At 45.8% G+C, this 72,089-nt stretch overlaps 1 protein-coding gene across 1 annotated transcript; it reads left to right on the forward strand.

The window, feature by feature from the left end:
• Positions 1–13,308: 13,308 nt before the first annotated feature.
• Positions 13,309–20,242, forward strand: LOC307078287 (uncharacterized protein; the record flags this gene model as incomplete). The annotated part of the gene is made up of 15 exons (XM_079740030.1): positions 13,309–13,625; positions 13,730–13,880; positions 14,277–14,360; positions 14,439–14,649; positions 14,751–14,923; positions 15,022–15,120; positions 15,208–15,440; positions 15,552–15,730; positions 15,818–16,181; positions 16,338–16,455; positions 16,539–16,630; positions 16,712–16,829; positions 17,010–17,105; positions 17,223–17,324; positions 20,154–20,242. Exons 1-15 carry the CDS (start codon positions 13,527–13,529, stop codon positions 20,240–20,242), a joined length of 2,208 nt encoding a protein of 735 aa, XP_079596156.1. The 5' UTR covers positions 13,309–13,526.
• Between the last annotated feature and the right edge of the window lie 51,847 nt (positions 20,243–72,089).

Below are 72,089 nucleotides of genomic sequence, written 5' to 3' on the forward strand. Positions count from 1 at the left end.
GAATGTAATAGTCCCTCTATGGAGCAGCTTGTTTGTTAATGGCTACCGTAGAAGCATGGCGGTGCAACATTGCGGGCTCCGTCAAAGAGAAAAAAAAAAACGATTCTTATTTTTTTTATTGAATTATATACTAATTAAAACATGATATATATGAATATTCTATTACTTTTTCACCAAGACCATTCCACTAGATCCCACTCACCTCTTTACACTGCACCTTTAACGAAGTGAAACACACAGAATGAATCATGACTGTACTTTTTTGCTCGTTTCAAAGATGACTCAAGATCATTTTTTAATGGACTTTACCCTTTATTTATTGGTACAAGCAAGGCGGGTAGTCAGGCAGGCGGGGGGTCTGGTGCCGGGCGGGCGATCGGGTAGGCAAGGGCTCAGCGATGGACGGGTAGTCAGGCAGGCGAAGGTCCGATAACGGGTAGGCAGGCAGGCAGAAGGAGAACTAGAGAGGGGGAGAGGTGATTACAAAGGGAGCAAGGAATCGGGGCAAGACTGGAACAAGAGCTGGTAGGGCGATACGAACTTGTAGTAGTAAACGACGAACTGGCGCCGGCAGACTGGAAATCCCCGACTGAAGTAGGGTACGATGATTAGCATATTACCGGCAGGTGCGTCGAGGGGATGAGGACCAGAAGCCACCAGCGGCCACTAGATGGAGGTGTTGGACCGCGTAGCAGGACGTAGCGTAACAACCCTATAAAAAAAACTTAAAACTAAACAAAGACTATACTTTTTATGTCCAATGGCTTTTCTGCCTCCATTTATGTCCTGGTCACCTTAAGGGTCAGAAATGGCCCAAAGATCAACTAACTAGCTGACCCCGCCACATTATGTAATAGCTGTTCTGATAATAATCATTGTCTCCAGATAGCGGGAAAGTGAACAGCTCCATACAGATCTCACTAATGCACCCATTGATCTCCAATCAGGTATGCTTCTCCTTGAATAAATCTTCTGCTACTTCCATTCTCTTGCAGCAGACAATATCCGGACAAACTTGGGTGGGGTTCTTCTTTGTTGGTTAGAAGGATGGAGGTAAAGGGCCTTGACTATAGAGGAATTCATTAATCACAGTCAATGACCTTTCGCCTATGGTGTCATGTGCTTTGAAGTCACTATAGGAAGCCAGAATCATTGCGAATACCTTATTATAGCTGTCATGGCTAAACCAAATGTAAACAGAATGATGTGCTTTAGTAATGGGAATCATTAGAGTTGTTTTTACGGCCTTCACCAGGAGTACACTACAACAATGTCAATCTTTAAAAATACTTAAAAACAAAGATAAATATATAATCTACCATACATACTTGTTTAATAACATCATGTAAAACAATGAAATAGCAATGATACAAACGATTCCTGTAGGCATGCATTGAGTTTTCTCAAACATAAGCTACTATGCAGACTTTCCCCGTCTTATTCTCTCTTGACTCAGTGACAATTGTTTTATTCCTGTTCTTGCATCGCAGAAGAACTGCCATGCATTAATGTGTCAATTAATACATTAAGAACTAAGACACTGAAAAAATACTAGATCTAACAAAAGCTTTGGCTAATGTATTTACTAACAAAGGTGTGCTGGCATCTTCTGTGTCCAATATCACCCTTACTGCCTTCATTCAATTATGGAGCACTTATGCACTTACAAAGCCTATTCTACAAGGCCTAAAACCCAGTTACCACCAACCAGACAGACAAAGCACATTATAGTAAAACACAGCACCCCACCAACAAAGATAATATAAATAATATATAGGCCAATGTTCTTCTCGGGATCCAAGAACTGAAATATACACAATCCTGGGACCTATTAATAAAGCTTACTTTATAAACACTGCATATGAGGAATAGCAACATTTAAACATTTCAGTACTGCATTAAATTAATACAAATCGTATTGATGATCAATTCTGAACAGAAATCGGAAGAAGAACGCTTTTCTCAGAGAATTTTTTTTTGTATAAAAATCAAGAGCCTTTGATTGGTTGGCGATGATTTTTTCCAAAGTAAGGCCCCGAACGCAAGGTCAATTGCTGCCTGCCAAGGCTAGACTCATAGTCATTGCGAAACGCAAACTTTAATATCCGGATGGTCTCAAGAGGCTACAATTCTTAGGTAATGCTCAACATTTTATACTGCCTTCTGCAGTATAATCTCTTACTGCCAAACTGATCCCAAACATCAACTGTATCTTCCGTAAAGATAGAGAACTCTGTGTGCTGCAGTTGGGATGTCGAGAACTGTGTTATTGTACTGTATCAGAAAGCAGCTGGCAGGCTTTACTAAATTAAAGTGTGCGCTTTATAGATGTACATAGACACAAAATGTACATTGTTGGTTCTTGGTTGACTGACAGCTTCTCACTGGGTTTTAGAAGCCATGGCTTTACCAGGAACCTAACTGGCCTGTGTTTTGTTAAGTAAAATGGCCAACCAACACACACTCATACATGCACACACACAGACATCCGCTATCACACAGTCAGGGGGATATTGCGCTGGTAGGCAGTGGGCGTAATGACTCCTGACAGAAGCCATGTGTGGGAGGAAGAGATGGTAATTGAGGTGAAGCCACTGATTGCCAGTATTTCAGAGAAAGAGCTGTGCAGAGGGCGTGTGACAGCGATGATAGACAACTAACTGCACTGCCACGGCAACGCCAGCATGGCAAAGGAAAGTGCTCTGAATAAATGTGGATGGTAAACACTGCTTTTCAATGTACTAAACATTTTCTATTAAACACATTTTTATTTTATGTTTTGTAGTTCAGCTATTCACATATTGATGACAAATGTTATTTATGTAGGCCATTAAAGTCCATTAAAAGCATTATATGCAATTGCAAGATCAAATAAACAATTATACTTTATATATGGACCTATATATCTTTGGTCTGTTTTCCTGCATTTGTTCCATTGTTAGTTTTCATAAATTAAAAAAGTTTAGATGTTTTCCTCAACCAGTGGCAGCGGAAAAGGCTTTGGAATCTGGAGATTGGGATTTCTTCAACATTCTTCAACACTCTAGTCTTTATCATTTCTTTATTATATTTTACATCCAATGGACTTTTAAATATAGAGGACCATGCAATTGATTTTCCCATGGAAATAATTAAATATTTTTTTATCAGTCTCAAGGCATCTTACGCCACATTCAAAATTTGGTCATTGTGGGCACGTTGTTTTACAAAAAATAGTTAAACTGTAAGTCTAAACAAATAATAATAGATTTTAGCAACTCACTTTGTCCCGAAAATGGGATTTATGTCGGGAGCTTGCTAAATTGATTTGTTCAATTCAAGTAAATAATAGTTAATCAATCCGACAAAAAATCATCACAAAATGAAAGGTTGAATTAGAGTAGCGATGATTCCACTCTTTCCACCGCTTTTTTTCAGTACCCTTCACACGTTGCACACCTCAGGGTTGCCTGACTGCTTATGAGCCAAGTGTCCCCCTTATTTAGCAGAGAACCAGTAAGAGGCAGTAGCACTGTAACCTCATTGCATTCCCGAAAGAGTAACAATGTACAGCTTCAGCAGAATGCAGAACGCTAGTCAAAGACAATAACAAAGAGGGGAAGGCTAGGAGAGGAGGTGACACACTCATATCTATTCATGCCGTGTTGTCGTCTCACCCTGGGTGTTGCTAAGGGGCTAATTCACATAGCTTTTAGAGCAGAATTATCATGCCCAAACCAATGCTGGAGGTACAGCTTGCATGAAAATCAATTTTAGCTATGTGCCTATAGCAGTGGGGGGATACAGATTACTTTCAAGAGAAAGTAAAGATTAGATGGATCTTTCATTTAAATGATAATTTTAAGTGTGCCATAGGGCAAGCTTTACATTTTTTTTATCTAATCAAAACAAATGAGACGTATGTCACAAAGCAGCGTCAGAGACAAAAAGAGAGTTCACAGATCTGACCTTATCAATATATCCTTATCTGGTCCTGAATGGTCAAATTAACATGCAGGAATTTGTATGACCTCATCTGTAATTAATCAATGAATGAATATTGAATTGAAGACAGACTATCATTAACTCTGTTGGTGGACTCCTAAAAAAAGACAATATACTGAGAGAAAATGACACAAACCAAAAACGCTTGAAGGATAGGTAAACCCAAAATCACCTTTTTCAGTTGAAAATGGTTCCATTTGGGTCTCGGAAACATAAATTGAGAAAAATGTTTAGATTTTCTGTGAAATGTTCTACTTCCTTCTTTCCACCACACTGCCTGGTGGCTTTGTAGTTTTTGCATTCTATTTTTACCCTTTTTAATACAAAATGTATCTCACCACTAACCACCAGTTCCTTTAAATGCTTGGGAACCCCAACCGTTTTTTGTTTCAAGCGTTGTTGCTATCCACTCCTTCCCCTTTATAGGGACCGTAACAGGTTATATTTCTTATAAGATCGCCAACATAGTAATGTATGCCATTTAATCAGCGTTACTCATATAAGAACCCAATTTAGAAAAAAGTGGGTAAAATCCTATGTTTTTGCCATTCTCCCAAAAGCACACCAAGGGGCACCGGGGGCACGGTGTGGACGTGTGGATTTCTCTCTGGGCAGTGGTTGACTGCTGTGTCCGAAAAAAAGTTAAGCTTTTCAGGCACTTAAAGTAAACGCCAGCAGAAGCAGTTCCTGGCCGAGCTCACCAGGGAGGCAAACATGAACGTGCATTCATGAACGTGTACAGTGCACCCGCCCAATGCTGTCTTTTCTAAAGCATAGGCCTGCAACTTTTAATAAAAAACATACTCGCGTGGCGCGTCGTGTGGAGGCGCATTAGAGAGGGTAATAACTAAAACAAACTAGACACTTAACAGTGTCTCAGCAGAGTGCATTGCTTCTAAACTTTTAATCAAACGTGCAGGCAAAGTTCAATTTCATAAAGTAAAGTTCATTCATGGTGCGTGCTGCTTAAATGTAATGCATGACACGGCGGCAACTGACTAGAAGGCTCATTTGCTTAGAAAAGTAATAAAAAAAATGCGCCTGACTGCCCTTCCTATGTTTAACATGGTATGGATGATTTACCTCGCAACAGTAAAACTGAATTATTATTGGTTATTTCTTATTTTCAAAGGCGGCAAAAGTGATTTTTGGCCTTCTTTGACTCCCATTACAGTGGCAAGCCCCAGACGTAACATACTCAGAGTAATGTCGGTCAGCCTCTTGCCTTTCAAAAGCACTTGGCAATTTTTTTTCAACATTTTCATGTAATTATCCAGTAATAAACACACATTAGACGTAGATGATTTTCGCCAAAAATATATTTCACTAATAATTTCATCATCACGTAAACTATTCTTTCATGCTCTCTCAAAATAAAGTTCAGGCCTATTTCGGCCTTGCCACTTCTATAAAAAATACATATACAAAACTGCATACTTTTTTTTGGAGCATCTTGGGGTGTCTTAGCCCCTCCAAAATAGGTCTTACGACATCCCTGGTGTGGATGATGATTTGATTTTTGTATTTTATGGCCTGGTAGGGGTCCTCATTGGCCAATAAATGTACAAAATAAAAATTCAGTAAACTAAATTATGCAATAAAAAGAATGCAGCGTGATCCTTACGCAGTCCGGTTGCCATTGCTTACAGAGTCCCTCAAATAAATGCACTTTATTTAAGCCATCCTCTCGTGATTTTTTTTAAGTCTTGATATATCAATATTCTAGGGTAAACACTCCCATAGAGAGACACTCCCCCCTTTTCTAAAACTCCCAAAATTGATTTTTTGGAATCTCATTGTTACGGACGTAGTGTGTTGTGTTTGTGTTTCACTGTGTTCTCTCACCAGACTGATGCCCTTTCCCCCTCTTTCTGATTGCATTTTCTTTGTCTCCTCCTTGTCCCCCGGAAACTAAAATATTCTTTGTTACTCCCCTGTTCCCCCTGGATACTATTTGGGGTCGTAAAAAGTGGGGGTTCGTCCGGGATACGACAAGGAGTAGTTCGATAGTTGGTTCTATCTGAAAAGCTCAGGTTTGTAGGTATAGCATTAGCAGTGGTGGCTAGCGTGGTGAGTGTCATTGTCTGTTTGGCCAGGTGTTAAGTCTTAGCTTAACAGTTAAAGCGGCTTCCTCAGTTAGGTAAGGGAGTGTCCAGCTGGGCTTTATTAGTCTTTCATTTGGGCACTCATTTGTTATTTTTCCTTTTTTGTTTTCGAAGTGAATCCTGGGTGAGGACTAGTTCCCTGACGGAGGTAGGCGTTTCAGGGCTCCTGCCGCTATAGTTCAGCCTTTCAAGTCGCCTCGAGCCCGGCAAGCTCCAGAAGACAGGTAGATTTAGGTAGAAGCTGGGGAAGTTGTTTTTCTTTTTATAAGGCTGGGCTTGGTATTTGCCTGACGTGTGTGTGTGTGTGTGTGTGTGTGTGGGGGGGGGGGGGGGGGGGGGGGGCACCTAGCATTGACGCTCATCGCACTTGTCACCAGTGAAGGAGGAAGTAAGCTCGGTGGATATACAGGTTGGTGTTGTTGCACTATTTGTTAGTAGCTTAGCTATGTGACTAGCTTGTGGCTCTTATCTTCCTTCTGCTACTATGGCAGTATTTAGCATAGAAGAGTTTGTGACTCATCCTACTTTAAGTCAGATTGATGGTTGTAGGAAGGATGATTTGTGTACCATTGCCGAGTACTACGGTATATCTGTGTCAAGGTCACTTATCAAGAAAACACTGAAGGCGGTCCTTTTACAAGGATTGGTAGAGAGGGGAATTCTTGCCTCACAGGTTTTGGAGGAGTCACCTGGTGCGATAGCTGGGGCTATGGCAGAGGCGTCCTCGGATGAGAGACAGGAAAGGGTGACTGAGCCTCAGCCTGGTGGTCTTACTCCAGAGAGAGGATAGTGGGGAAGAGGTAAAACCGTACACGATGCCACGGTTTGAGCCACACTCTACACCTTCGAGTTCTATGGCAAGTGCCCGGGTGAAAATGCGTGTAGCTCGTCTTCAGCAGGAGACGCAGGATAGGAAGGAAGAGCGAGAGTTTCAACTCCGGCGAGAGTTGGAACTGAAGAAGTTGGAATTTGAGTCAGAGTTTGAGTTAAAGAAATTGGAGTCAGAAATGGCTGTTAGGATGCGCAAGTTAGAGTTACAGAAGAGTGAAGCCGACGCTTCTATCTCTGGTAGACAACCACCGTCAGATCCTGATAACGTCTTTGACGTACGTAAGAATGTGGCAATGGTTCCTATTTTTCGGGAGACTGAGATAGATTCCTACTTTGGTGCATTTGAGCGCATTGCCGTTGCTCTGCATTGGCCAAAGGATGTGTTGGCTATACTCCTGCAGTGTAAACTAACTGGTAAGGCTCAGGAAGTGTGTGCTTTTCTTTCCACGGAAGACAGTCTTGTGTATGAGACGGTAAAAAGCGCTATTCTTCGAGCCTATGAGCTAGTGCCAGAGGCCTACTGGCAGCATTTTCGTAGTCTCAGGAAAACGGTAAACCAGAATTTTATAGACTTTGCCAGGGAGAAAGAGATTCTCTTCGACAGATGGTGTGCATCCTGTAAGGCAAAGGACTATACTTTACTGCGTGAGCTGATGTTAGTGGAAGAGTTCAAAAACTGTGACTGAGCATACTGTGATCTACCTGAATGAGCAGAAGGTAGCTACGCTACAGCAGGCTGCTACACTGGCGGAGGAGTTCGCTCTCATGCACAAGAGTGTCTTTAGTAAATCAGATCCTCCCTTCCATCGTGGATTTTCGCAGAGGTCTGATGACACTCGTATCACTCAGCCCAGCGCAGCCTTGTCAGGTCCTATGGTGGAGAGACAGTGCTTCTTTTGTCACAAACCTGGTCACCTCATTGCAGATTGCATTTCCATGAAGCATAAGCAGCAGGTGCCAGGTCCAAAACCAGCTGGGGCAGCTTACAGGCCGATGAAGGGAATGGGCTTAATTAAAACAGTGTCCTCCGGTAGCCGGCCCGTAGATAAAAATATCCCTGATGAGTGTTTTAAGCCATTCATCTTTACCGAAGCCATTCATCTTTTACCATTCATCTTTACCAAGTTGGAGGACCAGCGTTCAGTCACCGTGTTACGAGACACGGGTGGCTCTCAGTCATTCATTCTTGCCAGTGTCCTGCCTGTGAGTGATACCTCTGCCTGTAAGACAAGGACTATAGTAAGAGGTATCGGGATGGGTTTTTGTACCCGCACCTCTACTGGTCTATCCTGCTCCTGAGGTTGTTAGTGTTCCTATTGATGACTCTGAACCTGATGACCTGGTTAACCACCATCCGGATGTGTTTATGGTTAGTGTTTTGACTAGGGCTCAAGCTAAAAAAACAGGCTCAAGAAGTTGAGTTGTCTGACTCCTTATTTTCTTCAGTGTTATCTGAGGAAGTGTTGCAACCTGGTGATGGGTTGGTGGATTGCACATCAAAGGAGAGTGAGGAGTTGAAAGAGTTTGTTAGTGCTTCTGAAATACCAGTGTCATTGACTCGTGAAGCACTAATTAGTGCTCAGAAAAGGGATTCTTCCCAATCAAAGTGTTTTGCCGCAGTAGAGGGAGGCGACTGTAAGGGCAGTAGGAAACAGTCCTTCTGTGTTGACGATGGGGTGTTGATGCGTAAATCGGTGTCACGGATGGGCAAATCATCAGATGATTCAATTGAGGATTGGGGCATGGTTCAACAGCTAGTGGTTCCAATTGGGTGTCTACAGCAGGTGCTAGAATTAGCGCATGAGCATCTCTGGTCTGGTCATCTATGTGTCACGAAGACGTATGACCGAATGTTGAAACATTTCTTTTGGGCAGGAATGAAAGCTGTGAGGCGTTTCTGTAACACCTGCCGCACCTGCAAGATTGTGGGGAAACAGGTGGGTCACGGACAGGTCCGTCCAGTGGACGCTAAAATCACCGCCGTGCTGTCCTATCCGGTTCCTACAACCAGACGTGAGCTCCGTCGGTTTCTGGGTATGACTGGGTACTACCGGTGTTTTTGTAAAAACTAAATTGTGTAGCCCTGCTGTGCCTTTTGCATGGAACGACGATTGCCAACATGCCTTCAGCACTGCTAAGTCTCTTCTCTGCAGTGCCCCTGTCCTGGCTGCGCCTAACTTCTCTCTTCCGTTCAAGTTAGAGGTTGATGCCAGTGCTTCTGGAGCCGGTGCTGTGCTGCTGCAGGAAGGAGGGGATGTGTGCCATCCTGTGTGCTACTTCTCAGTTAAGTTCAAAAGACATCAGCTGAACTACTCCACGATAGAGAAGGAGACCTTAGCCATGCTACTGGCGCTGCAGCATTTCGAGGTGTATGTTAGTTCCAGTTCCTCGCCAGTAACTGTGTACACCGACCTTAACCCTCTCGTGTTCCTAGCCCAGATGTGCAACCATAACCAGAGGTTAATGCATTGGGCTTTGTTAGTGCAGGGTTACAATCTAGAGATCTGGCACAAGAAGGGGACAGAGAATGTAGGTGTTGAATGTACGGGTAACTGACTCACGTGAATGGTGAAGCGAGTAGTCGGTTTCCCATGTGGTGACAATTAGAGTTTGTGGTGGCTCTGATGTTGCAAAATTACATGTTTGCTCTTATGGGAGGGAGTGTTACGGACGTAGTGTGTTGTGTTTGTGTTTCACTGTGTTCTCTCCCCAGACTGATGCCCTTTCTCCTACTTTCTGATTGCAACCCTAGCAATCAGGAAATTGAGTGCACCTGTGATCACCTGATGGCTATATAAGCTGGGAGCAGACAAGCACACAGCCCTTCCTTTTTGTGCCAGCAAGCAGTCAACGATTGTTTGTTTGTTTGTGTGTTGGAACTAGTGACGGAGTGCCGTGTTGGTGTGATCTTGTGGATCGGGTAGTGAGCTATTGGTTCTGAGTAGTAGAGTATTTAGTTGGTTTGTAGTTAGTTATTTTGTTTCGTGCTTTCCTCTTTTGGGAAAGTGGTTCTTAGTTCTTTAGCACTTCAATAAACCTTTTTGCTTACCGTTACCTCTGTCTGTGTCTCCTTGTCCCCCGGAAACCAAAATATTTTTTGTTACTCCCCTGATCCCCCTAGATACTATTTGTGGTTGTAACACTCATAGTGTCCGAACACTAAGTTTCAGCTGAAACAGTGTGTTCACTGGCTCTTTAATAAAAAGGGAATGTAACTGCTTTTCTGAAATCATGTAACCTTTCCTTTTACTTGGAATAGTCATATGTAAGAGAGCCTAAGTGATCAATCAAATAATTGGAAGAGAAATACCAGGGGATAAGCGGCTCAATCTAGCAGCCAGCACAGCCATTATTGAGCTAATTGTCTTGATTAGCCAGGCAGTAAGTCAATGCCTAGTGTGCCATGATAAAAAGCTAGGGCAGAGCATGTGAGTTCAACCCGGTATCACGCGATTTCGTGCTCATGCGCGCAAATGATAATCTATTGAATCGTGTCCCAGAGCACGATTGTCCGACTTTTTTCATGCTACACAGAACAAAATGTAAACCAATGCATTCTGAATGGGAGCGTTTTTCAGACGAGAGTGTGCGCAGACAGTACAGTGCACCCTCTCAACCCGGTATCACGCCATTGCGTGCTCCTGCGCACGAACGTTAATCTATTGAAGCGTGTTCCCGAGCACGATAGTCCGACTTTTTGCGTGTTACACAAAACGAAATGTAAACCAATGCATTCTGAATGGGAGTGTTCTAAGACAATTAACGTTCTCCACAAAACGCTACGAGAGAGAGAGAAAGAGAGAGCGGGAGGGACAGAGAGAGAGAGAGAGCGAGAGAGAGGCTTCAGAAAGGGTGTGCGCAGATAGTACAGTGCACCCTAGTTATGTTTATGCCAAAACCTATATATATAATTAGGCTATAATTATATTATTTAGCGTGTAATGAGACAATCTATAGCCAAATTGTCGAAGATGCCCGAGAATCTTTCGGGATATCAGCATGGGAAATCGGCGAATCAGACCCATGAATCTATTGTAGCGACCCTGGGACAGTTAAATAGTTTGTGTGTTATGTGTTACATTATATTTCGTTGTTCGTTATGCCAGTTGTTCTATGTGCATGTATTGTAATGTTATTCTTGTCAAACAGCATGTGGGGCGAATCATTAGGTCAGCTGGGGGAGGGCCTTGGAAGAACAGGAGGGTGGGGGCCTGCACGCGAGTGAGACCGTGTTGCCGGGGTAACCGGGGTTTGTTTGGGTCCGGTTTTCAGCTGTTGGTTTCAATGTTGTTACAATGTTACGGGTTTCAGTGACCTGGTTTTTGGTCCATTAAAACTACCTTCAACTAATGACTCGACATGATTATGTCACCGGCGAGGTCGTTACACTATAAAGAAACACGTCATCTCAAGCGGGAGAGAAAGTTTGCGGTGCTGGTTTGTGTCACCAACCCAGCAACCCAGTCGCCAAGAAAAAACGTTGACAGTGCACGTTTCCATGAACACTGGATACGTAGCATTTCAACGTAAAAAATAGCGTGTTATATCTACAGTATCCACGTGTGCCGCTGTGGAGGCGGGTTTCGGGGTTTGGGACACGATTGTTTAGGGGGGGGGGGAGACTGTTGTTGACCGGGGAGGGGGGGGGGGGGGGGAGACACGTTTGTTGAGGGGGGGGGGGACACACGATTGTAGGGGGGGGGGGGGACACACCAACCCAGCAACCCAGTCGCCAAGAAAAAACGTTGACGGTGCACGTTTCCATGAACACTGGATACGTAGCATTTCAACGTAAAAAATAGCGTGTTATACCTACAGTATCCACGTGTGCCGCTGTGGAGGCGGGTTTCGGGGTTTGGGACACGATTGTTTAGGGGGGGGGGGGGAGACTGTTGTTGACCGGGGAGGGGGGGGGGGGGGGGGAGACACGTTTGTTGAGGGGGACGACGACACACGATTGTAGGGGGGGGGACACACGTTAGTTGAAGGGGGGGGGGGGGGACACGTTTGTTGAGGGGGGGAGACACGTTTGTATCCTAACAACAAAACAAGTTAACAAAAGCCCCATTTGTCAACTGAGAACCCCAATTCCCAGAATCCCCCGCGGCTCCGGAACACGGCGTAGCTTATATTAATTAATACTTTATTATCTGAATGGGAAATGCAATATTTTAGGACAGATACACCATTAAACGCGTTTCTAATGACATTTCTAGCGAGAAATGTACATTTTCCTTACATAATCTTCAGTCAGTGAATGTGTATGATCTTTATTAATCTTTATTATCTGAATGGGAAATGCAATATTTTAGGACAGATACACCATTAAACGCGTTTCTAATGACTTTTCTAGCGAGAAATGTACATTTTCCTTACATAATCTTCAGTCAGTGAATGTGTATGATCTTTATTAATCTTTATTATCTGAATGGGAAATGCAATATTTTAGGACCGATTCACCGTTAAACGTGTTTCTAATAACATTTCTAGCGAGAAATATACTTTTTACTTGCATAATCTTTAGTCAGTGATTGTGTCTGATCTTTAGTTTTATAGTTATTAGGATTTGATCGGCTCGCTCGCATGTTTCAACGACGTCAGGTTGCTTTCGCTAAACTAGCAGCTCACGTGCTTCCTGCGTTTGTGTTATTAAACTGTTACTTTATGTAACTTTTAATGATATCATCTTGTTAGAAACACGTATATCTGAGAGCCAACCCAGTCGCCAAAAGCATACGTTGACAGTGTACTTTTCGTGAACACTGGATTACGTCGCATTTCAACATAAAATAGCGTGTTATACACACACACACACACACACGCACAGACACACACACACACACACACACACACACACATACACACACACACACACACACACACACACACACACACATATACACACACACACACACACACACAGTATCTTGTACAATGATTTTTAGATTTCTTCTTTGTAAAACTTGAAAAATAAAGTAAGTTTTGGCTATGGAAAAGTAATTATTTCCCTTATTATACAAATAGGCTATGCTGTTAAGGCTGCCGTGTTCCAATACCTGTACTTCCATGAGTATACTTAAAGGAAGTATACTATCCGTACTATCTACTACGTTAATTTTTCAGATGTGAGTGCTGTTCCAAATCGAGTACTCCGTGGTGCACTAGCCGGAAATTACGATCACGACTGCCGCCGTGGCTCCTCCCCCGCAATAAACATCCCGCTTTGAAAGGTGAACTCTTTACGCCTAGCAGCTATAAAAAACTATAAAAACTAAAAAATGACTATTAATGCAGGCTATGTGGAAAATGCGCCGACTTTGGCTCAGCCTGGCTCCGACTCTTCCGCTACGTATACATATGTGTAATCCAGCACATATAAAGACGGGGACCAGAAAATAATTACTTTCTCTCCATTGAAACCCATTCATATTTTTCGATCTCAGAGGTCCCATGAGGGGCCTACCGGAAGGGGCGAACTTACGAGCTCTATGACGCTGCTCTCGAGCGACATATAGATAGGACTGCTAATCTTACAAGCATTCTCAAGATCGATTGTCGGCAGTAGTTCTATTCATTCTATCGCTGTAACTTTTCTCTCGTGTTGCTATGGACAAGTTGTTTGACCTGGATCTCCGTGACCCCCGCACAGAAGGAAGACACCTTGCCGTTGGGTTGATGCATGACCAATTCCTTGCAGAAGCCATGGTAACAACCTTTTGTACATTAACTGAACTTGAACTTGTACATGAAATGAAGGTTTCAGTACCTCAGAAACTCCGTCTAACAAGATGTTGGACTTAAACACACAGGAGGCTGCGGAGAATGTCAATCGGGCAAGATCTGGAGGGGATTCACCACGGAGCTCAACCAAACGGAGCGGACGCGGCAAGGCCAGAGGGAGACGTGGAGGCCGTGCGGGCCATACAGGCCGTGCAGACCGATGGAGTGGCCTAACTACAGGTTTGTTTATGTGCAAATTCAGATTAGTTTAATTTGGTGACAAACAATTACCCATGGCAATTAGGGATGGATCCTATTAGGGATGAATTTTCTATTATTCGATTTTTCGTTCCCGTGGGTCAAAGTCGATTTGTAACATTTGGACCGTTAAAGGTTGGGTATGGGATTTGCGAAACGCCAGCAGATTTTGAAAATACACAACTCAAATGGTCCTACCCCCTCTCCTTCAACGCTGACTCTACCCATTCCAAGTACAAGTACATGGGAGCGGGGGAGAGGGAGTGCCGTACGACCGTTTGATTGACGTACTTACTGTCAAATGAGTTTCTTGCAGCAGTGCAAGCACTTGAGTGTCTGCCGTAGAGATATATTAATCTGTCATGTACTGTTTAACAGGCATGGACACTGAGGTGTTGGCACTTCCTTCAGAGGATTCCTTGCCCTTACCCAGAGCACAGCAAAATCCTCAAGAGATGTTTGGTAAATATACAGTGTTTAATTCTGAAATCCAAATACTGTATATAGAATGTAGATCATTTGGTTATATTTTATTTGCAGAACAAAACATGGAGAGGCTTTCTGCCCTACTGGATTCAAGCCCCTGTCCTGCTGAGCCTGAGAGAAGCGCAGCATCATCGTGGTCTGTTAGGCAGCAGAAAGCCTCTGACCGTTGGGAGGAAGCACGGCCGTACCACCTCAGATGCCTTTTGGAATCTGAGGCTGTTGGCAAGCCATTGTGTTGCTTCTGCCACAAGCCGGCTGTTATAAGGTTGGATGTTCATCAATCAAATAATAGAATGTATCTATGTACACTAAAAAAAGTATATCATATAAATTGAGTGACTTGACTTGAGTGTTTTGTCTGCTTAGGTGCAGAGAGTGCCTTCCGGAGCAGTGGTTTTGTGGGGCCTGCGACATGCATAACCACAGCAAACGGCCACTCCACAACAGGGACAGCGTGGTGGATGGCTTCTTTAAAGCCATTCCCCCATCCACATGTATCTCAAGAGGAGAGACTGGAATATATGCCACACATGAGCAAGGTAAGGTCTGACAAATCTACCTGTCTAGACTTCCTGATCCTTATCTTGTTTATTCAGTCTGCTGCCATATACAGAATGTTCACTTTTCTTTTCGACAGATCGCATTTTACCCACAATGCCAGCACAGCACTGCACCTGCCAGGTCCCTAGCTTCACAGTGGAAGCTGGGAAACCAGTCATCTTGATTACCATCAATGGTAGAAACCAGTTCTCTATTTAGACTTCTGTTAGTCTAATATACAATATGTGTCAATGATTATGACTAATGTTGTTTTTTTCGTTAGGGCGTTATGATTTGCATTTGCCACGTTATGTGTGCCAAACATGCCTGCAGCAGTGGGCCCCTGATGTGAGAGACCTAGTCAGGAGTGGATATTGGCCAGCTTCTGCAAATGCTTCCACAATCTACACGGTGGACCTCCTCAACACCTTTCAGGAGCTGAAGTTGATCTCACCTGGATTCTCCAGGCAAGCCCTTGCAAAAATGCTGGAACATCGCACACTGTGTGCAGGAAGAGTAAGTGACATCAGCAATACTATTTATTATGCTCACCAATATTGTCAGCAATTTTTTTATTTTTTTTTGACTATCTCAAAAATGTTTTCCATATTCTGATATACTTTCTAGTCTGGACAGATCAACGGGGATGCCCTGCAGAGGAGCTTTCTTGAGTTTGCATACGCCTCCTTTGAGAAAGACCAGCTCTGCTGTGATACCCCTTTCACCTGCCCTGCCTGCACACCTGAAATGGTAGCAGTGTCAGCAGATGGCAACAGGAAGCTTTATCGCTTTGGCCATACTGGAAGGTGCACTTTAAGTTCTCTTTGGTAATTGAGTCGTGACTGTAAGTGACAACAAGAGTAGGTAATGGATGTTATATATTTTTCCCCTAGATCTAATGACACTCCCTTTTTTGATGGGCTATTTCTAGCCAAAGACAGTGAGGTGTCTGATTTTGTCAACACAATACTGTATGACTCTAAACTGGATGAGGAAGGCGTTGAGGTTGCGGTGTGTCGGCATGGCTTCCTTTTAAAAGCCCTTAACATGTACCGAGGAGAGATATTTGCGTATCCTATGTATCTCCAAAGGGAGCTTCTCCCAAGCAAGGCACAGTTTTTTGCTATGGATGTGGCATGCAAATACTGGCCATACCTACAAAAAGTTGCTTCGGTCATTCCAGCTCTCAAGAGCCTCACAGAAATGAAGCCCTTCCTGAGCATCATGCATGCAAGAGCTCATGCTACCAAGTGTGAGGTATGTCTGTTATCTGTTATTTTCAAATGAATACGCCATGTGTTACTATAGGAATGGACAGCTTTAAGCTGAATTCCTTTTCCATAATATTTGTCCACGTTTTCCAACTGCTTCATTGGCTCTAATGAACCCCAAATCCACCCATCCTTGCAACAGATAAAATGGAGTGGTCGGAATCAGAAGGGAGCAGGCACAACTGCCGGTGAGGAGGTGGAGCAAATAAACAGCTACCTCTCCCGTTGTGCCCTGACAACAAAGTACATGTCAAAAGCAGGTAAGTCACTTTGGTCTGAGTTTATGCTATCATCTAATATTGCTCATAGATTGCAGAACATAATGTAATTCTCCTTATACCAGCACGTGTGGACATGCTCACTGTGCATGCAATGGGTTGGAACCATCACAAAGCAGAGACGCTACACAAGGCCCTCTCCACAAGATATGTGAAGGTATGTTTCATATTCATGTATGTTTTTGTGCCAGTTGTTAGGCAGACTGAGTTCCTATTGTAATTATTGTAAATATTTTAGACATCTAAAAGGGCAGAAGAAGAGGCAGAGAGGCTGTCACAACTGCAGAAGGACCTGCAGTGCTCAAATGCAATGGCTGTACAGTGGATTGCTGAAGTCAAGGAATGGGCAGAGAGCGGTGAGGACAGAACAATATACATGCCTTTTTGCAGTTTCCTTACAGACATTTGTGTTCAAACGGTAATCAAAATAATACACAATCAGTGAAGCATTAGTGCTGCAAAAATCTAGAAAACTCGGTTGCATTGTATAGAATACAGTACACTGAGCTTAATTTCACCCTAACGGATATCTACAGAGACCCCAGTAACGGGTCTGCACGTTCTCCAGCAGTCCATTGAGGGTCTCCATCTGGGTCTAAAGCAACAGAAACAAACCCTCTACCGTCAGAATGGTATGTAGGCTTTTTCTTGAGTTATCCGGTATACCTAACAATGTATCTATATTGTTTTTAATATAACCTATACAAGGTTTTTGTGTCTGCATATTACGTTTCTCCTAAACAATCTAGACAGCAACAAGCTTCGCCATCGTCTCCGAAGAAAGTTGACGGAAGACAACGGTCGGACCCCGAGGGGTCCGACCGTTGTCTTCCGGGGGGCCTGCCCTCGGGGTCTGACCGGGCCAAGTCTCGGACAGGAAGGGCCCCCCCTTCCTGCCCTCGGGGTCCGACCGGGCCAAGTTTCGGTGCGGAGGTCCCAGTTAGGCCCTAGAACAAGGTATTAAAATTTCAGGGCGGTAGGACCTTCCTATCTCAAAAACTGTTTTTCCACCACATTCTGAACCATTAGGTCTTGCAGGCTACACTTCTGAGGGGCTTTGTCCAAATGACACTCCATTTGGGAAAACTTTTTTTCTCTAAGGGCTAGAACTCCAAATCTCTGATATGTCGTACACGGGGCCCCGGGAAATGTGTGTAAACATTTTAGCATCCCTAGCTATCTCGAAAAGGTCGGCAAAGGGGCGTGACCTCCAACAGTACAGTAAATGTACATAAGACAGTGGTTAGTTTCTAGTCCTTATTTTTTGTGGGATGGAGGTGTACATTTGTGGCTAAAGGTGTGTAGACACAGCTGGCCTGTGGCCACGTTTTTGAAGTCGGGGGTCAAAAGGTCAAAAGGAGCCGGCACCACGCCGCTTATGAGATAACAAAAAGTTAATGTGTGTTTCTCTCATAACTTTTTGTCATTATTAAAGAGAGGCCTGATTCTCAGATATGCATGTTGGATGGCTAGGGTGTAGGTTTGGGTAGAACTTCAGACCAAAATCTTGTAAGCGAGCCGCTGGGTGAGGTGCAACAAGATGGAGCACTTGCTGAGTAATTTCTTGTAGGGCCGGTGCGTAAGAGGGCAAACAAGATGTCCTTCAATATCTACGCTTCCAGGCGATTGCAACGGTGCCACACATGAACACATTCAAACATGTTTAATGGTAGTAATTAGCTGTCGAAATTGGAGGCCTTATGGCCAATAATGACCAGCTATTGATTTGCTTCCCGATAAAAGTTTGTGACAAATGACATGTTATTTAGCATCTACACATTGAGCTGAGTCCAATGACACAAAGCATGACACTCCACGGCCCTACACGGCCCCCTACACTACATGGCCCCTGTATTTTACATGGTACACCTATGGTCTAGGGCATGATCTCTGTGTGGCACAAGGTCGAGCTTGATCTCATTGGACTCAGCTGCTAATGTAGATGCTAAATAACATGTAATTTGTCAGAAAACTCCATCGGGTAGCAAATCTATAGCTGGTTATCTATAAAGGCCTCCAAAATCGACAGCTAATTACTACCCTGAAACATAGTCAAATATGGTCATGCATGGCACCGTTGCAATCGCCTCGAAACGTAGATGACAAATGACACCTTGTTTGCCCCGTTACGGGAAGATATTTTCATGGTATATCTTTCTATTTCCTAACCAAGCTCCATTGCCGTCTTTAACCAACGTGGTTTGCCGAGAGTCACGTGACGTTGACGCAGGCCCATTGAAAAGAAAAGGCCCAAAAAACGTAGGCATGTCACATGTTTAAAGCCGTTATTGTAATTAATTAATTTAATATTAAAATATAGGCTATTATATGTATACAATTATTACGTCGTGTAATATTCTATCTATAAGTAGACCATAACTTTTATTCAATTATCGTTATAACATGATCTGTATCTGACCATTGAACATCTTTAACCAAGTTCAGGTATAACCAGACCATATAACAAATATTTATAACATATAAACTAGGCTATACGTATAGCATATCATACATTTGGTTACAGGCCAAATTCGGTATAAATGTTACCCTCTGCTGGCCCACAACTAGATCGTCGCGTCCCTAGCAACCTGACGTCTTTGAAACATGCTAGGGAGACCATAAAACTAACTATCGAACAAAAGATCAGACACATTCACTGACTGAAGATTATGCAAGTAAAAAGTATATTTTTCGCTAGAAATGTTATTAGAAACACGTTTAATGGTCAATCTGTCCTAAAATATTGGATATATATATATATATATATATATATATATATATACCTAATGCCTTCAGGGCGGCGCTACTGTTCAATCAGGACAAGAACAATGAGGTACTCCCACTCTTTTATCCCTGCAACCATCAGGTTACTAAATGATGACAAAAGTAAGGAGTAGGTGGAGAGCACACCAGTGTTGCTGGGTGTTTCCGGGGGCAGGGTGGTTGTTACTGACGGGCTGAAATGAATTGTGAGTTAAATGTGTGTGTTGGACTGCCTTTGATATATGTTTTTGTCTACCTCCTATTGCTATTTATTGTATTTATTAAGTAATCTATTATGTGAGACTGGAAACTGTGAACGAAATTGCCCATTTTGGGATAAATAAAGTTTTCTAATCTAATCTAATATATATATATATATATATATATATATATATATATATATATACGTAACCATTTCCCCCAAATGCTGGGAGAACGTATCGACCCCTATTGGTGCTATTCCTCCATTCATTTAGATGGGCGGAAGAAACGTGTATCTCTTCACGCTTTGGTCAGGCATAGCGTGACACTGAACACTCCTTGTGAGGTGGACCAATGTATCTATTTCACGCCTTGGCGTGATACCGGGTTGAACAGACTGTTCTGTGTTTATGTGTGGAAAAATAACATCATTACACGGTTCCATAAAATAACATAATCAGCAAAGACAATGGTTTTATTTCCATGCTTTAAACGGCATTCGGGCTGCTAGTTTCAGCGTCCATAGCAACCATCATAGGCTTAGCCACCATGTTTTTCTGTCGAGACAAAATACGTTTTCAGACAAACGTAATTGAGAATGCCGAATAGTTCTCTGGGAACGTAATTTTCATGAGACAGGGTTGTCCTTTAGGGCTTCGGCCTCCTAATTGATCATTGATCAAAACTCTGCCCAATCCTCACCTTCTCTGACGCAGAGAAACTCGTCCACGCCTTAATCCCCTCCAGGCTTGATTACTGTAACAGCCTTCTCATCGGTACACCCTATAACATCTATGGTCCTTAGATTATTATTTATTTTATTGTGTTATTGCCCTTCGTGTTTTGTTGTAGCACTTTGAGATTATTTTTATGAAAAGTGATTTACAAATAAAATGTATTATTATTATTATTGTAGTAGGCTATATTTGAATGCCCTTTCACATATATGAAACCACCACCACACCATGGTTGGTTTGACGTAGCAGCTAACTTAATCATCCAAGAGAATCTGGTGTTTTGGTGTTGAATAAAGATCTATCAGCACAATATTTTAATAATCTGTTGTGACTAAATTGACATTCAGTAGGCCCTGCTTGCACTTGTATGTTTAAAATCAATATTTTCTATACAATATAGCCATTTGCAATTATACCTGGATGCATATCTTAAATACATTGAATGGATTAAATACTCAATTAATTGCTGCTACTACTCTATTAGCTAGAGACCCTTCAGCCCACAACTTTTGAGTTACTTTAACTTTACCCACCATGTACTGCCTACAGACTGGAATTCATATTTATATTAACTGTTGTGTCCATACATATATATATATATATATATATATATATGTGTGTGTGTGTGTGTCATTAAGCTCTTAGTGACCACATTTGAATGGCAGGGCAATCATGTATCAGGAGTAGCACCACATTCTAGAAAGACTGAAAATATGTTTTTATTTGAAGAGGGCAGGGGGACTAATTCAAATCTTTTGGCTGCCAGGACCTGGCCCACTCCTTCCCACTGAAAAGAGAACAAATAATATATCAATGAACCGTTTTGTGATGATTGGTCGAACTCCACTTACATAACACACAGTATATACCTACTTTATATTGATTCTCATCTATAAAGGCAATTACAAATCAAGCCCAATCTTTGCACATTTTTGTTCTTGAGCAATACCACACTTTCAAGTCATTTTCTAATAATTCAAGATCTAATAATGTAATAGTGTATGACACATAAGAAAGGGAATGATGAAACCACTTGATAGGAAATCTGGTTGGCAAGTGTGTTTGGTGGAAGAACTACTGTTAAACGTTAAAATAGCAGCAGCTATTTTGCACCAAGATGGTGCAAAATAATATGGTATAATATAGAATACTCGGAAAAGCAATGAAGTGGTTTAAAAAAACCCAGTGAAACAGAAAGAAACCAAATTAAATACATACCAAACTGGGCAAGGCTGCCAATCAACAAGGACTTCTTTAATGCCCTATCAAGGAAAGGAACCATAAATTCATTAGTAAGATAATAAATTCAGTGTTAGCCTATAAATTTGATAGACAAAATGCATTGACGGTATTATTCCAAAATATTTATGCAAATTACTTGTATACATGAGTAAATTACATTTACAGTATGCACTTAATATGCATGCTCATGATCAATCAGCGAGAATGTCATTCCTACAGTTAATCACGCATGTGTTTTTGCTGGGTCTTTATGGGTCTGTCAAACCTTTCTCATCCTCTCCTTCCCGTAACTCCTTATTTCGAAGGAGTCACGACCAATATGGTAGGGGCAATCTGAAAATATAAAAAACATGTTTTTCACAACAAAACCATCTATGCTTATCCACTGGCAAATATAAAATACCGCAAATATAAAATCAATAACAGTAATTATTAATACTGTATTAATGCTGTAATCGCTGCTATGAATACACAGGAGAATAATTTACAATTCCATAATTATAAATTGTGTAAAGGGTTTGTCAGTGCTCTGATCGTTACAAACTATTTCATCTTACTCTTCGGTAAAGTCTTGTTCCTTTTTTCAAGCCCCTTCTGGCTGTGATGCTCTGTAGGAAAGAAATGTTGAGGTATTCAAACAAAGACTCAAATGGTCATAACCAACATTCTTATTACAGTCCTTTTTCCAAAATAACTACAATAAATGTAATGCTATGGTGAAAAGAATAGTAGTCAATTAGCAATTCGATCTGTACAGACATTCTGAACATACCTTTTCTCCTCCGCTTCCTCTGCACAGTAGAGACCGCTGTTGGAATGGAAAATAAAATATTACTCATTCAGGCAATGATGTTTATTTGTATGACACTTAGTACCTTCTCATGCATGCTTTAATTGAAAAATCCATACCTGGTCCTTCCGTGTCCGGGTGGGCCACCTCCTCTACCTGCAGGGCCCCCTCCTCCACCTGCAGGGCCCCCTCCTCCACCTGCAGGGCCCCCTCCTCCACCTGCAGGGCCACCTCCTCCACCTCCTCCACCTGCAGGGCCACCTCCTCCAACTGCAGGGCCACCTCCTCCACCTGCAGGGCCACCTCCTCCACCTGCAGGGCCACCTCCTCCACCTCCTCCACCTGCAGGGCCACCTCCTCCAACTGCAGGGCCACCTCCTCCCCCTCCTCCACCTGCAGGGCCACCTCCTCCAACTGCAGGGCCACCTCCTCCCCCTCCTCCACCTGCAGGGCCACCTCCTCCCCCTCCTCCACCTGCACGGCCCTGTCCTCCACCTCTCCCATGTCCATGTCCATCTAAGATGACATAAGATAACACTCACTCAAAGTCCAACAGTGGAACTTCAACAGTGCAAGTGTAAATTCAGTTTTAAAAAATATGAAATTAAGACCATACAGATCTATACACATCTATACACATAAATAACCATAAACAAACATGAAAAGAGGTTAGCACTTATACAGCTGACTTAGTATATTGTAATTTGTAGCATAATATATTGGATTATATATGCAGTATATAACAATATATAGGATTAGCCTCTTTAATTGTCATAGATATTCCTGTATGTCTTCACCTGAGTGGTCCCCCTGCCCTCTTCTGGCCCCTCTGCAGTCCCACTTGCAAAAGGGGTCCATCCTGTGCAAGTTTGAAAAGTGTTGCAAAGGGTTATTAAATTGCAAATGGCAACCAAAAAAATTGTAGCAATAGTTCCATGATAAAAATGAATGTGGTGGACAAATAACAAGATGCAGTTAGTATTTTGGTAAACAAAGCAGAGGGTGTGTGGAATTTATAAAAATAAAGAATCATACCTTGACAAATGTACTCATGGATGGAGCCCATTTTTTTTGAGGGACTCCTCCGCAAATGTGGCCAAGGTGCAACGAGGTGTGAACACCTTGACCACATGGCTCTTTTTAGTGGCTTTTCCAAGCAGCAGGACAGGTTTATATCCTGCTGCTTGAAGCTTTTCGAGCTGTAAGGAAATCACAGCATGTTAATGTTTTGCCTGTAGTAATCAAAAAAGACCTACTATTCAAAGCAATAGTGATTCAGACAGTTAAAGGTAGAACATAATTAATCTGAATTGTTTACATACCAGGAGGAACATTTCCTGCTTGACAACAGCCATGTTGTGGTTCTTCTTGCGGGAAGACGCCCACTCTTCCCGCTTAGCCTCAAATTTTCTCAAGGCAATTTTGAGGCGTTCCTTTACAGGCTGGACCATTTTGCAGTGCCTGCAAACCTTTTTAGCGCAAGGCAGAATGGTTTTGCAGGAGGGCCATGTTTTACATGTGCTGCCTGGCATATTGAAAGATTACCTAATTTACAAAGACACAGACAAACCGAATAGACAGATAAACAAAACAGATTAGATACACAGATAGTAGATAGATAAGAAAGATTATAGATATAAAATATTAGCATTGGCAGAGAGATAGTTAAGATGTATGATGCTTATTTGAAGCTGCAGGGAGAAAAAAGTAAATCACTAAAAACAAACTATTTTTTACAAACAGCCGACTACATTGTGTAAATTACCTTCTAACATGATGCTGTGTATGGTACTTATCTAAGCCTTTCTCATTGTTCAATTTCAATTACTAACGAACTAGCTAGCCTACCCGAGGGACAGGTGGCGACGTAGGCCTACATTAGCCTATGAAGCAACGCTTTTGTTATCTGTTATTAGCTGTTAATACCTGTTAATATTCTTTGACAACGGCAATATAATTATTTGCACTATCAACTCCATAATCTTAGTATTTCAAGCATTCAACCGTTTTTAAATAGCAGTCAATCATAGTTGAACTTACGTCACACAAACCAGCACCGCAAATTTTCGGTCACTCCAGAGTTGACGTCTTTCTTTCAACCCGGTGTCACGCGATTGCGTGCTCCTGCGCACGACCGTGTGCGTGTGTGTGTGTGCGTGCGTGCGTGCGTGCGTGTGTGCGTGTGTGTGTGTGTGTGCGTGTGTGTGTGTGTGTGTGTGTGTGCGTCTGTGCGTGTGTGTGTGTATAACACGCTATTTTATGTTGAAATGCGACGTAATCCAGTGTTCACGAAAAGTACACTGTCAACGTATGCTTTTGGCGACTGGGTTGGCTCTCAGATATACGTGTTTCTAACAAGATGATATCATTAAAAGTTACATAAAGTAACAGTTTAATAACACAAACGCAGGAAGCACGTGAGCTGCTAGTTTAGCGAAAGCAACCTGACGTCGTTGAAACATGCGAGCGAGCCGATCAAATCCTAATAACTATAAAACTAAAGATCAGACACAATCACTGACTAAAGATTATGCAAGTAAAAAGTATATTTCTCGCTAGAAATGTTATTAGAAACACGTTTAACGGTGAATCGGTCCTAAAATATTGCATTTCCCATTCAGATAATAAAGATTAATAAAGATCATACACATTCACTGACTGAAGATTATGTAAGGAAAATGTACATTTCTCGCTAGAAAAGTCATTAGAAACGCGTTTAATGGTGTATCTGTCCTAAAATATTGCATTTCCCATTCAGATAATAAAGATTAATAAAGATCATACACATTCACTGACTGAAGATTATGTAAGGAAAATGTACATTTCTCGCTAGAAATGTCATTAGAAACGCGTTTAATGGTGTATCTGTCCTAAAATATTGCATTTCCCATTCAGATAATAAAGATTAATATAAGCTACGCCGTGTTCCGGAGCCGCGGGGGATTCTGGGAATTGGGGTTCTCAGTTGACAAATGGGGCTTTTGTTAACTTGTTTTGTTGTTAGGATACAAACGTGTCTCCCCCCCTCAACAAACGTGTCCCCCCCCCCCCCCCATTCAACTAACGTGTGTCCCCCCCCCTACAATCGTGTGTCGTCGTCCCCCTCAACAAACGTGTCTCCCCCCCCCCCCCCCCCCCTCCCCGGTCAACAACAGTCTCCCCCCCACCCCCCCTAAACAATCGTGTCCCAAACCCCGAAACCCGCCTCCACAGCGGCACACTTGGATACTGTAGGTATAACACGCTATTTTTTACGTTGAAATGCTACGTATCCAGTGTTCATGGAAACGTGCACCGTCAACGTTTTTTCTTGGCGACTGGGTTGCTGGGTTGGTGTGTCCCGTCCCCCCCCCCCCCTACAATCGTGTGTCCCCCCCCCCCTCAACAAACGTGTCTCCCCCCCCCCCCCCCCTCCCCGGTCAACAACAGTCTCCCCCCCCCCCCCTTAACAATCGTGTCCCAAACCCCGAAACCCGCCTCCACAGCGGCACACGTGGATACTGTAGGTATAACACGCTATTTTTTACGTTGAAATGCTACGTATCCAGTGTTCATGGAAACGTGCACTGTCAACGTTTTTTCTTGGCGACTGGGTTGCTGGGTTGGTGACACAAACCAGCACCGCAAACTTTCTCTCCCGCTTGAGATGACGTGTTTCTTTATAGTGTAACGACCTCGCCGGTGACATAATCATGTCGAGTCATTAGTTGAAGGTAGTTTTAATGGACCAAAAACCAGGTCACTGAAACCCGTAACATTGTAACAACATTGAAACCAACAGCTGAAAACCGGACCCAAACAAACCCCGGTTACCCCGGCAACACGGTCTCACTCGCGTGCAGGCCCCCACCCTCCTGTTCTTCCAAGGCCCTCCCCCAGCTGACCTAATGATTCGCCCCACATGCTGTTTGACAAGAATAACATTACAATACATGCACATAGAACAACTGGCATAACGGACAACGAAATATAATGTAACACATAACACACAAACTATTTAACTGTCCCAGGGTCGCTACAATAGATTCATGGGTCTGATTCGCCAATTTCCCATGCTGATATCCCGAAAGATTCTCGGGCATCTTCGACAATTTGGCTATAGATTGTCTCATTACACGCTAAATAATATAATTATAGCCTAATTATATATATAGGTTTTGGCATAAACATAACTAGGGTGCACTGTACTATCTGCGCACACCCTTTCTGAAGCCTCTCTCTCGCTCTCTCTCTCTCTCTCTGTCCCTCCCGCTCTCTCTTTCTCTCTCTCTCGTAGCGTTTTGTGGAGAACGTTAATTGTCTTAGAACACTCCCATTCAGAATGCATTGGTTTACATTTCGTTTTGTGTAACACGCAAAAAGTCGGACTATCGTGCTCGGGAACACGCTTCAATAGATTAACGTTCGTGCGCAGGAGCACGCAATGGCGTGATACCGGGTTGACCCTCTAGTTATATATATGTCAATATTTCCGATTTTTTTTAAGCAGACCTCCTCAAAAACTGAAACGAACGTGCTCCACAGAACGTGTTTCTCAGACAATTAACGTGCTCCACAAAACTAAATGAGAGAGAGAAAGAGAGAGTGGCTTCAGAAGGGATGTGCGCAGATAGTACAGTGCACCCTCTAGTTATATATATGTCAATATTAAAATTTTAGCATTTTTGAAGCAGACCTCCTCAAAAACTGAAAATAAATAAATAAAAATAACCTTCTCCACAGAACGAAATGTAAACCCATGCATTTTGGATTGGAATGTTTCTCAAAAAAATAAATAAATAAATAAAATAAAAATAAAATATATATATATATATATATATATATATATAGGAGAGGCCTATATAGTGCGTCAGTGTCCATCTCTATGGCTCCCTCTCTCTCTTTTCCACTGTGTTTCGAGAATTCACATCGATATAACGAGAGAATGATAATGATGATTTTCTGATTTTCTTGCCGTAATGATAACGGCAAGAAAATAAAGGCTCCATGGTGATAATAATTTAAATATAATTAAATTAAAGCTCCGATGGCATGAAAATCTCACTTTATGAGGTTTTCTAACATAAATATGAGTTCCCTTAGCCTGCCTATGGTCCCCCAGTGGCTAAAACTTGCGTTTGGTGTAAAACGAGCACTAGGTGTTCTGCTCGCCTTTGAAAAAATTAGGCCCAAGCACACTGATTTGGAATGTGGTCCCATATGTCGTCATAAAGGATCTAAGCTCATCCCCTTTCTCTGCCTTGCCCGCCCAGAGAATTTGGCCTGCCAATGAGACACGACCGTGCGAGCGCCACGTGTGTGTGTGTGTGAGTGTGTGTGTGTGATTACACACACTGTAACGCAAGTGTTGCTGTTGGTGTGATGGCACATAACACGTCGGTTCTTTGACGTCTCTTGTATTTCCATAACGAGACTGTAGTTGGGGTTATCTCAGCCATGGTTGAGAAGGAATTGGGGGAAAGGAACTTTGGCTTTGACTCCCTGAAGTATGAACTGCGACATGCCGCGAGGCACCACCGCCGCGAAGCACCACCGCCTGGCAGCGGGCAGCCGGCAGCGGGCAGCGCACGGTTCAGTCTACTTCAGATTGATATGCAAGTGGAAGAACCAGAGACGTCGGGGAACTTGCAAAGTCGTTTGTGATTCATAATATCGTCTGGAGGCGCACACAGCTTTTGGCTATGATAATATGTATTATTTGATATAGATGTCTATGCATTATATAATATTATTTGGATATAGAGCTCCAGGACTGTAACGTGTGTTGTACACTTCCTTGTTATTTGGATAACCGTTCTGCTGTTGGTGTTATGGCGCATAACACGTCTGACTCTCGTCTCTGGTATTTCCACAACGAGACTCGTAGTGGGGGTTATCTCAGCCATGGTTGAGAATGAATTGGGGGAAAAGGAACTTTGGCTTTGACTCCCTGAAGTACATGAACCACGACATGGAGGAGAAAGGGATTGTTGGCCGCGAATGTCTCCCGCTTGAGCCCCGCATCCCGCTGCCGAGGGACCACCGCCTCGGCGGTGCAGGAGGCGGTGGTGCCTAAGCGCTGACCACTGCCGAGGCGGTGGTCACTCGGCAGCGAGGCTCCGGCGGGAGACAACCGCGGTCAATAATCGCGGGCAACAATCCCTTTCTCCTCCATGTCGTGGTTCAGTCTACTTCAGATTGATGTGGACGTGGAAGAACCAGAGACGTCGGAGAACCCCACGCGGTCGTTTGAGATTCATAATATTGTCTGGAGGCTCACACAGCTTTTGGCCGTGATAATATATATTATATGATATAGATATCTATTTATAATATATTATTTAGATATAGAGCTCCAGGACTCCTGCGTGTTCTAGAATATTTACAGAACACGGCTAAAGATACACACCCACTGTAAACAGAGCGCATGGTACCGTGGCTGCAAGCTACTCAGGGCCACACCCCCACCCTCCTCCTTGACCCACCTCTCTCCTCCTTATTTGCATTAAAGCTACAGACACCGAAACAGCGCATTTGGGGAAAGCTCAATGTGAGACTGGCTCGTAGTGGCTGTAATTCTGCACCACAGCTGAATTTCGGGAACGTCTTCAAATACTGTGTTTGGGGCCTACTAATATCTATATTAAAGCATCCATAAAGTAGCATGCCATAGCACCTTTAAAGCGTTTAACAAGGAAATGAGACGATCTAGTTGTGGGCCAGCAGAGGCTGAATTTTAACTGAATTCGGCCCATAACCTTATTTTTTACATCGTTTTTTTATATTATGAATAGATTAATATTTTCTGGTATACCCACACTTACAAATTGGTAGAAGTGGAATTTTAACGGTCAATTAGGCTACAGATCTTGTTATAACGTTAATTGAATAAAAGCTACATGGTCTAAATATTAGAGGCTAACTAAATAGTTGTATATTTATATATATATAATATATATTTTAATATTAATTTAATTCAATATTAAACCAATACATTTCAATCGGGAGATTTTCTTCGACTTCAGAAGGGGGGGCGGGCTGCACAGTGCAAGCTCTAGCATCATCTTGTTATTACAATAATTGAATAAAAGCTAGGCCTACATGTCTACTTATATTATAAATAAATCACTTTATATTAAAAAAAATATATATATATATAGGCCTATATAATATATATTTTAATATTTAATTAATTCAACATTAAACCAATGCATTTCAATCGGGAGATTTTTTTAGACTTCAGAAGGGCTGCGCAGTGCACGCTCTCGCCCCCCATATCGTTCTATTTCCCACAGTTTAGGCTTGTAATTAATATGTTTATTTTGTAATCATCGTGACTCCTTGGTGGTTGGTGATGGTGGCTAGTAGGCCTAGCCTATAACGTTGCTCTGAGACATGTGCATGGGCACATATAACGAGGCAGGGTTATTTGAAATAATTCATTAAGTTATCATGTGTGAGAGGTCATTCCTCCTCCTGAGTGTATAGGGTGTGTAATGACAACACAGTCTCACTCCGAGAACGTATACCGACTGTTGGCAAGGGCACTTTAGCGCCGGTCACTGAAGGAAAGGTACCCTTCGGCGTCCCCGGCGATGTTTGACGTTCAGAGCGGGTGCTCCAGTGTGCGAGAATAGGGATATAGTGCCATACCGTCAATATGAATTTCATTCAGGCTGTTCAATGGTCATAATACAGATCTTGTTATAACGATAATTGAATAAAAGCTATGGTCTACTTATATTATAACTGAATAATTGTATATTTTACATATATTACCCAAGTATAGGCAACAATAAAACGCTTGGTTACACATGTATTTTTGTTTTCACATATGTTAGAGTAATTTTCACCTACAAAACAAATCCTATATTGATGAAAGCCCCCACCCCCCCTTCTAACGTTTATTAGCTCACGTTAGCCATCAATCTAAAGCCACAAATATTATCTGATCAATCATTGTACATTAGATTTTTATTCATAGATTAGAACACAAAAGGAGATCGTCAATACTTGGGAATAACATGGGAATGAATGAAACGCGCATGCGCATTTAAAAGACAGTGTTTACAGGAAGTGCGTCATTATTGCGCATCTAGGACCCCGAGTCGATCTGGCAGCCGAGTCAATCCGGTACCCACAACGGCTTTAAACATGTGACATGCCTATGTTTTTTTGGCCTTATCTTTTCAATTGGCCTGTGTCAACGTCACGTGACCTAAGGTCCGCTGGTTAGGAAATAGACAGATATTCCAAGGTTTCCTTCAAAAGGCACCTTGGAATATGTTATTTTCCGCAGTTTAGACTTGTAATTATTAAGTTACATTTCTAATGAACTTCAATCGTTTTTTTCAAATCGCTCTCTGGTGGTTTGTTACGTTACTCTGGGAGACGCGCATGGACAGATTTTATAGTGACACAACCTATAACCTATTCTTGAAAGCAAAACACCATGCTCATTGATTTAACGAGGCAGGGTTATTTGAAAAGAAAAAACTAATTATGATAAAATTAAAAAATTAAAAAAATATTATATATTGGTATTTGTCTACTTATCTGTGGTCTAAATGTAATTAATGTACGATTCCAATAATTAAAATAATTTTTATTATCAAAATTGCTGAATTTGCCTTTTTCCTGAGGGGAAATACACGAGCTGAGTCCGTTTGAGGCAGCAAGCAGTGCTGCCTCACCAAGAATTGCGCAATCCCTCACAACCTGGGTAGAGCGCATGCGCACAACCCAGTTAGCTTTTTCACTGTTGTCACCAATGTAATGTTTGTAGACACTTTTATTGTATGATCGCACTTTACTTAAAGTAGTTAATGTATTTGATGTATGTGTATAACATATTCAGTCTTGTAGCAAGACTAAATATGCTGATCTGACATAAAACCGTGCTGAAAAAGCATGAAATGAGGCAGCCAGTACCTCTGCCTCACTGAAGGGGGCGTATGCGTGAGCCCACAGTGTTTACAGGATGCTTCCGTTAACTTCTTTTAAGCAGTCAAGTGCACTACATCAGTTTGTTAATTTAAAAAAAAACATTTCTGACTGCAAACATGGAATATAATGATTCAAGGCCAGTACTATGTAACAATTGGGTCCATATATTTGTAAATCTGACTCTGTTACGTATTTTAAGCACACAGGCTGCATTACCTCCACATAGCCACATGGGAACAGGATCAAACATATAAGCTGTAATTACTATACATAGCCACAGGGGGAGCAGGACGCAACATACAAGCTGCATTAACTACTCCAGCCACAGCTGGCAGCACCTTTAGACAGGTGAGGAAGCCAGAGCCAATACTTCACATAGGCCACGCCTACTTGATACAAACAGGGAGCGGGAGTCAGATGAGGTCAGAGACATATGGCAGCCCCATTGAGAGCCCCGGGGGAAGCCCCGGGGCTAGAAGTAGCTCTGCGGTAGTTCTCTCCGCGCGTGTTAAATACAATTATCTCCTTTTGCTTCATAGTTATCATACCAAGATACTTTAACAAATAAAGTGAGTTAAAAGCGACCCGGATTGAACTACTTTCTTTAAGAACACGACAATTTGGTGACCCTGCACGTGATTCTGAGAAATGCCGAGGCCCAAGGCTCGGAGACGCGCGGCTACCGCGACACTCAACAACTCTTCCACAGGCGCCACATATCAGGTAAGCAGAACCTATTGTCGTAAAGACTGAATCTGCATAGGATTAGTTATAGGAACACTTAGGTGTAAGAGTTGTTCGAGCCACCGTCTGGTCGCGGCGCTCCGCAGTCCTGAATCACGAATTGTGAGGAGACATAATACTCACGGATGTTTGTATCGTGATGAGCAGTGTTGGGAACGTTACTTTAAAAAAGTAATTAGATATAGTTACTCACTAATTGTTAGTTATAGTTACTCACTAACTAATCTTATGAAAAATGTACTTAATGTAACAAATGCACTTATTGTAAGTCGCTTTGGATAAAAGCGTCTGCTAAATGCCCTAAATGTAAATGTAATTGTTCCAAAAAGTAACTGAGTTAGTAACTGAATTACTCTATAATAAAAGTAACTAGTTACCAGGGAAAGTAACTATTTGCGTTACTGTAAAAAAAAATGAAGTTGCTAAATGTCAAAGAATTGACATATAGCAGTTTTCACTTGGCCTTAATGTGTTAAATGGTTGAACTGCCCATTCAAGGCCCTGATATGCTTCCAACTGAGGCCCCGTCCACACTAACCCGGGTAAATCTACAAACGCATAAATATAAATGTGAAAACGCTGGGTTTGTGTTGTAGTATGGACACGGTAGACAAAGACTTTCAGAAATGATGACGCTCGGTTGCCATGACACTGCCACAAGACCAAGACGTGACCAAGACGCAAAAAAATAGTAGGTGAAATGCAAATGATGATCTCTCTGTACAATGTACTAATTTATCTCCACAAACAACTCGACATATTGGCTCAAACATATTCTTGCTCCAACGCCGGAGGTGAGTGCTGTACTTGATGCTCTTCAGTGATGGTAAAAAACCTGAAAGATGGACAAGACCAGATCGAAAATGATTAACCAGCTGATCAACTGTAAATATCAGCTGACCGCGTGCCTGTAATCTAAACAGAGAGGCATGGCGGAGTTACGTAACCATGACAACAACTGTTCATCAAAATATTTTCAGTGTGGAACGTGGATGCAAAACATTCCGAAAACTATATGAAAACGATAGTGTGGACGGAGATCATTTTCATTGCGGATGTGCGTTTTTACATTTACCTGGTTAAGTGTGGATGGGGCCTGAAATTTAAATTTTCTTGGTTGCAAAGGCAGTGGAACATCTGCCGAATACTACAGAAAATGCCAACATTTCATCGGATTGCTCCAGACACGCCATTTCTGCTGCTTCATCGAATCTGTTTTGTGTGTGCGTTTGCGTGTGGCGTGCGTGTCCTGGCTTGTGTGTAAAAACACTGGCTCAGATTGGCTACCATGAAACATGACTCTGCCTTAGCCAATCATAATCGCTTATCTCGTTGTTAACCCATCCGGTCTCCTCACTAGAAGTTTGTGATTGGAGCCAGGGCTGCGTTCGGATTACTCAGTTTATTCAATCAATTCGTAGTAACGCACTCCATTTTTCGTACAGTAACGGTAACGGCGTTGTAACGACGGAAAAAGTAATTAGTTAGATTACCCAGTTACTGAAAAAATAACGGCGTTACCTAACGCCGTTCTTTTAAACAGCGTTATTACATAATAATCACGAATCGTGAGGAGACATAATACTCACGGATGATTGTATCGTAATGAGACATAATAATCACGAATCGTGAGGAGACATAATACTCACAAATGTTTATACCGTGAGGAGACATAGCACTTATGGTTTTTTGTTTTTTTTGTATCGTGAGGAGACATAATAATCACGACCGTTTTGTACCGTGAGGAGAATACTCACTATATATATATATTTATCGACGAGAATACATCATTGCTCTAAAAATGTAAGTTAAACGCCGTTACCAAACAATACGGCAGACCGCGAGTGCTTCCGGTCTAGAATAAATAGGCTATTGCCTTCCCGTTTTATCCCCAGTTGTATATTCTCACATTGGTTTGAGATACAATATCTTTAGAAGTATTAAGACATGCTCTAGTCTAGTCTAAATGAGCATACTGCTAACCCCAAGGGGTGGAACCTGGAGAACATATTCCTGGCTGGTTTTAATAAACTGCTTACCCTAAGGGGCCTAGGTTTGGAATAGACTCTCCTAGCGGTTTTGATGCTAACCTGACTAAATGAGTGTGAATGCAAGATAAACTCCTAACACCAAGATGGAAAGCCAATGTGCATGAACCATAACATCTTTTTGTAAATAACCCTATTTCCTCTTTGTTTAAAGCGACAGCTCCATCTTGTAACGTGGGTGCCTGTGGTACTGTTCTGTAGGGCGATAGGCGCCATCTTGTTTTTTGCAAAGACCGCATGGTCTCTTATCTGGAGCACCTGTTGAGGTGTTGATACCCCAACACCCCTCTCTCTCTCTCTGCCCCATCATAAACCTCCCCCATCGTAAAGTCCCCACCTCTCCCCCCGTCCCCTCACACCCTCTTCCCTCTCATCTCTCCATCCAGGCCCCCCCCCCCCCCCACCTCTCTCCCTACACCACTCTTTTTTTCTCTGTGTATATGTGTCTCTATATAGATATATTACCTTAAAGATCCATTGCGGTTTCAAGCCATAGTAATGTATTGGCAAACACTTATTAAGCCAAAGGTGCAACTATAATTATCACATTTGACAAATCAACAGGTGGAACTGTCATATTTAATTTGTATATTTCATTCATTCCAATATTTTATGAATTTAGTTTGAGTTGCTTTAAATAGCAATATTTTGATTATCATAACTAGAGTTTTCGCACGCGCATTGCGCGCACTCAACCTCTAGTTTTCATTAAACCCATAGCAATAAGTTGGAAACCCCATTCGATAATGTAGCACATTTCTGAGCGCATATAATAATATTTTGGCTATAATGTTACAACATATATGTGGGGGGACGTGCGACGTCTGGCCTGCAGGGGGAGTATGGACAGGTTGGGAGCACACGGGATTGGCCGGGGGGGGGGATTGAACCTGGTGACGAGCAGGTGTCTGCACTCAGGTCAATCAGGGAGGCTGTACTTATGTGCCTGTTTTCTGTTATAGTAGGAGACCCGGGAGCGAACGGACCAGGGAGGTCCGGAGCGAGCGTGACGCTGAGCTAGATTCACCGAGAGACGGCTAAATGGACCTTTTTGTTACCTTTTGAGATTTCTGTTCAGTTTGTATCGCAAAATAAACCGATCTCCTGCGGAGAGAACGACAACCCCGCCTGCTCTCATTCTTCGAACCCGTTACAGTGGAGCCCAATGTGGGGCCCCGAGAGCAGATAAATGGACCAGTCCCCGTTGGGAAATGTACTCGGGCACCTGGCCCAGATGGCCGAGAGGCAAGGCCAGCTCCACCAGGCACAGAACGAGGTGCTCACGGAGCTTGCCCAGTCCTTTGCCGCCGATCGGGCCATGCTCCATGAGCTCCTCGCCTCCGGCGGAGGACCCCGAGGGCCGGGACCCGCAGCCCAGATTCACGTCCCGAAGATGGGGGAGGCCGACGACGCGGAAGCCTTCCTCGAAACCTTCCAGGGGGTGGCCGAGGTCTCGGGGTGGCCTCGACCGGAGTGGGCGCACCGGCTCCTACCGCTCCTGACCGGAGAGGTGCAGCTCGCGGCCCACAGCCTGCCGGCCGGGGCCCAGCGGGACTACGACGCGATCACCAGGGCCATCCGGGACCGGCTGGGTCTCTACCCCGAGGAACATCGGCGGCGATTCCGGGCGCTGGCCTTCAGCGAGGGGGACCGACCCTTCGCCTTCGCCCAGCAGCTGAGGGACCAGGCCAAGAGGTGGCTGGTCCCAGACCGGAACACGGCGGAGGACGTGGTCGAGCAGGTGGTCTTGGAAAGATTCGTGGAGGGGCTGCCGGCTCGGACCTCCGCCTGGGTCCGGTACCACCGGCCCGAGAGCCTCGCTGCTGCGGTCGACCTGGCGGAGAGCCACCTGCAGCCACCACCGGCGAGGCGTACCGTATCCCGGTGAGGATACAGCGGGGGACGCACCAGGCGCTGTTGGACTCGGGCTGCATGCAGACCATGATCCACCAGCGCCTGGTGTGGTCCGAGGCATTGGTGGAGGCGTTGAACGTTTCGGTGAGGTGTATACACGGGGATGTGCACGAGTATCCTTTGGTCCCCATCGAAATTCGTTGTGGGGGTAGAAAATATAGGGTGAAGGCGGCGGTTAGTTCGAGCCTCTCGCATCCCCTGATTCTTGGGTTGTATTGGGCAGGGTTCCCACAGGCAGTTAGGGGGACTACGGGGTTGCGGACACGACAGGTAGGGATATGTAAGTCATGTGCGGTATTCTGCGCCGAGGCGGGGGCGCCCGACGCTGCTCAGGAATCGGGGGAAGGGGGGGGTCCTCACCCCGAGGTCCCAGCGCCGAGATTCCCACCGGTGGAGGATTTCCCCCTCGAGCAGTCTCGTGACGCCACATTGAGCTCAGCCTACGACCAGGTGATAAGTATTGATGGGAGTCGGGTCCGGCCAGACGCGGCGCTGACTTACCCACACTTCATGGTGGTTAGGGACAGGCTATTGAGTGAGGAGGTGATCACCCAGTTGCTGGTGCCAAGGAGCCGCCGGGAAATGGTCTTCCAGGTGGCGCATTACAACCCAATGGCGGGCCATTTGGGGTACGAGAAAACACTCAACCGGATAATGGCCCGGTTCTATTGGCCGGGGATTCGGGCGGAAGTGCGCAGGTGGTGCGCATCCTGCCCCGAATGCCAGCTGGTGAATCCCCCGGCCGTCCCCAGGGCTCCCTTACGGCCCCTCCCCCTGGTGGAAGCCCCCTTCGACCGCGTTGGCATGGACATTATCGGGCCATTAGAACGTTCCGCACAAGGGTATCGATTTGTGTTAGTCCTGATCGACTACGCAACCCGATACCCGGAAGCAATTCCGTTGCGCAACATCTCCGCGAAGAGTGTTGCGCAGGCGTTGTTTCATGTCGTATCGCGGGTGGGAATCCCGAAAAAAATTCTCACTGACCAGGGCACCAATTTCATGTCACGCACGATTAGAGAACTTTACGGGTTGTTGAAGGTCAAGGCCGTCCGCACAAGTGTCTATCACCCAGCCACGGACGGCTTGTGTGAGAGGTTTAACCGGACCTTAAAGTCCATGATCCGCAAGTTCGTACATGAAGATGCTCGAAATTGGCATCAATGGCTAGACCCTCTGTTGTTTGCAGTGCGGGAAGTGCCCCAGGCTTCCACGGGATTTTCCCCATTTGAGTTACTCTATGGGCGCAAGCCCAGGGGCGTCCTGGACCTCATTAAAGAAAACTGGGAGGAGGGGTCCAGTGACAGCAAAAACGAAATCCAGTACGTCATGGACCTGCGTGCAAAGCTTCACTCACTAGGGGTATTGTCACGTGAGCATTTGCACCGCGCCCAGGAGAGTCAGAGACGCCTGTACGACAGAGGGACTAGATTACGCGATCTCACCCCGGGGGACAAGGTCCTGGTACTGCTGCCCACCTCTAACACCAAATTACTCGCGAAGTGGCAAGGGCCCTTCGTGGTCACGCGGCGAGTCGGGGACGTGGATTACGAGGTAGCGCGTTCGGACAGGGGCGAAAACAAACAGGTGTACCACATCAACCTCCTGAAGAGGTGGAACGACGTGGTCCCTGTCGCGTTTGCGTCGACGCTGCCGGAGGGAGAAGAGCTCGGGCCGGAAGTCCCGGGCCCAGGTCCCACCCCTCCGGTAGGTCAGGGCGAGGACCTCTCGCGGAGTCAGGCGCGGGACGTTGCCGGCCTGCAACTCCAGTTCGCTGACGTCTTTTCGCCCCTGCCCGGTCGCACCCCGCTAATTACTCACGACATCGAGACGCAGCCCGGGTTAACGGTGCGGACACGCCCCTATAGGCTGCCCGTCCACAAACAAGATGTGGTACGGCGCGAATTAGCAACCATGTTAGAGTTGGGCGTGGTCGAGGAGTCCCACAGCGACTGGTGCAGTCCCGTCGTGCTTGTGGGGAAGCCGGACGGGTCGGTCCGATTCTGTGTGGACTATCGTAGGGTGAACGCGGTCTCAAAGTTCGACGCCTACCCAATGCCTCGGATCGACGAGCTCGTGGACCGGCTTGGCATGGCCACCTATTATACGACTCTGGACTGCACGAAGGGCTACTGGCAGATTCCGCTGTCTCCAGCAGCCCGGGAAAAAACGGCGTTCTCCACTCCGCTCGGTTTATACCAGTTCAAGGTGCTTCCGTTCGGGTTGTTCGGGGCCCCGGCCACGTTTCAGCGACTGATGGACCGGGTGTTACGGCCACACGCCGCGTATGCTGCTGCCTACATTGATGACGTGGTCATCTATAGTGGAACGTGGGAGCAGCATGTGCGGCAGGTGGCGGCCGTCCTTCAGTCGCTGAGACGAGCGGGGCTCACGGCCAACCCGAAGAAGTGCGTAATCGGGCGGAGGGAGATCCAGTATCTGGGGTACCACCTGGGGGGGGGGGAGGTCCGGCCACAGGTCGCTAAAACCACGGCGGTGGCCGCCTCCGCTCGGCCCAGAACCAAGAAGGAGGTGAGGCGGTTCTTGGGGCTGGCAGGGTACTACCGGCAGTTTGTGCCACACTTCTCGGACCTGGCCAGCCCCTTGACCGACCTCACCCGTAAGAGGGCCCCAGATACAGTCCAGTGGTCGGAGCCATGCCAGGTGTCGTTTGAGGCTATTAAAACAGCCCTCTGTGGAGAGTCGGTCCTATGCGCCCCTAACTTTGATCTCCCTTTCTCCCTGCAGACGGACGCGTCGGATAGGGGGCTGGGCGCGGTCCTGACCCAGCAGGTGGAGGGGGTCGACCGCCCGGTGCTGTACCTGAGCCGGAAACTATCGGACCGGGAGGGTCGGTACAGCACGGTGGAGAAGGAGTGTCTCGCCATCCGGTGGGCGGTCGGCGCCCTTCGCTACTACCTGTTGGGGCCCGCATTCACCCTCTACTCCGACCACGCCCTCCTCCAGTGGCTCCACTGCATGAAGGACGCCAACGCGAGGATCACCCGGTGGTACCTCGCGTTGCAGCCCTTTAACTTTCGGGTCGTGCACAGGCCTGGGGCACAAATGGCCGTGGCAGACTTCCTCTCCCGCTCCGGGGGGGGGGAGTGAGTTGGCGGCCGGATGTGACCCCGGCCGGTGTCGGGCGGTGGGGGCGTGTGGGGGGACGTGCGACGTCTGGCCTGCAGGGGGAGTATGGACAGGTTGGGAGCGCACGGGATTGGCCGGGGGGGGGGATTGAACCTGGTGACGAGCAGGTGTCTGCACTCAGGTCAATCAGGGAGGCTGTACTTATGTGCCTGTTTTCTGTTATAGTAGGAGACCCGGGAGCGAACGGACCAGGGAGGTCCGGAGCGAGCGTGACGCTGAGCTAGATTCACCGAGAGACGGCTAAATGGACCTTTTTGTTACCTTTTGAGATTTCTGTTCAGTTTGTATCGCAAAATAAACCGATCTCCTGCGGAGAGAACGACAACCCCGCCTGCTCTCATTCTTCGAACCCGTTACAGTATAACATTCAACATCTTTGGGAGAATAATATTCATGTATACATATAGAGATATGTGTAAATATTTTTTGTGTATATATGTGCATACATTTTTGGGCAACAAAAGAGAATGTTGTGCCGCAGTTTCAATGTGAAATAAAGGAAAATAATTAACGTTATATTATCTTCTCTCTCTCTCTCTCTAGAGATAGGCAGGCTCTGTATCCCTGCCTCCCTTCACATAGCTTACACACCTTCCCCTCTGCGTTTCGAAGCCTCCACTCTGCCCCCCCCCCATTCTTTTGAGTACTCACCGTTAACGATTGTACTTCGGAGTGTGAGCCTTTACTATAGGTCTCTGTTTAGATCGGGCCACAGTAGAATAATAACAAGGAGTTCCTTTCTATATTTCTATCTTTCATTTCTCCCATTCTTCCCTCCTTTCCTGAGGCCGGCACGGTCTGCATCCATAAGCGCTTAGTGTCATCAAGTAGCTCCATAGCTGACGTTCAGAGTGGCTACTATCTTATCAGCCAATCCGCTGATACCACACTAGACTGTATGCTTACATTTTTCATTCAAGTCTATTGGGATTTTGTTATTAAAGACGATGAATTACTAAAGTACGAGTCTCCCCCCTCCAGAGCCTTTACGCTCATAAACCCCCCTCCCCCCCCTCCAGGTCCCTTATGCCCGTAAATCTACCCCTCCACCCCCCCAACCTCTCCCTACACCTCTCTCTCTATGGCTGGTTTTATTAACAATAACTTCTGTTTGTAGTACCCCTTTTCATCTGAGGATCTCATAGGGCTATACACAAATATATATATATTTGTGTATATACACACAGCGCAGAGAGCAGATAGAGGGTGTGTTGAGTGTGTATTGCGATTAGGTGGTGGCCTTATGCCATAAAGTACCACATATTTCAGCTGGACAGATTGAACTCAAAGGAGTTTCTTTTATCGATTGATACGTTTGTAGTTTCCCCCACCGCCGTATATATAGTTCTTCGTAGTCTCCGTAGCCAAGCCCCCCCCCCTCACATCTTAACACCTCCCTGCTCGTTGAGAAGAGAACTATTCCCAGTTCTATCTCAACATCTCCCCCTGTACCACAAGAAGAGGACTATTATAAGTCCAACTAGGCGACTCCCTGCTTTCCAAAAAGCGAACTACTACTGCTTTCCCCACACCCAGCCCCAGAATCCCCTTAAGTGTTTTCCCCCACCAGGCAAGACCAAGTTCACCTTACAGCAATAGTGTAACCCATGGAACAGCTGTTCAAAACCCCACTTGACTTATACATACTGCAACTGACAGGATCTCATTCGTTCCTATACGCCCCCTCATGCCCCATCAACTTGTTAGGCAGGGACCTGATGGGTTCCCTGCAGATCACACTGGCCTGCGACTTAGGGAGCACCACCCTTACACACCTAGTCTGTACCCTCAAACACTCTCTCTTGATAATAGTAGTATTCATTTAGTTCAAAGAAGGAGGCCAAACCCCTTTCTATTGTTAGTCAAGTTAAGGGTTTTTTCTTATTGTTCTCTCATCCCCTCACTCCCTTCCACCCTAAACACCTAGCTATGTGTTAGAACCAGATTGTCAGTCTTTGTATTTGTTTGTGTATTTGAGTGACTGTGTGTGTGAGTGCTGAAATAAGGTGAGCCATTCCCCAGTTAATATCTACAGAACACGCACGTATTTAGGATAAATTATAATTACTGTGTTTTTGATTCACCAACATTAATTGTCTTAACAATCAGTAAAAGTTTGCATTTTTCTAAATGTATTCTCTTTTCTCTTTAGGAAGTGGCAATATAAGCAGTGAAGGATGCCCAACACTCATCATTTAAATTGTTTAAATTATTCTAAATATTCTCTCTCTCTTCAGGAAGTGGCAGCATAAGCAGTGAAGAATGCCTAACAATCACAAACATTATTTTTTTCCTGATTGCTGGACCTGTCTGTTTTTGTGTGTTTTATGTATCATGGCAGGAGTGCACTAGACACTGGTTGTGTTATGAACATTAATATTAGAGAACCAGAATGGTTAAAATAGACACGGGAATTAACTACTAAAATAATAAGTTTAATTAATAAATGTGAATGGTTTTCACCAGTGCACAAGGAGGGAGTTAGCTCAACTACTGTAATTCAATTACAACACATTCTTTGAAAATATTGGATCTAAGTGGGTAAATTTCTGCACTAATCAGCTACTGCATGCAAACAAACAGAATAACACTGCATGACATGTTCACAGGTCAATAATTGCCTCCGTTCGAGCGACTGCAATAGATATATCGTACCACCAATATGCATGCTTGATCTTGCATTCAATAATTAGAAAAGCCGGATTCCAGAACCGGAAGAGGTCCGACCCAGGGGTAATATATCATAGGAGATCCCTGTATTGGAGTGTTAGTTACATGGTGATCACAGGATTTAGGGGTAATTATCTAGACTCCATAACATGAACAATAAGCCTTTAAAGTTGTCCATAGCATGCATACCTCTCGTCCACAGAAGTCCAGGGGTAACCAGTTCTGGGGATTGTTATTAAAGAATTCTGGGGAAATCCTGCCTCACAAAAGAGGGACCGGAAGAACCCCACCCTTTAGGGGACTCTGAGGAAGCGCGGTAGAAATGCACAGTTCAACAGACCTGACGAGGTTTAAGTACCAATATGACAACACAAATTAGATATTTCCTGAGGGATAACTGTAATAAGACATTTTATTAAAAGTCTTCGTATAATCTGGAGATAATAATCGGCAATACTTGAAATTAGACTAAACAATTATGATAAAATGCTATCCAAAATCCATCCTGAGTGTGATGGAGAATCTACATGTTAGGTTTTTCTTTATGAACTTAAGTTTTGTATATAATTCTGTGTATGGTCTTGTCACCCTGTTATTCTGCAGGGTCGTTTAAAAGGTAAACCTTTGTGGTTACTGATGCGATCTGTTCTCACTTTGTTCCTTTGTTATCTTCTGTTGGTTTGGGCCTGTTTTCCTTGATCTCCTGGGGAGCGCAGAGACGCATGTGAAAAGGAACGGCCGTGACCCCTTATTTATGACATCTTAAGGAACTTCAATCAATTGATTACCATCTGGTTAACAAAGGCTTTTGGTTTTTTCGGAGACAGCTGCCCTCAAGAAACCAATCTAAGTGTATAAGCACTCCTAACTTTAGCCAGTCAGTGAACTTCTCCCTGCGAACCTTTACAGAATGAAGGGAGACACATGGCGAACTCCACCTGAGACCTCAGATTATTGTATTGTATGCCTGTTTTGTTGTTTGTTGATGCATGTTGTGATGTATCTTTCTTTGTACTTTTCTTACGAATATGTAAAGATAAAATAAAAACAAATAAAAATAATAACAAATGGAAGATAAATATACCATGTGTGCATGTCCTCCCGTGTGAGTCAGGGCCACCGAGATAATGGAGGTTACTCCCCTGGTGGAATACACGAGAGGATATTGAAAGCACACTGCAGAAAAAACAATGAGGTTAATTAGGAAATAGTCTTTATTATAATTGATTATAACATTTGTGTCGACCAATAACTTACTTAATTTTTTCTTTAGGTTCAGTTTTTGTTTTGCTTATTGTATATCACCATACCTGTTATGTGGACAGGACGAGAGGACCCAAACGCTTGACACAGGAAGGCAGAGACGGGGTGGAAAGGAAATGGGGTTTATTGGGACAAGGAATAACGACAAGCCGGGGCTAGGCAAGCAGTTGTCAGGCAGGCGAGGGTTCGGTAACAGACAGGCAGTCAGACAGGCAGGGGCTCGGCGGTAGGCGGGTAGTCAGGCAGGCAGGGATTCGTTGGCAGGCAGTCAGGCAGGCAGGGGCTCGGCGGTAGGCGGGTAGTCAGGCAGGCGAGGAGTCTGCAACGAGTAAACAGGGGCCGGACGAAGAACTACGGAAGAGGGAAGAGGGTTACTGGAAGACAGGGAAAACGGGCTGGATTTGGTTTAACGCTGGTAGGACCGATACTGACTGAGGTGTAGTAAACGACGAACTGGCACCGGCTGATTGGAGATCCCCGGCTAAAGTAGGGAACGGCGATTGCAGATTGCAGACAGGTGTGTTGAGAGGGTGAGTACCAATGGCGCCATGCGGCCACTAGATGGGAGTGTTGGACCGTGTAGCAGGACGTGGCGTAACAGTACCCCCCCCTCTACGGACGCCTCTCGGCGGACGCCCAACCACGGACGGTTGATCTCGATGGTAGCCCCGGATGAGTGAGGCATCCAGAATGTGATTCCGGGGAACCCAGGAGCGATCCTCAGGACCGTACCCCTCCCAATCGACGAGGTACTGGTGTCCCCGGCTGCGGCGCCGCACATCAAGGAGGTGCCGAACCGTCCACGCCGGGTGGTTGTCAATGATCCTGGGAGGAGGTGGAGGCGGGGTAGGGGGAGACAACGGGCTGGTGGAGACGGGCTTGACCTGGGAGACATGGAAGGTCGGATGCACAAGGAGGGATGGGGGGAGTCTGAGATGAACGGCACAGGGGTTAATGATAGTCTCGATCTCGAAGGGACCAATGAAACGGGGGGAGAATTTGGGGGGAGCTCCCTTCAAGGGAAGATCCCTTGCCCGAAGCAAAACCCTCTGTCCAGGCGCGTACTGGGGGGCAGGTAGACAACGCTTATTGACCTGCAACTGGGAGTGGGAGGATGCGTGGAGCAGCGCAGCGAGTGTGCTGTTCCAAGTGCACCGGCACCTGCGCAGGTGGGTCTGGACCGATGGGACCGCTATCTCGTCCTCCAATTCAGGGAATTGGGGTGGTTGGTATCCCAGCGAAGCCATGAAAGGGGATAACCCTGTGGATGCGTTAACCAGGGTGTTGTGGGCATATTCGACCCAGGGGAGTTGAGTGTTCCAATAGTTGGGATTGGCGTGGGTGATGCAACGGAGTGCAGCCTCCATCTCCTGATTGGCTCCCTCGGATTGTCCGTTCGACTTGGGGTGAAATCCGGAGGAGAGACTGGGTGTGGCACCAAGAGCTTTACAGAACGCCCGCCAGACTTGGGAGGTGAACTAGGGACCTCTGTCGGAGGCTATGTCTGATGGGATGCCATGCAAACAGAACACGTGCCTGACCAGGAGATCGGCGGCCTCCCTTGAGGAGGGAAGCTTGGGGAGTGCAATGAAGTGGGCGGCCTTTGAAAAACGGTCGACCACGGTTAGGATGGTGGTGTTGCCCTCGGAAGTGGGAAGACCGGTGACGAAGTCCAGGGCGATGTGTGACCAGGGACGGCTAGGGATGGGTAGGGGTCGCAGCAGACCGGAACGGGGACGGGTTGAGGTCTTATTCCGGGCACAGACCGTACATGCCGAAATAAACGAGCGGATGTCCGCGTTCATGGTGGACCACCAGAATCGTCGACGGAGGAAGTCCAAGGTCCGGGTGATACCTGGGTGGCAGGTGAGCCGGGAGGAATGCGCCCAGGCCAGTACTCTGGACCGTGCAGCGTCAGGGACGAACAAGTGGCTAGGGGGGCCGGTTAAGGGGTCTGGCTTCTGCCCCTGCGCAAGACGTACCGCGGACTCCACCTCCCAGGTGAGAGTGGTGATCCGACAAGCGGGTGGGAGGATGGTTTCGGGGTCTGTACAGGAGTCTTCAGGAGAGTACAGGCAAGACAGGGCATCTGGCTTGACGTTCTGGGAGCCTGGATGGTAGGTGAGGGAGAAGTTGAACCAACCAAAGTATAGGGCCCACCTGGCCTGTCGGGAGTTCAGCCTCTTTGCTGACTGGATATAGGCCAGGTTGCGGTGGTCGGTCCAAACAATGAACGGATGCTCCGCACCCTCCAACCAATGTCGCCACTCCTCCAAGGCAAGATGGACAGCCAAGTGCTTGCGGTTGCCAACATCATAATTTCGCTCAGGCGGGGACAAACTTCGGGAGAAGAAGGCACAGGGGTGGAGCTTGTGGTCTGAAGAGGAACGCTGGGAGAGCACCGCACCTACTCCGGTGTCAGAGGCGTCGGCCTCCACCACGAACTGGAGAGAGGGGTCAGGTTGAATGAGGATGGGCGAGGATATGAAACGCCGTTTGAGGCCCTGAAAGGCGGTCTCGGCCTCCAGCGTCCACGCGAAGGTGCTCTTGGTGGAGGTCAGGGCCGTGAGGGGTGCCACGACTTGGCTGTAACCAAGTATAAAGCGACGATAAAAATTAGCGAAACCAAGGAACTGTTGCAATCTCTTGCGGGTCGAGGGAGAGGGCCACTCGGCCACCGCAAAGACCTTGGAGGGGTCCATCGCTACCTGGCCCGGGCTAATAATATAACCCAGGAAGGGGATGGACAAGACGTGCAACTAGCACTTCTCTGCCTTGACGTGTCTGTTCTCCAGCAACCTCTGCAGAACCTGTCGGACGTGAACCCTGTGCTCCTCCACGGACTTACACGAAAATAAGGATATCGTCAATATAGACGAAGACGGTGTGGTTCAACATGTCCCAGAGGACATCATTTACCAGGGACTGAAAGACAGTGGGGGCGTTGGTGAGACCGAAGGGCATGACTAGATACTCGAAGTGGCCTAGTGGAGTGTTAAACGCAGTCTTCCCCTCGTCTCCCTCCCGGATATCCACCAAGTGATACGCGTTGCGCAGATCCAACTTGGAGAAGACGGAGGCACCGCGGAGGGTGACGAAGGCGGAACTGATGAGGGGCAAGGGGTACTTGTTCTTCACGGTGATGTCGTTCAGGCCGCAGTAGTCGATACAAGGACGAAGCGAGCCATTCATTTGCCAACAAAGAAAAAACCCGCTCCTACAGGTGAGGAGGATGGGCGGATGATTCCAGCGGCGAGGGATTCCTCAATGTACTCCTCCATTGACGAGAGAGATTAAACAGGCGGCTGCCAGGGAGGGGGGCTCTGGCAAGGAGGTCAATGGCGCAGTAATAAGGACGTGAGGAGGCAAGGACAAGGCGTGGAATTTGCTGAACACTACCCCAAGGTCGTGGTACTCCTACGGGACCGAGGACAGGTTAGGAGGTGCGGCAGCGGACTCGAGCTCTGGCGCCCGAGGAGGCAGAGTGGACCGCAAGCACTGGGACAGACAGTGTGTACTCCACGACATGACTCGTCCTGTTCTCCAATAACCTGGAACGACTGGGGAGAAGGGGCTGGTAATCACCAGAAGGGAGATAGACTCGTGGTGATTCCCCGAAACGAGCAGGTTGACCGTAACGGTGCGGCGCTCAAACCGCGTGAGTGTCCTCCCATCTAGCGCATTGGCGTTGATCGGGATATCAAGAGGAACGGTGTCAATCCTCAATCGGCGAACCAACTCCCGATCAATAAAGCTCTCATCTGCTCCGGATTCCAGGAGGTTAGAGAGCGGGTGGGTTTGATCCTGCCACTGGAGAACTGCCTCCAGGTGGGGATGGGAGACCGAGGGATTACGGGAGTGGCTCGCTAGGATCCCTCGGGTTACTGGCAAGCCCGTTCTTTTCCCGAGAGAGAGGGACATCCTGACCGGAGATGGCCTGATAGCCCAAAGTAGAGACAGGCTCCGGAGCGCATACAGCGTTCCCTCTCTTCGGGGGAGAGATGTGTGCATCCGATCTGCATGGGCTCGGGAGAGCATGTCCGCTCGTTGCGGGGAGGCACGGAAAACGAAGGAGGGGGCCGAGGAGCTGCAGGCGGCTCGCGGAAAGAGGGAGTGGAGAACGAGTGTTGACCTCTCTCTGCGGCGTTCGCATAAGCAATTGTCCACCCGTATAGCGAGAGTGATCAGGTGATCCAGATCCGAGGCCTCCTCCCGGGAGGTCAACTGGTCCTTAATGTCACTGCTAAGCACATTCAGAAAAATACCCTGCAGAGCCTCCTTGTTCCAACCTCTCCCAGCCGCAAGGGTGCGGAACTCGACCCGCGAAGGAGGCGACGCTGCGGGATCCCTGCAAGATGCAGGAGACGTTGGGAGGCCTCTTTGCCCCGGACTGGGTGATCGAAGACCTTCTGCATCTCCTCGGTGAAGGCAGAGTAGTCGGAGCAGACCGCGGAACCGCGCTCCCACACGGCCGCTGCCCAGGCGAGAGCCTCCCCCCGCAATGAGCCGATCAGGTAGGCGATCCGAGATTTCTCAGTGGAGTAGGTCTGGGGCTGCATCTCGAACACCAGACAGCACTGTTGCAGGAATGACCGACAGGATCCCAGGTTCCCTTCGTAGTGCTCGGGGGTGGAATGAACGGCTCCCGGGGGGAAGCCGATGAACCATGGACTGGGAATGGTGGTTCCGGGGTGACGGGGAGCTGGGAGTGGACAGTTTGGGTCAACTCACAGAGAGTGAGTTGAAAAAAAATGAGTGAGTACAAAAAAAATGAGTGGAGGTGATCTCCTAAAGGACCTGGTTATGTTGGCCCAGGAGGGTCCCTTGGTGGGAGATCATCTGACGACAAGCCACTGCGTCAGCTGGGTCCATGTTTGGCCAGTCATACTGTTATGTGGTCAGGACGAGAGGACCCAAACGCTTGACACAGGGAGGCAGAGACGTGGGTGGAAAGGAAATGGGGTTTATTGGGACAAGGGGTAATGACAAGCCGGGGCTAGGCAAGCGGTTGTCAGGCAGGCGAGGGTTTGGTAAAAGACGGGCAGTCAGACAGGCAGGGGCTCGGCGGTAGGCGAGGAGTCGGCAACGAGTAAACAGGGGCCGGACGAAGAACTACGGAAGAGGGTTACTGGAAGACAGGGAAAACGGGCTGGATTTGGTTTAACGCTGGTAGGACCGATACTGACTGAGGTGTAGTAATCGACGAACTGGCGCCGGCTGATTGGAGATCCCCGGCTGAAGTAGGGAACAGCGATTGCAGATTGCAGACAGGTGTGTTGAGAGGGTGAGTACCAATGGCGCCATGCGGCCACTAGATGGGGGTGTTGGACCGTGTAGCAGGACGTGGCGTAACAATACCTTTAATACCCAGATGTATGAGCATAATTGTTGTGAGTTTGGATGACTCTTTATTCTACCTAGTTTAGACAGTTTCGATTGACCTGGCTCAGAATTCCCCCCACAGACTTGGTGTCAGAAGTAGGATTGCGGCTCTCCTCGGGAGCCTCCGAGCCACCCGTCGACTGACTGATCGTTCCTGCGGGTTCTGGAGAGGTGACGATGGAGCTTTTGGGGGGCTCCGGTAGAGTGGGCGATCACGGGTTCATACGGTGAGAATTCAAGTCAGTCATGATTAGAAAATAGAGATAAGGTATCGATTTGATGTTGACCAACAAAAAACTAGATAAATATAAAAATAAATACTGTTTATGTAATGGTATAGGCAGGTCAGGGACTTGCATAGCTAAAAAAAAACTGTTTTGGAAATAGTAATGAACATGCCAGGGACATGTATAGCTATAAATACGTAAAGATAAAACTGGGTTTTACTTTACTTTACTAGAATAAGTCGTATGCACGTTTGATGTGGTATGCAAAAGGTAGATCGAATAAGGACAACATGGAGGGACGTGTTGGGTATATAGGAGTGAATCCAAGTGTGGGCAACATCAAATGCGAGCAATAGGTAGAATTAATGAAGATAAAGTCATCCAATTTAAATAGTTAGTGTAGGACAATCGGGAAGAATAATAAAGGGAAGTGTTATTATGAGAAACGGTTAACACAGAAGTGATAATGAACATGCAAATTTTCATATTGTGATTTTTCTTTTTACATCTCTTTGATTAAGGACAACAGATGGATTAGCGCTGCATCTGCTGGGAAGGGAACCTACATGCTAGGTTCTCAATTTAGATTGAGAAGTAGTGGGTTCACCTTTCAAATGCCACTGCTACTGCTGTAACGCTTTGATAAAACGTTGGCATTTGATAGTATGATATTTTTAACTCTGATAAGTTGCGGTGTATACTGACGCATGGGACGGTTTTCGGTTTAGTGCATGACTTTGGGAACAGCGTGGTTTCAAGGCGGCTGATGGTAAACCCACCAATATCGACCTTTGGTTTTGGATATACTGGCTTTGATTTCCCTTCCCAATAGGTGGTTTTATTTACAGATAGTTAAGGAAAGGATCTTCAACTTGGTTGCACCAACGCCATTGTTAGGTTTGGTTATCATTTAATGCGCATGGCTGATGCAATGCGCAAGGAGGGAAGTAGAGTGAAATTAAATCAAGGTGGATACTGCAATCAAAATTTTTGGCTAGAAATGTCATGCCAAGGTTTGAAATTAGCTCAGAATATGGAACAGGACACTCAACACAAAAATCCGAAATCTATAGCACTACTGAGTTATCACATGCAAGCTAATAGAATGAGACAGCTAACCTTGTATGAAATGCTTATGGTTAGATTCATGCCTTCCCCTACATTTCAAGGGTCCCATAAGGGACTTCAATTAGAACAACTAAAAATAGACTTAACCAAACCATATTTGAACAACTAACTCCTTTACATGAGTTTGTATTCCAACAAGAGAAACACAAGTTCCAGAGCCAGATGCAGACACACCCGGAGCATACCAACTACTTCAGGATCAGACCCAGCCGAGCAAGGAGCAACAGCCACATGAGGCAAGGAAATAACGGCAGGATTTGAATCGGTTCTGTTTTGGTGATCCACCATTAGCAAAATTGTTTATTGTTTATTTATTATATACGGGGACCACCAGACCTCCTCGAAGCAACGAAAATGGTCTATTGATTTCAAGATGGGTGCATGGGCGAGAACAGGGATATAGTGCCATACCGTCAATATGAATTTCATTCATATAGGCTATGGTCATTTCACGGATCCCTGTGAGACCAGGTTGACTGGGTCGTTGAGACGGGGATCTGTGTGTGTGTGCCACGGAATATGAGTGTAATTAACTTGCATTGGAGCAAATACCGTTGGCATATCACGGACAATTTAAGTGATTCCGTGAGGCCACCACGGATTTTGAGCTAAGCGCCCGTGGTCGACTCCGTCGTTGATACGGGGATCTGTGTGTGTGCCACGGAATATGTGGCACAATTGCTTTTTCGATCAATAAAATAGCACCATGTATCATTTGCGCCGGAACACGCCTCTGCTTTTCGCCGACACCCCTCTTAGGGCACAAGTGGAGTGGCGCTAGTTTCCTGGGGGGGAAAATCTGCTTTACGCCAGGTGCAAACTAGCAAAGATACATGCGTCAGTGTAGAAAGTAAATTGCGCTGGGTGCAAGATAGGGCCCCAGTGTTTTGGTTGTTTGTGTGTTTATTTGCTGTAATAGTGATTGAGTGTATTCAAGTACCATTTACTTCTGATTTGCTTACTTTGTTATTTGCTTACCGACCGGTTTCTGGTTATCATTACCGATATTGTTATTATTGATATACTTATATTATGATGGATACAATTATTAATTCTATAGCTACGTTAAGTGGCCTTGCAAGAGACCTGTAGAGTTCAGGGTAGATTCAAACACAGAACAGGCAAAATACACAGAGGGCTGGAGCTAGGCATAGGCGACCTAGGCAATCGCCTAGGGCGGCAAATGCGTAGGGGGTGCCCTCTTGTGGCGGGCTTAATTAATTAATTAAAGAAGCAAAATAAAACGTGTTTCTCAACCATGTTTCCAAATGGAACCAACAAGGGGGGGAACGGGGGATTAACTGTTAGTGCGGATTGAAACCCTCACTGAGGCTTGTAGGGCAGCGAGATAAACAATATATATCTATTCTTTGGTTTTTAGAAATCTCCACTCTCGATTCTTGATCCAGCCAGCTCTCTGTGGCAGTCGACCCTGCAACACGCCACTTAAGTGGCTTGGCTGGGCTTCTCCGACACACTGGACAAGGTTTTTTTGCAACATTTACCTGTTTATTGGCAAGTTGACCAAGAGCATGTTACAACCCTTACATGTCCAAGCTCTTTTAGTAAAAAAAGGGTGAAAATGTAGCATCCTTGAATAGGTACTGCTTGGCAGAGCCCAATTACAGCATTGCAGTTTTGACCAGATAAAGACGATAATTGTGTCAGAAAATCTTTACTGCAGGTTACACCAAATTCTCCTCTTTCTTCAAGTTGGGATGTTCCAATCCTTACTCTGTGTGCATATAGTTTTGCAATTTGGCGCAATACAGCCCAGCAGCTGATGGTCATCAGAATCTTCTCCCGAACTAAATTATTTTTGGAGTAATCTCCTCAGACCGCCGTGTGTCACATTTTCTTCCGGTAAACATGGAGGGCAAAGTTGGTCTCCCACCATCTTCCCTTGCCTTTGCTTGTGAGGCTAACAATGTCTTCTTGACAGACTAAATGGATCCATACAGTACTTGGTTTTTCTTTCTTAATTTTCCCCAGGCTCAGTCAATTTCCGCAAATGTTGACCTTAAATCAAATGCAGGTGCGCAAAGGTCACCTCCATGCAATGGTGGGTAGAGTACTGAAAATCTCTACTCAAGTAAAAGTACAATTACTTCCTTCAAAATCTACTTGAATAAAAGTAAATATTCCAATTGGAAAACCTACTTGAGTAAGAGTAAGAAAGTACTTACAAAGTTACTCAAATTACAAGTAACTTCAGATTTTGTATTGCAGTGCTTGGATCAGTGAAAAAAAACATAACGTTTGTGTGTGAGTGAGTGAATGAGAGAAAGATGTACTCTTAAAACATTTCTTCATTATGTGAATTATAACATCTAACCATGCCACCACCTGCCCCCTTGACACTATCCCTTCCTCCCTCCTCCAGGCTGTGTCAAACGACATCCTGCCATTTCTCACCACACTTATTAACTCCTCCCTCACTTCTGGCATTGTTCCAACGTCTTTCAAGACTGCCAGAATAAAGCCTCTTCTCAAAAAACCAACCCTTGATACCACTGACATCCAGAATTACAGACCGGTATCTCTTCTTTCATTCCTCTCTAAAACATCTAAAACACGTTGGTTAGCCGTCGCTAACCAACTGTCCTCCTACCTCTCATCTAACAACCTGCTTGACCCTCACCCATTAGGCTTCAAAAAAGCACACTCCACTGAGACGGCTCTCCTCGCGGTGACTGAGTCTCTCCATGCGGCCAGAGCCTCGTCCCTCTCATCGGTTCTCATTCTCCTTGACTTGTCTGCAGCATTTGACACTGTGAACCACCAGATCCTCCTCGCCACTCTCACCGAACTTGGCATAGCTGAATCTGCCCTTTCCTTGTTCACATCCTACCTGATGAATCGCACTTATCGGGTAACATGGAATGGCTCCTTGTCCAAACCTTGCACGCTTGATACTGGTGTCCCTCAAGGCTCTGTACTGGGGCCTCTTCTGTTCACCCTCTATACTAGATCTCTGGGCTCTGTAATTACATCCCATGGCTTTTCCTATCACTGCTATGCTGACGACACTCAGCTATTTCTCTCTTTTCCCTCATCTGACAAAGCCCTGATTGCAACACGCATATCTGAATATCTGGCAGAAGTCAGCACCTGGACAACTGCCCATCACCTGAGGCTTAACCTCAACAAGACTGAGCTCCTCCTAATACCAGGGAAAGATTGCCCACACATGGACTTACACTGTTGAGAACATCACTATCTCCTTCTCCAACTGCCAAAAACCTTGGTGTAGTGTTGGACAATCAGTTATGCTGCACCGCAAACATCACTGCGGTTGCCCGATCCTGCAGATTTGCACTTTACAACATCCGCAGGATCCGGCCCTTCCTCACAAGGGAAGCAGCTCAGCTTCTAGTCCAATCACTGGTCGTCTCCCGCCTCGACTACTGCAACTCGCTCCTGGCTGGACTCCCTGCCTCTGCGATTAAACCCTTGCAGCGCATCCAGAATGCGGCAGCGCGCCTCGTATTCAACCTACCAAAGTTCTCACATGTAACCCCCCTCTTCCGAGACCTCCACTGGCTCCCTGAAATAGCTCGCATCAGATTCAAGATGATGGTACTGGCATACAAGGCAGTCGATGGAACTGCCCCTGCCTACCTCCAAGCATTAGTAAAGCCACACACCCCAGCTCGATCCCTCCGCTCAACTACCTCAGCTGGACGTCTGGTACCGCCATCGCTAAGAGCAAGCAAAGGTCGATCAGCGAAGTCACAACTTTTCTCTGTTTTGGGACCTCAGTGGTGGAACGAGCTCCCTACCGATGTCAGGATCGCAGAGTCGCTCACCAGCTTCCGCAAAAGACTCAAAACTCACCTGTTCAGAGTTCATCTCGACTCTGCATAGAAACCAATGCACAGCCACCATTGAATGTTGTACGTCCTGGCACTTGTACATTGCACTTATTCAAGGTACTTAATTGTGTAGCGTCTATAGTAGCTGCTATCGTTGCTTTACACGGGGAATGGGTTAGCCTAGCGATTGTAATACTTGCACTTGGTTCTATGAACATCTTTACTGTACCGACAGCGATATATTGTTTCACTTCTTATGACAAATGTACTTATTGTAAGTCGCTTTGGATAAAAGCGTCTGCTAAATGCCGTAAATGTAAATGAGAGAGAGAGTGTGCGCACAGTACAGTGAACCCTCTAGTAATATATGTCAATATTTCCGATTTTTTAACAGACCTCCTCAAAAACTGAAACGAACGTGCTCCACAGAACGTGCGTTTCTCAGACAATTAACGTGCTCCACAAAAAAGAAACGAGAGAGAAAGAGAGAGAGAGGCTTCAGAAGGGGTGTGCGCAGACAGTACAGTGCACCCTCTAGTTACATATATGTCAATATTTCCGATTTTTTTAAGCAGACCTCCTCAAAAACTGAAACGCACGTCCTCCACAGAACGCGTGTTTCTCAGGCAATTATCGTGCTCAACAGAACGAAACAGCGAGAGGGAGGGAGAGAGAGAGAGAGAGGCTTCAGAAGGGGTTTGCGCAGATGGTTTAATGCACCCTCTACTTATGCTTGTGTCAAAACAATAAATGCATCAAAGGCTAAATGTAGTGTACTAGGGATACTCTGATTTCCCAGTTTTTTACAGCAGACCACCTTAAAAAAATTTTGTTCTCATGCTCACGCAAAGTAATCTATTGAATCGTGCCCCAGAGCAAGATTGTCTGACTTATTTCGTGCTACACAGAACGAGATTTAAACCATTGGCTTGTACGATTCGGCGTCGTCTGCATACGGAGAGTGGGTTCAATTCACTACAATGTTATGCCATCCCCGGCGATGTTTGACGTTGAGAGCGGGTGCTCCAGCAGCCCATTCACTCCTGTATTAACCCGACTACGGCTCTAATAGTCGCTGTGAGCATCTTTCCTATTGGATAGTTTGTAGGATTGTTATTTATTAATTTATTATATACGGAGACGACCAGACTTCCTCGAAGCAACGAGAATGGTCAACTAAATTCAAGATGGGTGTGTGAGAATAAGGATATAGTTAGGGCTGCAACTAACAATTAATTTAAAAATCGATTAATCGGTTGATTATTTTTTCGATGAATCTGATAAAAAAAGAAACATTTGTAATTGCCGCATCTTTATTCAAAAACTGAACATAACTTCAAATTCACAGTGCAGACTGAAGTGTAAATACTCCAGGTTATTGCTCCAACGTCCCGGAACTATTAAAAGTAGTATTAAATTAAAAAAAATACAAAAACATAACTGGGATAACACAAAAAAAACGTACAATGTATGATATATATTTATGTATATACAGTATATAAGGGATGTCCATGGTTAACAGATAAGATCTTTAACCGTTAAATACTGATGGTTAAAAAGAAATTGAATCATCTTAATTTCTCTCAGATGACAGGAGATCATTCATTTTCTTGATATTGATACCATTTTCTAGACTCCTTAATGGTCCAAGTCTTTATTGATACCAGAATTGATATTTTTCTATTATTTTGTTGAAATATAACTTGTATTATTGCTTTAATTGATGATAAGATGATCATAGCTCAAGTTAGGACGTTGAACTGGTCATAATTCCATCTTTACTATCTATTTTATATTGCTTTTTTGTATTGCATTTGAACACATCAATCATATTACTGAGCCAACCTGAACACATCACATTTGACACTGTTTGCGACTTTTTTTTAAGCTAACTAGCTCTATGTCCTGCCAATTTTAGCATGGATTTAAAAACTGGAGTACTATTTTTAACTGACGGGACTTTCTACACCGTCCGGTTGTGTGATTACTACCGCTGCTTTGAATGACTGTTGATGCACGCGGTGCCAACTCCGATCCTGTCTGCACACCGTCTGCAGCAGCAGCTGACAGAGTTTTTGGTTGGACAAGACGGATACTGAGTTGAAGGAGTTTTTTTAACCCAAAGACAGTGAAGGTACAACACTTTTATATAGGCCTACAGTCCAGTGTTAAGATATGACCAAAATACAAGCAGTGGTCGCTCACACTAAACCTCGCTGTGGGCGTGCATGAACCATGAACCAACCTGCCGGCGGCTGGCTGTAAACAGTGCCGCGCCTACGACTGACGTATTAATTGTGCGACTCAACGAATCAATGACCAAATTCATTGCTAACGCTTTTAGTAATGGACTTTTATCGATTTTATCGATTTGTTGTTGCAGCCCTAGATATGGTGCCATACCGTCAATATGAATTTCCTTCAGCCTGGTCAATGGTCAGATACAGATCTTGTTATAACGACAAATGAATAAAGCTATGGTCTACTTAAAATATTATAACTAAATAATTGTATATTTATTTATATATATGTAATATATATAATTTCATATTTAATTAATTAAATACAATTGCGGCTTTAAACATGTGACATGCCTAGGTTTTTTGGTCTTTTCTTTTCAATGGGCCTGCGTCAACGTCACGTGACTCAGCGTCACGTGAACTGGGGTCTGCTGGTTAGGAAATAGACAGATATTCCAAGGTTTCCTTCAAAAAGCACCTTGGAATATGTTTCTATTTTCCGCAGTTTAGACTTGTAATTAATAAGTTACTTTTTTAATGAACTTGACTCGTTTTTTTTTAAATCGCTGCCTGGTGGCTTGTGACGTCACTCTAAGAGACGCGCATGGACAGATTTTATAGTGACACTGCCTATAACCTATTCTTTAAACCAAAACACCAAGCTCATTGATTTAATGAGGCAGGGTTATTTGAAACAATTAATTAAATATGTTTGAGAGGTCATTCCTCCTCTTGAGTGTGCTTCCTGTTTATGTCTAGTGGACACCCCTACTGTCCACAAGCACCCCTCCCCCCTCCCCATATGAATATGGAGAATTGTTGCCACGTCCCAGTGGTGGCGGTATCATATACAGTGGGGCAAAAAAGTATTTAGTCAGCCACCAATTGTGCAAGTTCTCCCACTTAAAAAGAAGAGAGAGGCCGGTAATTTTCATCATAGGTAAACCTCAGACCTAAACCTTTGGTCACCTACAAACCAGCAAGATTTCTGGCTGTCACAGACCTGTAACTTCTTCTTTAAGAGGGTCCTCTGTCCTCCACTCGTTACCTGTATTAATGGCACCTGTTTGAAGTCCTTATCATTATAAAAGACACCTGTCCACAACCTCAAACAGTCACACTCCAAACTCCACTATGGCCAAGACCAAAGAGCTGTCAAAGGACACCAGAAACACAATTGTAGACCTGCACCAGGCTGGGAAGTCTGAATCTGCAATAGGTAAGCAGCTTGGGAGCAATTATTAGGAAATGGAATACATACAAGACCACTGATAATCTCCCTCGATCTGGGGCTCCACGCAAGATCTCACCCTGTGGGGTCAAAATGATCACAAGAACGGTGAACAAAAATCCCAGAACCACACGGGGGGACCTAGTGAATGACCTCCAGAGAGCTGGGACCAAAGTAACAAAGGCTACCATCACTAACACACTACGCTGCCAGGGACTCAAATCCTGCAGTGCCAGACGTGTCCCCCTGCTAAAGCCAGTGCATGTCCGGGCCCGTTTGAAGTTTGCTAGAGAGCATTTGGATGATCCAGAACAGGATTGGGAGAATGTCATATGGTCAGATGAAACCAAAATATAACTTTTTGGTAAAAACTCAACTCGTCGTGTTTGGAGGAGAAAGAATGCTGAGTTGCATCCAAAGAACACCATACCTACAGTGAAGCATGGGGGTGGAAACATCATGCTTTGGGGCTGTTTTTCTGCCAAGGGACCAGGACGTCTGATCCGTGTGACGGAAAGAATGAATGGGGCCATGTATCGTGAGATTTTGAGTGAAAACCTCCTTCCATCAGCAAGGGCACTGAAGATGAAACGTGGCTGGGTCTTTCAGCATGACAATGACCCCAAACACACCGCCCGGGCAACGAAGGAGTGGCTTCGTAAGAAGCATTTCAAGGTGCTGGAGTGGCCTAGCCAGTCTCCAGATCTCAACCCCATAGAAAATCTTTGGAGGGAGTTGAAAGTCCGTGTTGCCCAGCGAAGGCCCAAAAACATCACTGCTCTAGAGGAGATCTGCATGGAGGAATGGGCCAAAATACCAGTAGCAGTGTGTGAAAACCTTGTAAAGACTTACAGAAAACGTTTGACCTCTGTCATTGCCAACAAAGGGCATGTAACAAAGTATTGAGATGACCTTTTGTTATTGACCAAATACTTTTTTCCACCATAATTTGCAAATAAATTCTTTAAAAATCAGACAATGTGATTTTCTAGATGTTTTTTTTTCATTTTGTCTCTCATAGCTGAGGTATACCTATGATGAAAATTACAGGCCTCTCTCATCTTTTTAAGTGGGAGAACTTGCACAATTGGTGGCTTACTAAATACTTTTTTGCCCCACTGTATATGAAAGAGGGCATTCAATTATACTACAATGATCAATTAGGAGGCCGAAGCCCTAAAGGAAGTGATGCAATAGGTGACTGAGTTGAGGACATTTACAAGTAAGCTATAGACCTGGGGTCTCTTTTATATCAAAGGAGGTCTCAAAGGACGCATACTGTGATCAACTTGTGGGCTCCACTCTTACAGGAAAGGCTCACACAGCATCATCAAATGCTCCATTGAAATTTGGCAACAAGTCGTTGCTAGAAATGAATCTAAATTAGTTGACAAGTGATAGAAACTTATCCATTAGACCTTCAACCAGGGTGCATCTTGGGATTACTCTGTGAAAATTGTGGGTCTCTGGGAAAAAGCCGGCCCTAACCCTAACCCTAACCGGAAACCTCAGACACCCCCCTCCCTGCCCTCGGGGTCCGACTGGGCCGAGTTTCGGTGTGGGGCTACCAGTGATGCCCTAGAGTAAGGTATTCAAATTTCAGGGGGGTAGGACCTTCCTATCTCAAAATCTTTCCACCACAACTAGGTCTTGCAGGCAACACTTCTGAGAGGCTTTGTCCAAATAACAGTCCACTTGGGAAAACTTTTTTTCTCTAAGAGCTAAAACTCCAAATCTCGGATATGTTGTTCTCGGGACCCCGGGAAATGTGTGTATACATTTTGGTACCTCTAGCTATCTCGAAAAGGCTGGAAAAGGGGCGTGACCTCCAACAGAAGAATAAATGTACATAAGACAGAGGTCAGTTTCTAGTCCCAATTTTTTGTGGGATGGACGTGTACATTTGTGGCTTAAGGTGTGTAGACACAGCTGGCCTGTGGCCAAGTTTTTGAAGTCTGGGGTCAATAGGTCAAAAGGAGCTGGCACCATGCTGCTTATGAGATAACAAAAAGTTTATGTGCATTTCTCTCATAACTTTTTGTCATTATTAAAGAGAGGCCTGATTCTCAGATATGCATGTTGGATGGTGTAGGTCTTGGAAGAACTTCAGGGCAAAATCTTGCAAGCGAGCCGCTGGGTGAGGTGCAACGAGATGGAGCACTTGCTGAGTCATTTCCTGTAGGGCTGGAGCCACAAGTTGATCATCGTATGCGTCCTTTGAGACCCCCTTTGATATAAAAGAGACCCCATGTCCTCGACTCAGTCATCTATAGCATCAATTCCTTTACGGCTTCGGACTCCTAATTGATCGTTGTAGTATATTTGATTGCCCTCTTTCATATATATGACACCACCACCACTGGGATGTGGCAACAATTCTCCATATCCACATGGGGAGGGGGGGTGTGTGTGTGCTTGTGCACAGTAGGGATGTACACTAGACATAAATAGGAAGCACACTCAGGAGGAGGAATGACCTCTCAAACATATTTAATTAATTGGTTCAAATAACCTTCCCTCGTTAAATCAATGAGCTTGGTGTTTTGCTTTCAATTATAGGTTATAGACTGCGTCACTCTAAAATCTGTCCATGCGCGTCTCTCAAAGTGACGTCACAAGCCACCAGACAAAGATTTAAAAAAAAGTCTAGTTAATTTAAAAAGTAACTTATTAATTACAAGTCTAAACTGTGGAAAATAGAAACATCCAAGGTGCCTTTTAAAGGAAACCTTGGAATATTTTGTCTATTTCCTACCCAGCGGACCCTAGTTTACGACATAAACAACACAATTGATGGCAGCTCCGTTTCCGCCCTTAACCAACGTGGTTTTTGGATCCATGTAACCATAGCAACCATGAGAGTCACGTGACGTTGACACAGGCCCATTGAAAAGAAATGCACAACTCTCAGAGTGACGTTACCTATAGCCACCAGACAGTGATGAAAAAAAAAAGAGTCACCTTGATTTACAAAAGAAACTTATTAATTACAAGTCTAAACTGTGGAAAATAGAACGAGGGGGGCAAGAGCGTGCACTGCGCCGCCCTTCTGAATCAAAAAAAATCTCCCGATTGAATGATGCAATGATGCATTGGCTTGATGTTGAATTAATAAAATATTAAAATATATATTATGTAAATTTAATATATTATATTGTTTATTTATTTTTAAATAACCTAACCCTTTAGTTATAATATTATAGGTAGACATGTAGCTTTTATTCAATTATCGTTATGACAACATCTGTATGCTAGAGCGTGCACTGCGCAGCCCCTCCTTCTGAAGTCGAAAAAATCACCCGAATGAAATGCATTGGTTTAATATTGAATTAATTTAATATTAAAATATATATTATGTATACATAAATATACAATTATTTAGTTATTTTGACCATGTATCTTTTATTCAATTATCGTTATAACACGATCTGTAGCCTATCTGACTGTTGAAAATCCACTTCCACCAATGTGTAAGTGTGGTTAAGGTATACCAGACAATATTAAAATATTAATAATATAAAAACGATGTAAAGAATAAGGTTATGGGCCGAATTTGGTTAAAATTCAGCCTCTGCTGGCCCACAACTATCGTCTCATTTCCTCGTTACACGCTTTCATTTAATTAGGGGTCCGGGCAGCAAAGCTGCTTGGTCCCCTATTGTTTCTGTAACGTTTTTTTTTCCCTCAAATTCTGTAAAAGTCATACTGGAGCCTATACGTAAGTCGAAAACTCTTAAAATTTTCAGGTATGGTTACCAATAACCCCCACTACCCATAAACCAAAATTTGTAGTACTGCACCCAAAGGTGGCGCTATTGTAAAAAATCATGAATTAGTCTTATTTCTCCTCACCAGATTGACCTGGACTCAAAATTCTTTCAGAATATTAATCTCTAGAATCAGCTGCATTTAGAAAACCTTGGGTCTTCCGCCCTAAACATTTTTACTTTTCCAACAATTTCATATTAAAGCTAAACATGATAAAAAGATTCACAGGCTACAAAAATAATCAAAAATTCACCAAAATCGCCACATAAAATCTTTAGATCAAGCCTCACAAAAAAAAATCGAACAGAATCTGTTTTATTTACTTCCATTTGAGAAATATTGGCCAATAAAGTTGGAGCAGTTAGACCATTTTTCTTATATGCCCATTTTGTTATTGTATAAAAGGTACGACTTTTATTAGGTGGATACCAATACCCCCCACTACCAATAAACCCAAATTGTGGTGCTGCACCCAAAGGTGGTGCTATTTTTTAAAAAAAATATATGAACTAGCCTTATTTCTCCTCACTAGATTGACCTGGACTCAAAATTCTTTCATCATATTAATCTCTAAATGCATGCATTAATGCATTAATCTCTAGATGCACCTTCTTCACCCTGGTCTTCTTCTCAAAAAATGTTTAGGTATCATTAGGTAAAAACTAACAGTGCAAATTTTCTGATCTGTACTCTTTTAAGAAAGCCCATAATTATCTTGTGAAATTTGTGCTTGGAGTTTTCTTGATGCTGTGTGCTTATCAATCGACATTTTCATAATGTGAATGAGGCTTCATGCAGTTCAGGAATGTTAGTGGCTCAACGGGATAATGTCGTGTACTGGTGATCATTAGGTTGAGACTTAGAATCCTGAGTAGAGCATTATCAACAAGCTGAACATGACATTCTGTCATTGCCACTCATTTAAGAAACACAACATTGAACAGCACCTGAGATTCATCAGGCAATCAACCTTCCGGCTCATTAGTTTCCAAGAATCTGACTGCCCAGACACAGTATGGCATTAAGGGGAACTTCTTCGTTAACCATTTTTCCTTCCTTATTAACTCTGTCATATTTATATTTCTTCCGTTAGTGTTCTTGACTACAAATGTTTATTTCCCCAGAATTTCAAAGATTTTTCAGGTATAGGCTTTGAAGAAAGCCCCTAATTCACTTAATTCACTCAAAGCACACAGAAATGTGTGCTTTGAGTTTTTTGAATGTTGTGTGCTTATCAATAGACATTTTGACCATGTGAATGAGGCTGCAGTTCAGGTTTATAAGTGGAACATCTTACCTTAAATATGACAATTATATGTTATATTTATATATCTTCCATTAGTGTTTTCTTGACTTTTAATTTTGCTCGGACCCCGTTAATCACCGCTTGCGGTTATATTTATATTTAAATTATTATGACCATGGAGCCTTTATTTTCCTGCCGTTATCGTTACATCCTTTGTTGTTATATCGATATAAATTCTCGAAACACAGTGGAAAAGAGAGAGAGGGAGCCATAGAGAGGGACACTGATGCACTGTGGAGCCAAGTAACTGATGGGCTTAAGAGGGCCTCTCCATATATAATGAATATATATATACCTGTGTATATTCTGAAAAACGCTCCAATCCAAAATGCATGGGTTTACATTTTGTTCTGTGCAGTACGACTAATGTCAGACAATCGTGCTCTGGGACAGGATTCAATGATTACTTTCTTTGAGCAGAGAGTATCCCTAATACACTACATTTACCCTTTGATGCATTTTTTGTTAGGACAGATACATAAGTAGAGGGTGCACTGTACTATCTATTCAATAGATTACTTTTCGTGAGCATGAGAAAAAAATATTTTTGAGGTGTTCTGCTGTAAAAAATGGGGAAATCAGAGTATCCCTAGTACACTACATTTACCCTTTGATGCATTAATTGTTTTGACACAATCATAAGTAGAGGGTGCATTGTACTTTCTGCGCACACCCCTTCTGAAGCCTCTCTCTCTCTCTCCCTCCCTCTCTCTCTTCCTCTCTCTCTCTCGTTTCGTTCTGTTGAGCACGATAATTGTCTGAGAAACACGCGTTCTGTGGAGCACGTTCGTTACAGTTTTTGAGGAGGTCTGCTTAAAAAATCTGAAATATTGACATATAACTAGAGGGTGCACTCTCTCTCACTCTCGTCTGAAAAATGATCCCATTCAAAATGCATTGGTTTACATTTAGTACTGTGTAGCACGAAAACATCGGAGAGACGCTCCCGTTCAGAATGCATTGGTGTGCATTTCATTCTGTGGAGCACGGTTATTTTTATTTATTTTCAGTTTTTGAGGAGGTCTGCTTCAAAAATGCAAAAATGGAAATATTGAAATATATAACTAGAGGGTGCACTCTACTATATGCTCACACCCCTTCTGAAGCCTCTCTCTCTCTCTCTCTTTCTCTCTCTCCCTCTTTCTTTCTCTCCCTCTCATTTAGTTTTGTGGATCACGTCAATTGTCTGAGAAACGCGCGTTCTGTGGTGCACGTTTGCTTCAGTTTTTGAGGAGGTCTGTTTAAAAAATCGAAAATATTGACATATTTAACTAGAGAGTGCACTGTATGAGGGGCCGTAGGGGACATTATTCACAATTAGCATGCGCATACACATATGAAACCAAACTCATTCACATACTATACTGAAAACATCACACACATACAAGTGAAAAGCTTTCACATACACAACTGAAACACACACAAACAACTGAAAAATGAAATGCTTACATACACAACTGAAAAGCTCTCGTAACAACTAGTGGAATCTTTTACATAGACTACTGAAATGCTTTCACAAGTACTAGTAAAATGTTCTCATATACACAGCTGAAAAATTCTCTCACATTATGAAACTATTCACATTCTATACTGAAAAACCGCAGACATGTATAGAGTTTCACTCATATATGTGTGAGCATTTCAGTGAAAACAGAAGGCATTTCAGTGTAAACGGAGGGCATTTCAGTGAAAACGGAAGGCGTTTCAGTTAAAATGGAAGGTGCTTAAAAAAAAGTGTTCAATTCAGACACAGAATAGACAGACATTTGCTACAGACACGGGCGCTACACTGATGTCTGCTCAACAACAGCCTGCAGGTAGTCGTCGCTGTGTGATTTGTGCAGTTATGACCACGGAAGAGGCAGTGAATGAAGTATTACTTAGCCAGCGCTTTATTAGATACCACAGCTAATAATACGTTGGAACACACACAAGCCTGGTAACCACGACAGCGCCGGTAACCACAACAAATCCTCCAAAGCCGAATCCCCCCCAGAGCTCCCAGAATCCAAAAAAGGGAAAAGCACATTCACAGTAAATCCAAGGGGTAATCCAAAAGGCAGGGTAAACAGACAAACAAGATCAATCCAGAAAAAGTGAACAAATCCACAGGGTAATCCAAAACTCAAAAAAAAAAAGTAGAAAAACAGTCCAGGGTCAAAGTACAAGAAGGCAATCAGCAAATCCAAAATACACTGTTCAAGACTAAGGTTTACTCACGGGGGTTCAGTGAAGACTCAACAGAGACAGAGTGAAAAGATCAGGCTTAAATACTGTGAGACAAAATGGCTGAACAAATCACATGACTAATTAACAGGGGGCAGGTGAGTCTGCTTATCAAGAGACATAATTAGATGGAAAAAACACAGAACAGAAAGTCAGAATTGGCAACATCTAGTGGTCTATAACAAAAGTCTGACATTGTGACAGAATCTCCCCCTCTAGGAACACCTCCTGGCATTCCCAGGATGATCAGGATGCTGTTGGTGAAAGTCTCTGATCAGGGTCATGTCAATGACCAATGTTCCGAGAATTGACCCATGAACGTTCTTCAGGGCTGTAGCCTTCCCAATCCACCAAGTACTGGACCGACCGCTGGACCCGACGGGAGTCCAGCAGATGATTCACTGTGTAGACTGGTCCACCATCAACCATCCGGGGTGGAGGAGGGGGCTTGGGGGCAGGGGCAAAAGGGGAGGTAAGCACATATCTCAAACGTGAAACATGAAAAGTAGGGTGGACTCTCATGGACCGGGGCAGTTGGAGTCTGTAGGCGACTGGATGGACCCGGTGGGTAATCTTGAAAGGGCCAACGTAGCGTGGGGCAAGCTTATGGGACTCCACCCGTAATGGTAGATCCTTGGCAGACAGCCAGACCTTCCATCCCGGACGGAAGATAGGAGCTGGTGTCCGGTGACGGTTGGCCCACAGAGCTTGCAGAGGATTCAGGCGATTGGCTTGCTGGAGGTACTCCAGATTCCGGTGGTTCGTCCAAACCACGAAAGGTTGCTGGGCTCCCTCCAGCCAGTGGCGCCACTCTTCCAGAGCCATCTTCACTGCCAGAAGTTCCCTGTCACCAACATCATACCTTGTTTCAGTGAGACTGAGGCGATGACACAAAAAGGCACATGGGTGTACCCTTCCATCAGTCGAGGGCTGAGACAGGACAGCTCCAAAACCCACGCTGGAGGCATCCACCTCTACAATAAATGGCAAAGAGGGATTAGGCACTGTCAGTATAGGAGCCGAAGAGAAGTGCTCCTTGAATCTTCGGAATGCCTGGTCTGCATCAGGAGTCCATCCGAAAGTTGTTTTGTCTTTCTTGGTGAGAGCAGAGATAGGAGCAGCCACTGAACTAAAACCTCTGATGAACCTCCTGTAGAAGTTTGCAAATCCAAGGGATTGCTGGACCTTTTTTCACAGTCTTAGGAATGGGCCAGTCTCGCACCGCTTGAGTCTTCCTTGAGTCCATCAGAACCTGACCCTGTTTGATGATGAACCCCAGGAAGGCCATCTCAGTGACATGAAACTCACACTTCTCTGGTTTTACATACAATTGATTCTTTAAAAGTCTCTGGAGGACCTGACCCACATGTTGGCAGTGCTCGTGACGAGTCTTGGAAAAAATCAAAATGTCATCCAAATAAACAAACACAAAATGATTAATCATGTCACGCAAAACATCATTTATCAGGGCTTGGAAAACAGCTGGGTCAATAGTGAGTCCAAAGGGCATCACTTGGTATTCATAGTGTCCAGAGGGGGTGTTAAAAGCTGTTTTCCACTCATCACCTTGTCTGATGCGGACGAGGTGATAAGCATTGCGAAGGTCCAACTTAGAAAAAATGGTGGCCCCTTCTAAAAGGTCAAAAGCTGTGGAGATCAAAGGAAGGGGAGGGGAAGGAGGGGACGTGGAGGGGCGTATAAAACCAGTGGAGAGGGCATCCTTGATGTACTCATCCATGGTCCCCCTTTCCGGTAAGGAGAGCGAGAAGATCCGACCACGTGAGGGCTGGATCCTAGCAAGAGTTCTATGGAACAATCATAGGACCGATGGGGTGGAAGTGTGCAGGCCCTTTGTTTGCTAAAAACCTCCTTTATATTCAGATACTCGGTGGGAACATTGCTTAGCTCGGAGGGATCTGGAGACTTGGACACAGGAGAAAGTCTAGAAAAAAGGCAGGTGGCATGGCAAGTTGGACCCCACTCAAGGATGCACCCCGTCGACCAATCAATATGTGGCTTGTGACGGTTCAGCCACAGGAAACCCAGGGCCACAGGAAATTCTGGGCAGTCAAGCAAATGCAGGGAAATACTCTTGTTGTGGTTCCCGACATGAAGGCGAAGTGGGGTGGTGGCTGAAGTAACCTTTCCATCTCCAATAGGTTGGCCATCTAAAGCAGAAACAGAAAGTGGAGTCTCCAAGGCCTCTTGGGGAATCTTTAATCTTTGGACAAGGGCAGTGTCAATAAAATTTCCAGCAGCACCAGAGTCTACTAATGCCCGACAGGAGTGGCTTAGCCCTCCCCAGGCCAAGGTTACTGAAAGGTAGACTCCTGCGCCTGGGAGCTTGGGAGAAAGACTGACCCCTGTCACAGCCCTCCCTCGGCAGGACGGGGTTGATCTTTTCGCAAGAGGTTGGGATGAAAGGCTCTGAAATGTCCTGATTTGCCACAATAAATACACAATTTCTCTCTTTGTCTCCGATCCTTTTCCTCCTGAGAGAGGTGTGCTCGTCCAATCTGCATAGGTTCTGTGGTGTCCGTGTGGCAGGTTGGTTCCAAACATGTACCATATATGTTCTGCAACATTACTAAGTAAAACTATTTACCCAGTAAGTAAGCCGAAACTGTACTGTAAAAGAAAGCGTTGTTTGTTTCAATGGTATTACAGGCTCTTACCATATACGTTGTAACTGGTTATTCCCTTTTCCATGCAATCAATACAAACTTGTACCATATTGTGGTATCCGGCTTGGAGAATGAGCCGTGAATCAGGAAAGCACGTGGCAACGGTTGGTTTAAGCCGACTTCGGCGTTTATTGCAAGTATCAAAGACAGGATAAGGGTGCGCGTGGGTCTCCGTGAGCCTCACGCCTCTGCAGTCCATGCGTGTCTCTGCCTCTGTCCAGCCCTTGGTCTGGACCTCCACTGAAGATGGCTCCCCTGTTTTCGGCCAGGTGTCCCCCAATCACCCTGATTGGGGGGAAGGACCCGGTGCTCTCCGTCGCCGGCTGGTGGGTGGGGGTGGTACACCCCGTCCTTCACGGTCCCACGGGACCGTTCAGGCCGAGGCTTCAGGGGCGGGATGCCATACTCCCCCCCCCGTTTGCTCAAGCCCCTGGTCTCTGGGGAACCCACCCAGACAGGCATCCTGGCGTGACAGGGCGTCGGCGTTGGCATGCTCGCGGCCCGGTCGGTGGTCCACCAGGAACCACCGTGTCACCCGGGCGTTTGTATTCTTGGCCCCCGCCATCCACTTCAGGGGGGCGTGGTCGGTGACTAGGGTGAACTCCCTCCCTAGGAGGTAGTAGCGCAACTTCTCCAGGCACCATTTAATGGCCAGGGCCTCCTTCTCCACGGTGGAATAGTTGCGCTCATTGGGGAGGAGCTTCCGGCTGACGTAGGTTATCGGGTGCTCCTCTCCGGCCCGGACCTGGGACAAGACCCCCCCGAGTCCCACCTCCGAGGCGTCTGTGTGGACAATCACAGGGAGGTTAAAGTCAGGTGTGATTAGTACCGGTTCTGAGCACAGGGCCTCCTGGAGCGTCTTGAACGCCCGGTCCGCCGCCTCTGACCAGGTGACCCGATCCGGCAAGGCCTTACGGGTTAGGTCGTTCATGGGGCTGGCCAGCGTGGCGTACCCGGGAATGAAGCGCTGATAGTAGCCCACCAGCCCCAAGAACGCCTTTACCTGCTTCTTAGTCCTGGGTTGCGGCCAGGCCCGTATGGCGGCTACCTTGCCTTCCTGCGGCCGCACCGTCCCTCTCCCGACCCGGTACCCCAGGTACGTCGTCTCCTCTCTCCCGAGGCGACACTTGGCAGGGTTGGCGGTGAGGCCCGCCTTGCGCAGCTCTCCCAGCACGGCCCTCAGCTGGCGGATGTGGATATCCCAGCTGGGGCTGTAAATGATGATGTCATCAATGTATGCCGCCGCGTAATCCTGGTGGGGCCTCAGGAGCTGGTCCATCATCCGCTGGAATGTGGCTGGGGCGCCGTGTACCCCGAAAGGGAGGACGGTGTACTGGTACAGTCCCCCCGGGGTGGAAAATGCCGTCTTTTCCCGGGCCGCACGGGTCAACGGCACCTGCCAGTACCCCTTGGTCAGGTCCAAGGTCGACAGGTACCGCGCCGGGCCCAGGCGCTCGATAAGTTCGTCGACCCGGGGCATGGGGTAGGCGTCGAACTCCGATGCCTCGTTCAGCCGCCTGAAGTCATTGCAGTACCTAAAGGTTCCATCCGGCTTGGGCACCAGGACCACCGGGCTGCACCAGGCGCTGCGTGACTCCTCTATCACCCCGAGCTGCAGCATTCGGCGCACCTCGGTCCGGATGGCCTCCCTCCGGGCCTCTGGGATCCTGTAGGGCGGAACCCTTACCCGTATGCCGGGCGCCGTCCGGATGTCGTGGCGGGTGGCGGCAGTCCTCCCCGGCAGGTCGGAGAACACGTCCCGATGCTGGAGGACGATATCGTCCAGGTCGTGCCTCTGGGCCGGGCTGAGGTCCTCCCCCACCGGGACCTCCGGGATCTCCTGCCGGGCCGCCAGGGACAAGGGAGCGGGGTCGGCGGGTGTCTGCTCCCCCCCCCTCCACTGCTTCAGGAGATTGATGTGGTATAGCTGTGTCGGCTTCCGCCTCCCTGGCTGGCGGACCCGGTAGTTCACCTCGCCCACGCGTTCCACCACCTCGTAGGGTCCCTGCCACTTGGCCAGGAACCGGCACTCCGCCGTGGGGACCAGGACCAGGACCAGTTCCCCTGGCTGAAAGGTGTCTCGCTCCGGACGAGACCTCTCGCTGTGTGCCCCGGGGTCCCCGGTGGGGAAGGACCGTTCCCCTCTGATTCCTCGTCCTCCGCCGTCAGCTCCCCCGGGGATGATGGACGCCGGGTGGCCCCGAAGGCCTGCCGAACTTCCCGCGCCCCTCTGCGGGGTGGGCCTCTCCAGCTCCGTCGCTCCCGCGTCGGGTCCCACAGCCGGTGGAAGATCGGGCAGTCCCTCCCGATCAGTACGGGGACTGGTAGGTGGGGGACAATCCCCGCCCTGATTGTGAACACCCCGTTTGGGGTGCGGACAACCACGTGGCACGTGGGGTAGGTCCGGGTGTCCCCGTGAACGCAGGCCACCTCCATTGGTTCCCCCGCCTTCCCCCCCGCCAGGTCGGGGCGAAGGAGAGTAACCGCACTGCCAGTGTCCAAGAGGGCCTGCGTGTCCCGGTTCATGACCCGCGCCGGGATCGTCGGACTACCCGAGGTTCCCTGCGACCAGCAGGTCGCCAACATGCAGGTGTGACCCACCCCCGGATCTGCGTATGCTGACGGCATCGATACATCCCGTTCCCTCGGGCAATAGCGAGCGATGTGGCCGGGCTGGCCGCACCCGAAGCAGCGCCGCACCTCCTGGTTCACCGGTACTGCGCTCGGTGGGGTGGAGCCGGGAGCCGGGGTCCTGACAGGGGGTCCCCTTGGGTCTTGGCGGGGCTCGGCGCGCCGGGGGGCTGGGGCGGGTCTAACGTTCAGGAGCTGGGCCACCTGCCAGTTCTCCAGCTGTAGGACCAGGTCGTCCATGGTGGCAGGATGATGGTGGGCCAGCACGCGGCGGGCGTCCGGCGGGAGTCGCCGCAGGGTGTGGTCGATAATCACCCGGTCGACCGGGTTGGGTCCCTCTCCCGTTGTCAGCCACCGCTTCACCAGCCGGCTGTGCTGCGCGATCTGTGTGCGCACAGCTCCTTGCGCGTCAAACCGCCAATCCTGCGCGCGCTATGCGCGCGCCGCGAGGTTGTGCCCGTAATAGGCCAGTATGGCCTGTTTGAGCGCCGGGTACTGGCGGGCGATGTCCGCCGGCAGGTCCTGGCTCGCCTGCTGGGCGGGTCCGGAGAGGAACGGCGCTATTATGTGCGCCCACTGCTCCTCTGGCCAGGCTTCCCTCTGTGCGGTCCGCTCGAATACCTCGAGGTAAGCCTCCACATCGTCCTCCGGAGCCCAGCTTAGTGAGGCGGCTGGTCGGGGCGGCGGTCGGCGCAGCGTGGACGGCGTGCTGAGTCAGCCGCAGCACAGCCTCGCGGAGCAGGGCGAGGCTCTCGGTGGTCTCCCGCTGGTGTTGTTGGGCAGCCAACGCCGCGGCTCCGTCCGGGTTCTGCATGGTGGGGTAGTAGTAGTGGGAACACTCAGATTGCCTGCATTCTCCACCATATGTGGTATCCGGCTTGGAGAATGAGCCGTGAATCAGGAAAGCACGTGGCAACGGTTGGTTTAAGCCGACTTCGGCGTTTATTGCAAGTATCAAAGACAGGATAAGGGTGCGCGTGGGTCTCCGTGAGCCTCACGCCTCTGCAGTCCATGCGTGTCTCTGCCTCTGTCCAGCCCTTGGTCTGGACCTCCACTGAAGATGGCTCCCCTGTTTTCGGCCAGGTGTCCCCCAATCACCCTGATTGGGGGGAAGGACCCGGTGCTCTCCGTCGCCGGCTGGTGGGTGGGGGTGGTACACCCCGTCCTTCACGGTCCCACGGGACCGTTCAGGCCGAGGCTTCAGGGGCGGGATGCCACAATATATGTTCTGCAACGTTACTAAGTAAAACATGACAATTTACCCAGTAACAAAGCGGAACATGTACTGTAAAAGAAAGCCTTGTACGTTTCCATGGTATTATCAGGCTCTTACAATATAATTTGTAACTGGTTATTCCCTTTTCCATGCAATCCACACAAACTTGTAACATATATGTTCTGCAACGTCGTTCACCAGTAGTTAAGCACTTTAATTTTAGTTATAAAACTCCAAACCACTGTTGATGAAAGGCATTTTAAAATGAAACATAAACAAAGGCTTATCTTTCAAACAATGCATTTCTCACTGAACACTGAAAAAATCTGACAAAAAAAAGGAGCTGTCCACTTGAACTCCATTTAAATGTTACTAATGTTTTTTGATAAAACACATGAACAACAATGAGTTTACTCGATGAATGCAAGATGACCCGGTAGAGCTGCTATTTAGCATGACACTTGCCGGGGCTAATAGAGCCTGTTCCCTCCCGTCCTATTATGTGTATTTATGGGACAGAGCCCGATTAAGTCTGGATGTTTTAATAAGTTGGATTTTAAACTACATGTCCGAGTTGTTTGAATGACAGAAACTCCGCTAGCTCGATGCTAAAGTGCTAACCGGTGCTAACAGGTCTGTCCCCTCCCGTCCTATTAACTGTATTTATGGCTATGCCTTTATTTATTTTTAATATGACCAAACACAATGGCCAGATGACCAGCATCCTTTCTTAACTGTGCAAACAAATTAATCTTTGAGTTTCACATGTTCTAGAAATTTTCATTAATTGACAGTACTACTGTTTGTTTTCTTGTCTTCTACTACTTTATTACAGTACGGAATGGGAGATTGGGAGGTACCTGGTCAGGGCTTGGTCAGCCTACAAGGTGTGGAGACTAAAGAGCCATCTCTCATTCATCGAGTGAACTCATTGGATGACCACAAAGATGCTCCCTTAGGCAGATTGCTGCATGACATTCGCCACTTATTCAAATTGTAGAGGTTGAAGCAGTCTGCATTTTGGTCACTTGCCATAACACTGTCATGTGTTGCATCAAAACACCATCAGTAACATTTAAATTTAGTTGATGTAGACAGCTCTTTTGTTTGTCCGATTTTTTTCAGTGTTCAGTTCCTGTTTGTGAGAAATTCATTGTTTGAAAGTTAAGCCTTTGTTTTAGTTTCATTTTAAAATGCCTTTCATCAACAGTGGTTTGGGATTTTATAACTAAAATTAGATGGTTGGTTGCAGAACCAGCACTTTCATTTTAGAGTGCTGAACATATATGGTAGGGGAGAGCCGGGTCGATTGAAA

This window comes from Pollachius pollachius, assembly GCF_949987615.1.
Source record: "Pollachius pollachius genome assembly, chromosome: 7".
Classification (NCBI taxonomy): Eukaryota; Metazoa; Chordata; class Actinopteri; order Gadiformes; family Gadidae; genus Pollachius; species Pollachius pollachius.